Raw genomic sequence first — 72,089 nt, forward strand, 5'->3', positions numbered from 1 at the left:
ATGGGAGTGTGTGGTTAACACTCTGACAATGGTCCTGAACAATGGCCAGGGTTTGAATGCTTCATTATTCATTCATGAGAAATTCCACTATCACAGCTAGTCTTTATTCAGCCTCTGGCAGTATCTGTGTAAAGTCAAACGCCTGTCGATACTGTCGTTGAGTCGCGTCAGTGCTCTCCCTACTTCTGAAAAACAAAATTACGATGAATACCTTCTGTTCTATCGTAAACGTGGTAACAGGAAGTAAAGAAAATCAATTAGAGTATAATACACTTGTGTATATGGAGCCTTAAATAAATCTACTCTGAAACAAATCGCCCCAATGATAAATGCTGCTGAACTCTTTACCAAAAATGATCTCTTTTTATCGAAAAAGCGAAAAATTTGTCAGACTATTTAATTAGTAGACAGTTGTATTAAAATGAGGAACTTTAGATCATTCATGCTTATTTATATCCCAAATTTAGTGATATGTCAGAAGCAAAATTTGAAAATAATTGCCAGCTGGAATGAAATGTGGTGTTTGCAAGCACTTTACCGTGCATGAATTCAGACTAGCAGTGCCCAGGGCAATCCACATGAATTATTGATTAAGCATTCATGTGCCAGGGAGCGCCAGACTGACGCCTAGTCAACAGGTGGTTCAGGCATGTCCATTGTTCAGGGCCATTGTTAGCACACACTCACATACACATCATTGGTTCCTGTGTAAAGTTCAATTTTTGTACAGAGGGTTAAAATTTGACCAAAATCTGAAACCTTACTTCAAAATCAATCTTAGATTTAATGAAACTGATTTATGCCTTCACGTGCAAATTACCTGCAACCAAATTGTACACTATCCAGCTATTACTCATATTAATGACAGTTTTATCGAATGAATAGTTTTTGAAATATTTATGATCAAAAGTGGGAAATGTTTTTTGAAACACCTAGTATGTCTGCATGGCTAAAAAGACAATAAGGTAAAGTATCATCATGTTTTAAGAGTTCCAAACGGCCCAAATGGGCCGCGGGACATGCTTTATTATTTGTATTTGTATATATATATATATATATATTTTTTTTTTTTTTTTTGGGGGGGGGGAGTCTCAGGAACGGGGCGGGGCAGGTTGAGTCCTTAAGAAAAATCTAAGGACGGAACCTTAAAACATTCATGGATGCACGATTTTATTTATCTATTTTTTTTTTGGGGGGGGGGATTTCAATAAAAACGTGGCCCCTATAAATATGATAGGTTAAGAGTATAGCCACTCGGTGGAAAAGCAGTCAGTGCATAATTGTAACCATGTACAGTCTTGTACATGCCAGGTAACTGAAGACGACGCAAAATTTAGAAGGCGATGAAGCCCATTCAAAATGAAATTCAGCAATTCCATACTCAACACGTTCAAGTTAATTGACTCTGGCACTTTAATCATAGTAAAATCAGACGAACAAAGTTAAAGATTAAAAATTCTACATCCCAATCACATATAATACAATAACAAAAAGTTGTGGAATATCAAATTTAACGTGTTTGCTTATAATACAACATTCATATTGGAAAGGATGGAAGAAATTGGAAGTTTTGATGGCATCCCTTCCAAAAGTTCTTGATAAAGGGTTAAATTCCTCACCACAGTCTCTATACTGGAACAAGCGATAGGCCCTAAGTATGGTTGACCGCCTGAGGGGGGGGGGGGGTGATTTTCACTGTTTTGCAAAGATAAGGCATGCTAAACTTTGACAGTCTTTTACTATCTCAGTTCCTATCTGGTCGTAATTAAACTGTCGCTGTTCTGGCTATTTGATTTTACATTAGTGGCTAATAACAATTCAATTTCAATTTCAATTCAATTTATTTGTTCAATTCCACCAAGAAAACAAAATACAGAAATTGTAATACCTCAGTATTGGGTGAAGACAAGAAATCAATGATTACACAAACATGACAGATAGCTAAAAAGAGTTAACATATACTAGTACATGAGGTGGAAAAGATAGGAGTCCTGCTGAGAAGCAAAGCTTGTAAATTGCAGAAACTCCTATTTACAGATACAAAACAAAAAACAAAAAAAAAAAACACCAGATACACAAGACTGGAAAATTCAGCCTGAAAACTATGTACAATACTTATACATACAATATGCGAAAATGAAATGATAATTGTGGGGGGGGGGGGAAAGAAAGCACACTAACGGATGTTAAAAGAAAAAAAATGTATTTAAAACAGAATACGGGATTGAATAATGGGAAGAAAAAAAATAACTTGGACTTGAACACACAGTTACAGGGACAAGAGTAAAGAGGGTGAAATAAAGGCAATGACTTACAAGATATCCAGTGCTTAACTAAGATGTAGCTCAGCATTAATCAATGAAAAAAAAAGTAAAACCAATAAAGCAGATTATATCAAAAAGCCTACATACAGTATCTGATTATTCATAAAGATGTGAATTTAACTTGATCTATAAGTGGAGATTCATTATGTATTTTAGAGAATGATGTTTTGCTTTACCTGATATTATTGCATCCATCAACAATGTGAAGTACAATATTGACTTTGCTCCCTTCTTCATTTCCTTCCGTTTTTCACGTGGTGTTTCTTCTTCTTCTGATTAAGTCTGCCTCCTTCAATAGACTGAAGATTCTTGCAGACTGGTGCTATTTACATTATAATACAATTTATTTACAGATATTTACAAGCACAAAGAAAATTTGAAAATTGTTTTGCACAATGTGAATTAATACATAATTAAGTACTAACATTTCATATTATTGAACATGGACCCTTCGTGTGCTTCGGGTGCCGATTGATACCGAAATCCACTGGTACTGGGACAGAGAGGGTTAATTTGAAGTCTCGTGCTACAAATGCTGCCCCCAATGTTCGATTTCAAACGGCTCGCTCGGTACGGTCGCTCTCGATCTCGGATCCATTGAATGAGCTGAGCAGTCCACAAGATACCATACCAACACACATGTGTACACAATAGACGCGACGGTGTACGATCTACGAACGTAAAACGGGGAAGCGAGTCGTTGACTGAGAGTACCAACGAGAACGCGATTTCCTGAGAAAGTTTCATCGTTTGAATGATCCTGTTGGCTTCAAGGACACATCGTGTGCAAGAGGATTTTATTGCTTTATTTGAATATCACTGCATAGTGACAGAATGGTGAGAATGCGTTCTGTATAGGCTTAGTGAGTGAGTCATAGTTTCGAAATTATTTTGTCTCAACAACGCTGGTGCTCGACACTGACACTCGACAGCACGCATTGCATAGCCAGGAGTACAGTAGGGAAGTAAGGATTGTACTAACTAACGATGCATTGTTTGATAGCGCAAGCTAACAAACTCACAACCAGATTCTAGGAATTTGATTTTGAGGTTGTTCACGACTGCTATGTCGTGTGATCATACAACAAACACGAGTTAAAATGAGATTAAAGGGACTGTACAGTAATTTATCAGCTGGTTGAGGTGGGGATTCATGTTTTGAACATTCCTAAGTGAGATAATGAGAAACCTCTTACGAAATATAAGACAAAGAGCATGTAATTTTAAGAAGGATTTAACGTTTATTTGATGAAAATTGGTTTTCAAATGGCTGAGATATAAAAAAAAGTGATAATAATAAAGGGCGATAGGCCACGCTTTTTATTAGGATCTCTTTGTTACCTCCGCCAAGGGGGGAGGTTATGGTTTTCGTTACCGTTGGGGCGTTGGTTTGTGTGTTTGTCCGTGTGCAAAATAACTCAAAAATTTGTGCACTGATATGAATGAAACTTGCAGGAAAGGTTTAGAATGATACAAGTAACAATCGATTAACTTTTGGTAGTGATCCGAAAATTTTAGGGGAATTTATGAAGGATTTTTGACATTTTGGCAGGTAGGGTCAATGAACTTGGGAGTTCAGGCTGCGTGTCGCAGGTTTGCATGCGTGCACTAAAGTGCGTGCTGTAGTTTCTGCTAGGGTGAGGCGCGCCGTGCATCTGAGGGTTTATGACGTAACAAAGGCTTCTATATTGGGGAAATCGGGCGACTTTCAGCACACAAGTATAAGTACCGTATGTACAAGTAAACTCGGCCCCCGCAGCTTTGAGCTCAATTAAATCAAGTTTTTGTGCTATTACAGTTACATCAAGAGCTTACCAAAATCCAATTTAGATTTTGGTAAGTTCTGATATGATTGTAATACTCAAGCCATAGCACAAAAACTTGATTTAATTGAGCTCAAAGCTGTGGGGGCCGAGTTTACCAAAGGGGCCGAGTTTACCCATGCATACGGTACGTATGGGTGGAAATCACTGATATCTCTGTGGAATAACAAGATCAGTGATGGAAATGAGCTGCATGCTTGGCGGAGGTCTGCGCTCTCAGAGCGCTTCTCTCGTTTCATCTTGTTTTTGGATATTTCGGCCATTTCAAAACCGATGTTCATCAAATAAACTTTTGATACCACTTTTTGGCACTTAGAATTGCATGCTCTTTGACATCTCATAGAGTGGTTCCTGAATATCTTGCAATACGTTAATATTAGCTAAATCCTCACATCATCCAGAACTGTACACACCCTTTAAAGGTAAACTTTAAATAACAATGGACAAACTTTATCCCAAACGACTGGAGTTCTAGAGAGGTACAAGTAGGCTCCTAATTTGCCTCACAGTTAAGTTAAACATTGCAATTCCACCCCACAATCAAGTTTGCTTAACAAATGAATGAAAATGTGACTGTGCCTGTGGCTGCAGTCACACAGCCAAATTCCTGAAGTTTCAGTTTTTGAAGTTTGGGTCACCAGTGGTTTACATGTCTGACAGCCAATTGTTACTTGTCAAATGCAAATGATCAGAATGCAGGGGGAAATGTTTGGAAAGTTTGCCTAGTTTCTAGTGTGAGTGGGAAATTTCGAGAATTTTTGTTCTTGGAAAGTTTGCAGCCGTACTGGCAAACTTGAGAACTTGAACTTCTTCATGAAGTTTCACCACTGTGACGATCGCTAGTCAAAAAAGTAGATGATACGTTGTAATTGATGGCATCATCAGCATGTAGAAACGAGACTTTCGAGGAGCTGATCATGTGGCCACCTTGCAATTGTCCGATTGGTGTTTTTTTTTTATTATAGCTTAAAAAACAAAAGAGTTTGTTTCTGCTCAATAGTTTGGCAATTTCAACTCCCGATCACCTTAAAATTGTTGTTACCAAGTCATTGCTACAGTACTTGTTTTGATGTGAAGGTTAATTTTTTTTTCTTTTTAAATATCAAGTTCATGTCAAAGATATGAACAGCTCAGGATATTTATTGAAGATTAAAGTGCAGATCAATGGGAGATTTGTGAGGTGGTGGCATAACATTCTTTAGTAATAAGACTGTTCCAGGGAAATGTAAAGCTATGAACTTCCATATCTTAACTGGTAATGTTCAGATCTGGTTTTATGGAAACCTGTAGGTCTCTTTGTTCATCTGAACATTGTGTGGAATTTGCATCTTTAGACAAATACAGCCCTGGGCCACGGAACATCATTCAGTGAGGGGGTGTTGTGATTTTTTTCCTGACCCCCCCCCCCTTTTTTTGTTGTTGTAGACAAACCAAAAGTGTGTGTGTGTATATCTGTGTGTGTGTCCGGGGGGTTGCTGCAGCCCCATGTTGCAGTCGCGTGCCATTATGAGTGGTGTATCTCTTTGACTTGATTCAATTTGATTTGACCTCTCTGTGCTCCATCACTACAGGACGTCTTCTTGATGATCAAGCGTCAGAAGACTACCATCTTCACTGATGCCAAGGAGACAAACACCGTCTTCGAGCTGAAGCGGATCATCGAGGGCATCACAAAGCGCTCGCCGGAAGACCAGCAGCTGTTCAAGGATGGAGAAACGCTGGACGACACAAAGACCTTGGGTGACTGCGGTCTGACCAGCAATACGGCCAAGGCCCAGGCACCAGCCATGCTAGGTCTGGCCTTCAGGGAAAGTGAGTGCTCCATTAAAGCTTACCATTAAAATTGCTCATATTTCTGGGACCCTGTCAAAGTTAGTCACAGTTTATCCAAAAATGGCACTTTGTGTCTAGATAGCATACATCAGAGTTTGCCTTGCAGCTTCCACCACTTTGTACATCGATAGTAAGAAAGGGAGATTCTCCCCTCAAGTCCCTCCGTTTGTTTTGATGCCCACTTCTTTGAATCAGTGATTTAGAGCACTTTGCATTAGTTTGCATGGCATGAGCTGGGATGAGTGCAGCCGTGATACAACTGAAATACAGCAGATTGTTGTTTGTTTTGTTTTGTTTTTGATCTCCCTGCAACCAAAGAAACCATATATATGAAATGTTGTGTAGACATTGCACGTCAATTACATGTTGTAGAATAGAATGAGATATTTTGATCTATAAAGATACTTTCATTAATGGTATCGAATTGCGATCTCAGATCATAAATTTGAGATCAGTGTACAAAGCAATATTCATTTGAATGTATACAGTTTGAGAAGATTCCTTCATTTTACCTTGCAAGTAAAAAGTTGCTCACCATACATTTAGGAAGCCATAGAGTTTTGAAATGTAGGGCCCAAATAGTGAACATTTTTATTTTATCTTTCATTAAATTTATTCTTATGATCTGTACAGCAACACAGTAGTAGTTACATGTACATCTCTTTCATTGAATTTTGCTATTGGGCAAGTCTTATCATGCAATCTGCACAGGTTTGCATTTATCACCACATGGCAAACCACATATTTTTGTAGCATTAGGACTCAGCAAATCATGAAAGTTAGCAAACTGTCATTCCTGTGCGGACAAATACTGTAAATGAGGAAGTGTTGAATATCAACCAAGCTAAGCAGGCATGGTTTGAAATAGTGGTTGCCAGAAATTATTTGGCATTTTGATCATAGTGATATAAGTGAACATGATTGAATGATTTAGGCAGTGAAATAATGAGTGTCATTATTAAATGCAAATTCAGTGCAGCAAGCGAGCAAGATATGCAGAGATACATGTATATCACATTTTTCCTTTCTTATGCAGAGATGGTGTACAGTGGTGAATGTATCACTTTGTTATTTTTCCCCATCTCTGATAACTGCTAGGTGAAGGAGCAGACTTTGAACAATTGACGATTAGTCCCTATTCCAACCCACCGGAGCTACCGGATGTCATGAAGCCGACTGACTCAACAACAAACACGGTCGACCAGCCAGTTCAATAGAGGAGTCGTAAACCCCTAAAAAATAAAAAAAGAATAAATATTATTATTAGCAATGTTTTGAAAAATGTTGAGCGTGGAGCCCCGTCCCCTATTAACATATGATGCCTTTCACAATATCATGATCAATCCGCTGGTTTATTGCAAGCACCACGTGGGCATTAGACAGCAATCACGGGATATTTCTATTCCCCTGCATTGTCCCGTCTGTATGTTTAGGCCAATCTAAAAGAGCAGGGCCCTGTTTCCTGATTAGGTTCTTTAATATGACAAATGCAACGTACAGTTAACCACTGTTGCTATGACAATGGCAACAGCTATGCCACAACCAATCGGCCTTGAGTATGTCTATCATTGCCATGGTAACTACAAGTGATGCGAGTGACATTAATTGCAAACTTGTGTATGAAATGTGACCTGAGGCCCCAACCCGTGTGGCAAGAGACGTTCTTTTGATGTTTATGTATGTGTGTGTGTATTTACATTTTGTATGTACATATATACAAAAATTATATATATTTTATAGGTCCATTTTCTCATTATATAATCATTTTCATCTTTCCTCAGCAAATCTGGATATTTATTTGGTGGGCTCAGAGAATTCGCAATAATAGCAACGTGGTATTTATTAGACTTTCCTGTAGTTTGTGAACTTAGAGCTGCAGTATTACATTTTGCTGGCATAAATTGAAGTGTGGCAGATATTGCTAAATCAAGGGGAATTCAAACGTTACCCAAGTCTAATAGTGGGTAGTATTTTGCCCTTGGTAGAGGTGCTTATTGACATTTTTTTTTCATCTTCTTTTCATTAAACTTGTAGCAAGAACTTTGGGCACAGTTGTTATTGCAACTGAGCAGAATTCCTAGAAATTTAGTAACCTGCTACACACTGCGTACCTCTTGTTTAATTTTGCTTTGCTACCCCTGATTATGTGTCATCTCAAAATGCAACATAATGGTGACATGCAGTGCAGATGGATATTTTGTAAGTTATTTTATGTTCCAGCAGTTTTGTGTTAGCAGTACATTTGTATTAATTTCTTAAAGGACAAGTTCACCGTCATAGACATGTGGGTTGAGTGAATGCAGCAATATTAGTAGAACACATCAGTGAGAGTTTGAGGAAGATCGGACAATCCATTCAAAAGTTATGAATTTTTGAAGTTTCTGCTCAGTCACGGCTGGATGAGAAGACTACTATAGCTTGTGATGTCACATGTGAACAACGATATAAAGAAAGAATGAAGAAAATTCAACATATCTCCATTTTTTTTTCATAACACAAGAACGCTCGACTTCACTCTTTCAGAAGGCAGGAGGAATAATATTACCCTTAACATATGTCAGTAACAAGTCAAAGAAATGTGCCCTTTATTCGAAAAGTAAAGTTTTGTGAAATTCTCTTTTTATTTTCCTTATATTGTTGTACGCACGTGACATCACACACTGTAGTAGTCTTCTCATCCAGCAGTGACTGCGCAGATACTTCATAACTTTTGAACGGATTGTCCAATTTTCCTCAAACTCTGACTGATGTGTTCTACTAATATTGTTGCATTCTCTCAATCAACACGTATATGAAGATGGACTTGTCCTTTAATGGTGTAGATGCGATTTGCAAAACAGCATTGAGCCCGTGGCAAAGCAGGGCTACTCTCGGCCATTGGGTAGTTCATCCATTCACTAAAACAGTCCTACACGGGGTAGAGATGACCTAACATGTATAATTCAGCTGCTTATGAATTCATGCAGAATGAATAAGGGGTGTATGGCATGTAGAAGAGTCATTTAGTCTCAGTAAAGGTTATGTATATCTGTTTTTTCTCATGTTCCAACTGTACACAAATGTTTCTGTTCCCTTAAATTTTGTCTTTGGTTTGTGTCGTCTCGTGTTGCCACTTGTATATTGCCCTATTGATCTAATTGTATACAGCTGTATGTGATATTCCATTAAAAAAAAGTCTGTTGTAGATATTTTTTTTGCATCTATCGTCTGATTACCTCCAAAGTGCTGAAGTTGAAAGAGAATGTGTACATGTTCCTGAAAATAACTAGATTTGCAGATATTCAGACTCCTGTATTACTGCAGTGTGGGTTTTTCCCCCCTTTTATAAGAATCAATGCTTAATGCCTGCCATTATTTTAGTCGCAAGCATTCTTCTTTCTTCTTTTTTTTTGTGCATGTGCAACTGAAAGCGATTGCTGGACTAATGCAGCAGGGGTAGCACGATCCCAAGATATTGTATCATAACTCGTCTCAATTAATGATATACATACACATATGAATTGTTTCCATGGGAGTCCATTCATATCCATTAGTTTGATTTAGATGTTGCTTATCTCATACATTGTTTGTTACTTGTACAACTTTGCATTCCTTCATTTAGAACCTGATGAAATTGCAACAGAGCCCCTATTCTACACATATATAATGCAAAGTAAAGCAAATATCCCATAAGGATATATACACGATTGTGAGTTTGATATACAGTGTACCCGGTACTACACATTATCTGGATAACTAACGGTAGTACATATGTAGTATGCTTTTTGTATACCAAGTAATTTCGAATAATTGTCTTCATGATATCATAATATGAAGGGGAATTATAATCGTATATAAAAACGCGGCATTTGGTGTGTATATAAATTCTTGGATTAATACAATCTATTCAGTCTTATTTCAATTTGTGATATATCTGAGTCTCTGGTATGATAAGGTGTAAACTCAAGGTGTCTGGAGACGGAACTATTTAGAGTTTATAAACATATTATGCAGATTTTGTTTGCATTTGATTTTAAGTCAATCTGATCACGCCTAAAGCCTTCATTACCAAAAAGACATACCATCTGTGTTGCCATGCAGGAGTGTGTTCAGAAATGTATGCCCCGCACATTTATAGAAATTTAGACCCTGATGGTTGTCATTTGAAGGAGACATTTCCCTACAGTGACCCGAGTATAGCTTTTGTTGTGTAAACACAATATAAATATACTGCTAAAGGACCCTCATTCTGGAAAAACCCAGCGATGTTCATTGTGTCTGTGTTGTTGCAAGCACTTGTCACAGGGAATGCAAAAATCATTCCATGTGCATGGCCATTTCAGAACCAAGAGGGCGCTAGGCTGTTTGCTCCTGATTTGTGTGTTTTGTGTATTTGTTTTTTGTTGTTTTTTATTGAAGAGAGTTACCTGGTAGTCGGTTACCAACATCAGGATTTTGACTGTGCATATTTCATGACACATGACTGTATAAGCTGTTATTTTCGCGTAAAGATATTTTCGCTAATGACGAGGTCATAGACATTTTCGCGAGATGTTGTTTTCGCGAATTGATGCCAATGCTTACGTTTATGCTCTATCAACAAAGCGCATGGAGACAATTTCGCGTGTTGTTAAATTCGCGATCCAACCGTAATTACCAGTAATCCCTTGTGAAAATAACAGCTTATACAGTATCAGACTCCACTTGTTGGCTTATGTAGTTGCCAGTTCTCTTGATGTGTGTACAAGGTGTATGCCAAGCTGTCACTTCGGAGCGAAGCGCCAATACACTGTACTGACAAGGAATACTCCAGCCCAGTTAAATTACTTCAAGTCACCGACACCACAAGGAAAGAAAATGCACATGCTCACTGTATAAAACCAGGGAGGTGAGACCGAATCACTTATTTCCTATTACACATGACATTCAAATGCAAGTGCGATTGTACAGTGTACTTTTTTTTTTTCCAGCATATTACTTGGTGTAGAATAGTAGCATTGTAGATGGTAGACAGAAAGATCCTTTTGTCCGGAGGAGTCTTATTTTTTGCTGTTATTGCTGAGGGGATCCGTGAAGCCAGACGCGGTCTCCGCAGACCAGATACAGACCGATCTTTTGGTCAATGGAGATAGCAAAGTTGTCTGTCCTTTTGATTCCTAGGGTAGCATTATCATGTAAGTACACTCATACAATTTCTCAGATCTGCAAATTGAGTTTTAGTGATCTGATCTAGTACAGTGTGTGACAAGATGAAGAGATGATGTGGGGTTTATCTCTTTCTTTCTCTAAGTAGAGGTTTACTAATTTGCTGCCTTTATTGTGTTTTGAAAATGCAGAGAATGCTATATTAATCCATCATCATTACTGGTGGTATACCAAGTATGCCATCAGCGCAATTGGGTCACATTGATATGGGTGTGGAATCAGGGCATGATTTCTGCAACATGTACACAAGCACCCAAATGCAAGAGCTGTGTGCCAATATCCAAAGATAGTTAACAAGTTCTTTTGTTCAGGTGAAGACTGAAGAAACTGAAGTGTAGTGTTTGGAGTGTGCTTTTTAAATCAGTTAAATATGCTCATTTGGAATGACTACAAACTTTTGCAGAATTTTTTTTTCTTTTCTTTTTTTGAATTATTATTTGAACTTTTATTGGAAGTCTCTCTGTAAAATAGATTTGTAGATCTGAGTGCCAGCATTATTGACCTTAGACAGAAAAATTTGTCTGTCTGCAGGAGTCTTGTAGCGTTTTAAAAAAACTTTATGGCTTTCCTCCGTATAGGAGGGGATTCCGTGAAGCCAGATGCAGTCTCTGCGGAACATATCCCCGACAACCAGATACAGACCGATCCTTCAGTCAACACTGACCTGTAATATCCCTGCAAACTAGAGAGGCAAATCTTTGTTTTTGGTTTCATTTGAATGTGCCATTTTTTCTCTTATTTCCTTTTTCTTTGTTTATTTGTTTGTTGTTGTTGTTGGTGGTGGTGGGTTTTTTTTGTTTTGTTTTTGTTTTTGTTTTGTTTTTTTGGGGGGGGGCACTGACTTCTATGTAGGTTTCCTGCATATAAAGATCAGTGGGAGGGAGTTGGAGGTCTGCATATCCCCCTTCAAATAGTAATTATTTCATATTGTTATCCTCTTGATGAATGTACAATTGTATATCTGAGTTTTGGAGATTTCAGGTACAGTACATGTATAATTTGTTTTTGTTTTTTTGCTATTTTGCATGGAATGGCTGTAATGGATGTGCTTTTGTACTGTATTTCATCTTCTAGACTATTCTGAATAAAGTCTACTGGTCTTTCGATCAGTTCATCTGTGAATCGTGTTTCAAGGATATGTAATGTGCTGTGAGCAGTTTTGTGATATGGCACTGGTTCTTCCATGGACCCTGGTTCTACCATGGAGAAAGTATGCACTAGAATTAGGATGGAATACAAAATTTGTGTGTGGTGCCTTGGGGCTCTAACATGACATGCCCTCAGAGTATGAGTAGACATACATTTATGATGTAGGATGTGTTTATAAGAGAAAGGAAGGAAGGAGTGGGTGTGTGTGTGTGTGTAAAGTTTTGTTTTTGTTTTTTGTAGATGACGTGTTTGAACAAGAGTAAATTTGTCGAAAAGTCTTGCAAAAATTGATACAACAGACCTCAGTCGGCGAAAGCCTTCCACAAGATATGTGGTCAAAAAAATGCCACCTCACAAATCTTGCAGTAACCTGCACGATTGTCACTAGATTTTCTTTTTTAAATAAAAAATCAGCAAGAAGAACTTGCCTTCTGGGTTAAATTATTGTTTTGTTTAGACATGTTTACAGAGCAGTTATGACATTCAGATTGTGACTTCAATTTATGACATCTTTGTGTAAAAAGTTTGTGGAAGAGTTGTGTGGATTTAATTGCATCAATACCTTCTTTAAATGCACGCGTGGTTGCAACCAACAAAATTTTCATGAAAACATGAAATGTTGGAAAATCTCAGATTCTTGTAACTTGTAGAGATTTAGTGGCACTTCCACCATTCATTTTGTTGGTTTATATTACGGAGAGTCATGTCTATCATAGCCTGGGTTTGCACTGTTACTATACTTTGTTACATAAAAAACAGACAAACAAACATACAATACCAAAGCAAAAACTTGGAATGCTTGCAAGCAGATACACAGAATTAACAAAAAATTTTATGTGCACATCCCATTTTAATTCACAGTGAATGAAATGTACCAGAAGTACTCGCTGTACATATGCTCTAGAAAACTTGTGACAGTGCTAGCTTGTCAGTTTGCTTTTGAACATTACAGACCAGAAACAGTGTTGCATACGAGGGTATTGTATCAAAAACTTACAAAGATGGGGTGTTAGATTTGTTATTCTGCTTATAAAAGGTTCTTCAAAAATAAGTTCACTTATGCTGCAATTTCAATCCAATTTCATTATGTTCTAACAGAAAATGATTGATATACTGTTTAGAAATAAATATATGTATTCAAACATGAAGATTTCTTCCATGTAAATCAGTAGCTAACAATACCCAACCCCCTTTAAAAAATGGGAAAAAAGGAATGATTATAATTATGAATATATAAACTAATGAATGAAGTTATTTAGTTCCTGACTCCAAATCATATACTTAGTAAAATGCATTGATTAGACAATTCTAAAACCTTTCTTTCTTATGTGTCAGCACTAACTTAAGTGTGTAAGTTAAGTAATACATGTATACCAAAATTAATGCCAATTTTATCATTACATCACTTTGCTATTTACATTACCTGTTATAAATATGAACATGTCAAAAAAAAAAATCAACTTCTCACTGCAACATCCCAGACCCCTTCACAATCATTTACTGTGTACAAGCAAATCAAAAATACACTCAAATTCCTGTGGATTTTATGGTATAGCTGATTATTTAACAACCAATATCCCACCAAATCTCACTCGCAATGCAATGACAATGCAACTTTTCTTTTCCAAACCACCCATGTTTCCTTTGTACATAAATACAAAATGTTACGTCCCTCAACTGGCCAAATATTCTACAAAGTTTTCAAGAGAACAAATGAAGGTTATGCTCAGAATTAAACAGTTAACAAAACGATGGAAGATGGATGGTGGAAACTTCACAACAGCACCTCCTATGGCTACTGGTAGGCAAAACTAGCTCATTGGATTAGACATATATTTGAAAATATCAAACTTCCTTTGCCCTCCTTCAAATCACAAATGGACCCATACAAATGTGAGTTTACACACTAAGAACAAATTAATGATACCATCCAGTAAATGAATCTCTTATGTGTCCCCTCAATACTGATGCAAATTCATATGTGAGTATTAGGATAGGAACAGGTGAACTGTGATATAATTTAAATCAAAAAGATAAGGCAAATGCCTTGTACATAGCAGTATTAGTGACAACGCATCTTATAAGCCTAGCGTGATCAATCATACAAATGGTGGATATTTTAAGAAGTAAACATGTGTCAAATCATTGGTCTCATAAGCATCCAGACCAGTATCAAACACGGGGAAATTTACCAATATACAACTGTACACATTTGTATATACATCCATTGTATTTGCAAAGAAACACTTAAACAAAAGTATTTAAATATGTTAGAACCCCTGGACTCTGAAGAAAAAAAAAACCAAAAAACAAAGATAACATGCACACAAATGTATTGCATCCTGCATCAAAACAAAACAAAACAAAACAAAACAAAACAAAAACAAAAACAAAATCAAACCATCACTACTAAACCTCCATTTTTTTGCTCCCTGCATTGCTACCTATGCAAAATTGGCTAATGATTTGTCAGCTGACTCCAGCAAAACTTCACCTTTGTCATTGTCTTTTTCAGATGTCCAGTGAGGTCACTACCCTCCACGAGAATTAGGCCATTAAAGGTCTGCATCATCCCAGTCTAAAGCAACTTAAACAAGCAAATATGTACATGTAATCGTCCTAATACCCATACACTGTACCTCTGTGTGTGTATGTATGTGTGTGTGGATGTATATGCATAATAACTATATACAAACATAATTACATATGTACACAATATGTTTCGTGTGCAGATATGAAAGCGTCATGATCTGGTTTATACAGAGATTTAGTCCCCCTTGCTAAATGATAAAAAAATTAAATCTGCTAAAATGGAGTTTCAAGCTCATTCAGTGCAACAAATGTCTAACTACAAGTACCTTTACGTGGACCAGCAAATACCATCGGTAATGGATGCACAAATACTTCGCAAAAGTAATTGAACTTCCACTGATATAGTCCCTACTGCAATCCATTTGTTATTTAGTTCCTTCCAAAAAGACTATCGATGCATCTGCATACACTATATCTTCGTGATGTCTCATATGTACACATATCCCATTATATACAGTATATACGAGGCTACAGTATTTACAGTTTCAAACATTCTTTGTCAAACATATCCAAAATTAATTCTGAATCACCCATTGACAACAGTATTGTAATAATATCTTGATTAATAAACTTGTGATGGTGTCAAACTTTTGATTACAGACAAGCTTTTAGTCTTGTGGCTTTATGCAGCAAAAAGAGAAAAGAAAATATAAAGGAATGGTGTCTTGCAATAATATCTAGAGAAATGAATATGATATGGTGTCAAGCCTACTCCTATAGGAAAGTTTTTATTCTCCTGGCATTACACAGTTTAAAAAAAAAATGGAGGTGTGGAAACAAAGAAATTACAAACATCTACTACATATTATATGCATCTTCTCATCGCTTAATGCTGCGAGTCTTCCTCCCGGACATTGAGCCAAACTTGATGCCGCACTTCGTCCGCCTCAACTCGTCCTCTGAGGAGGAGGAGGCTGAGGGGAGGCGAGCGGATGCTCTCGCCGAGGTGCGGCTGAACTTGCCCCTCGGGGTGTTGTCGTAGGCCTCTTGCAGAGGGCGCTTCATCGAACTGCAGAAGAAAAGGTTGGAGGAGGCGGATTATCAAACACATGTCATCATGGAGGCATATATATATACATATTTCCCCCCCCCCCCCCCCAAATAGGGATTGCAGAGACTCCAACTCTCCCGTTTTCGACGGGAGATCTCCCGCCGAAAACCCATTTTTGCAAAATCTCCCATTCTCCCGCCCTGGCTCTGTATCTCCAGGTGGAAAGGATTTCTTACTTATTGCTATCGTATGTTGAAAATAAGCCTTAGATAGCACCAGAGAACATCTAGAACCCAAGGAGCTTCGTGCTTCGCACACATTAACTTAGAGTCTCCTGTTTGCTAGGGGTTTCGGGCGGGAGAATCTCCATCAGATCAGAAGGTGCTTGGGGTTGGAGTCTCTGGGATTGCCTTTACAGCAAGAGATTGGTTTAGGTAAACTTATTATGTGTAATTACATCACTATGTCTACTTACATCCCCTCCCCCATGCAATTAGAGCTGACACAAGAGACAAATCAACAAGTTTCATATTAAAGCGGAGGATAGAATGGTGCCGTAAATGGTTATAGTATAGAATCACGTTTCTCAACCTTGTTCAAATCTATAGAAGGAAAAGTGTACACATCTATATCTGTATCTAAATCTCTCTACTTATCTAAATACATAGAATTATATATATCACTAAATGACATTAAACCATAATGTGATTTTAAACTTTGACAGCAGTAAAGGAGGAATCCCCAGACAGACATCCCATTTCTCACCTCCTTGTCGACCTGCGTGGGGTCACGTTGGGAGTCCTGCACTCCTGGCTGGGGGTCCTCTTCACCGTGGTAACAGGGGGCGGTGGGGGACCCATGGCTCTCAGGTTCCGGGCCGCCGCATCCACCCCCGTGCAGCTCACGCTGTCCCCCACAGTACTGCTGCTGGTGTCCAGGGCAGAGGTGTTTTCTCGCGGGCCGGAGGCACAGTTGCCCTGGAGACACATCAGCTCCACGTTACGGTCTCCGAGGGATGCGATGTACACTGCCCCAGGCGTGATCGCCGGACCAACAAAGCGCGGATTCGCCATGTCCATGAAGGTGGGGTTTGCCGGACTGGCAAAAAAAAAAAAAATCAAATCAACATAATGAATTCCAGTACATACAATTGTTAAAAAGAGATATTTCCCAGCATTACATGATATACTGAATGCATTCTCTCTCTCTCTCTCTCTCTCTCTCTCTCTCTCTCTCTCTCTCTCTCTCTCTCTCTATATATATATATATATATTTTTTTTTTTTTTTTTTTTTTTTTTTTTTTATAGCATTCATAGACTCATCATGTTTGATAGCTGTGAACACATCAGTAATACAGTAGGAAATTTCTTACATGAAAGCTTTTGCCAGTGGTCATGTGTAACCTAGTTTGGTTGGAGATGTAACAAATGTGCTTGAAGTAAAAATGTGTCTCCCATTATTTTTCATACATTTTACACGAGTGTGGTGGGCATGAAATAGGCATCGAAAAAAGAAAAGGTGTTGGTTCCTGCTTGCCCGTTTCTAAAATTACAAAGTAAAAATCAATATTTTCTGAAACTGGTTAGGAAAACATACATACCTCTCAGTGTCCCCATTCTGCTTGATCTCACAGACCTCCACAGAGTTGAAGTGGGCCATATAGAGGTATGGCTGGCGGTAGGTGAAAGCTAGAGGGAGCCTTGACCACTTCATGTCGTCCGGCCGAGATCGTCTGCCCTTGGAGTCCACAAAAATGCCAAATTCTGAAAAAATAATAACAAATAAACAAATAAATCACAGTTACTGTTAGGTATCAGCATAGGAATTCCACAGCATATTCACATACTGTAAAGCAAGATACATAATGTACTTTCACGGCATGTAATTTTAGCGAAATGGAGACATTGGCATTCAATGCATGTACTGTAGACAGGAACTTTTGCATGTATTTTAATTTTGTGAATCTTTGCTCTTTCAGTCTTCACAAAATGAAAATGCATGTGAACATTTCTGATTTTACAGTAGCTCGATATAGAAATAGATAAGAAAACAATTCGCTTGACTACAACTATCTCAAGGTACGCTGTCACCTGAACGTTACTTCTGTTGATGCACTTTAATCTGTATAAAACAAAGCCTCCAAGTGTTTTAACCTAAGGACCGTCAAGCTAAAATCCTGCCATCATTGTTCACAAGCAAGTTGCCCCGAGACTCAAAGAGATAAACGAATGTGTAGGCTACATTTTCAGCCCCTCACACGATTCTTCCACAAAAGACCAGTCTGGCCAACAACATATTTAACATACGGGGTATGAAGTGCATCATTCTGAATCAAAATCATAACATTGAGCATTTCGGTGGCCTAGATAGATCGAGCATTCAAATGTGATAGATGGATGCTATTACCATGGAAACAGAGGAGGAACTCCTCAGGCTCGCCGTCGGGAGCAACCTGTATGGCTGTGATGGGGAAGCTGTCCAGCTGACTGGCTCCGTATACAGCGAAGGCCAGAGAGGTGTCCGTTGACTCAAGGAACTCTTTAAAACAGAACACCAAAATTCACAGATCAGTCTTACCAGTGACAACCAGAAATATTTCACTAATAGGCACATCTGATACAGACCAAACTCTACTAGAATTCACTGAAATTGTAAAATACTGCATATAGGGAACTCTGGACCAGTTAAAGATTAGTTTGAAATGAAGAGTAACATTTATGAGCCAAACAGTGAAAATTTGATCAAAACCGGACAAAAATTAGGGAAGTTATGAAATTTTGAAGTTTTGCTATGGTTGATGGTGACATTGATGTCACCATCTCACAAGTTTTTCATTGATGGTGTACAAAAAAAAAAATGAAAATTATACTTTTCAGCTGTGAAAGTGTGAAATATGTAGTCATCTCTGGCTGAATAACTTCAAAATAATGACTAAACAGATATATGAGGATGTGAAAATGGGGTAAAATTGTGTTTGAACAAAATAAAACAAAAAAGAAGAGGAAATTTAAAGATTTTGTTTACAAACTATAAGACCAGTTGTGAGGCGATGATATCATCAACTCACTTATTTGCATATTTATATTGACAGTTCAAGAATTGTTTTGTGAAGATTAAAGGGGATGGCTAGTAACTGATCAGTGGGAATCAGTGGGAATGCTGGGGGATGATTGTTCCAATCCTTGTGGGATTCATTTAAAGAGTACATTATATATATATATTGTTGTGTGAAAATTATTTGCTTCAGAATGGTCTCATATTCAAGTAATGTGCAGTTTAATGTTTCCAGGTTAGCATACCTGTACAGTGACGGGGCGATCGTTAACGGGCCGTCAACGATCGCGCCGTCACTGTACAGGCATGCTAACCTGGAATTAAACTGCACATTACTTGAATATGAGACCATTCTGAAGCAAATAATTTTCACACAACAATAGATATATAATGTACTCTTAAATGAATCCCACAAGGATAGGAACAATCATCCCCCAGCATTCCCACTGATCAGTTACTAGCCATCCCCTTTAACAGTACTCTAAGAATATATAACCTCCTTGATTTTTATTAAATTTTGATCAGATTTTCACTGTTGTGCTTATGAAGTTGACTCTTTCTTATCAGACTAGCTTTTAACTGGTCTGGAATTCCCCTTTAAAGTCTTCCTCTGAACTAAAAATCAGCCACAGGCCCTATTCCAGACATTCTAAGAGGGCTGGTAGATATGACTTGAACAGATGTGTAGGTTTCACAGGAAAGACAACTTGAACTGAGAACAAGAAACAGGACCATAGATATCACTGAGGAATCAATGTCTGAATAGCAAGACAAACGTCATCCTCTTACCGTCGATCTTGAAGTCATTCAGTTCAATCTCGTAGAACCTGTCCGTCCCGGCCAGAATGCTCTTCTCCGTGAAGAGCAGACAGCTGCAGGGTTCAGCCGTCTGGATTTCCTGGATGTTGAGAGGGATCACAGAGATTTGGTATCCATAGCAACAAGATACTTTGCAAAAGGGTCACATTATTAAATGGAAATTCCATCTTGATTTTACGTTGCTTTGTATGAAAACAAAAACATCAGACGAGTAGATCATTAAAAATTTCGCGAACAAATCAGACACACACACACAAAAAGAATTATGAACTGCAAATTTCCACCGATACACTGTGCTTATCTGATTTTTCTGTCTTCATGTAAAGCAAAATAATATCAGGATGAAATTTCTCTGTAAGATATTGTGTGAAATTTGATCTGAGCTACAGGGCATTACAAAATATATTTCTCCCCCTCGATTCCAGGAAAGTGTCTCATAATTTTTAACAGGCAAAATCCCATTCATTTTACTTGCCCAACATCCATTGCCCTGGGTAAACAGGTAACAGGGTTGAGAGCACCTTGCGTATGATTTGTTTTGCCCATGGTACAATATCATATCAGGCACGGCGATACGGTGCAATTAACTCGCCAAAAGCATATGATCTCGAAGCCTCATTTGCATAAAGTAGACAGCTTGTGTACGCAAAACCGCTGGGGAAGTGATGCAGGACAATCGCAATATCTCACCTCAGAAGCCATCAAATGATTGATTCTATACAGCAAATTGAAGAAGAAATTATTCTCTAACTCGCAATGTTAGTAATTTGGGGTTTTATTGAGGATAAACCTGTGAAAATAACGTCGAAACTTAGCTTCCAAAACAGAAAATTTGGTCTCAAAACAAGTGTTAATTTTTCACATTTTCCTTCATTGCCCAAATATGAAACTGCGGTATATGATTTGTGGTAGTATATCCATACTGAGTTCCAAATATCTTTTCTGTATCATTCGGCGCACGATTATGTCCGGAAAAAATCGAGATCACTGTCACTTTTGACCCACATAAAATCCATAGCGTAAGCAGTACGCAGTCCGATGTATCGGTTTTCGTGCTGCATGAAACAGTTGAAGCACATTGCAGGGTTCCTCTCTTGCCCACTCACCATCCTGTGGACTGAAAACCGAACCCTGTCGCATTGTGCCGAACCTGACACCGCTGATTGGCTAAGCGTGCACTGACCAGTAGAGAACGCATGTGCAGGAGGATGATCTAGTTGTGCATGTCTAGTATTTTCTCTTAAATTCGGTTGTCTTTTTGCTCTTATTTTCACCTAACTACTAATTGCGCAAACAGGAAACTTCGCAGGTAGTGAGTCTGGTGTATACAGACTAGCAATATGTTAATCAAATGCATATTCATGCAGGCGCAGACTTATGTCCAGAAAAGATCGTAATCCTTTCCCACGGTCGACTCAAACAGAAAAACAGACATATCTCAAAAAATATATCAGCATTTTCACCGAAAAATCATATGAAGGATGGAAGAAGACAAAGAAACAAGTTTCATATCACCAGTCCTTTGTTGTGAGAATTCACAGTTTTACAAATTGCCGTGGCACTCACCTTCCTGACACAGAACTTTGAGAGTCCCTCACTGTACTTGAGAATGCTGATTTTGGTTGGCATGGCAGCACACAGGTAGAAGGAACCATCAACCTTACCAGCAGCAAACAGATGACACGACTGGAAACAGAAGACAGAATAATTGTCTTTTCAGAACCCTGAATAACTGCATATCCTTCCTTTCTTTATACCTGCATATTCACATTTTGTTTCACTGAAGACGGAGCAATATTCATCAAACATATATGACATGAAATGCACATGTAAGAGTAAACTTTCAATGACAGTGTCATTCTTTGTCTTTCTTCCAAAACTTAATTCATTCTCTTTGCCACATTCATACATTCATAGTTGGTTTCCACTATTGTTTACATGATCCCAGACAATATCTAACAACAACAAAGGTGGGTTAATTACACTTTCAATGTTATAAAGGCTCAAGTTCAGAATTGCTAGAGTTTGCAAGCTGGTCGAGTTGCATGGTGATGTTCTAGAAAATACTGTGTACTCCATATATTTAGTGAGTCTAAATTTTCATGAATCGGGACTTCCCAACAAATTTGCAAGTGGTTAAATTCGAAATCATGGAGTCCTGTACTGAACGGAGAAATGTATACAAGCACGTCACATTCATATCAGGATCATGGTCAATATTTTTGTGTGTCTTTAATATTGCGAATAGCACCTGACTCGTAAAATTCGTGAAAATATTCGTGAAATATTCGCGTATACAGAACCCTTGCCAAGGTATGGATCAGTCTGGATAGATACCAGTGGTACCCAGAGTGGGATGCCTTACCTCAATACCCTGGATATCTGTGTAGTTGATGTCCACCTCTGAGACGGTGGCCTGGCTGCTCATCGTCCTCAGGTGCCGCAGGTCCACGATGCTCAGCTTACGCTCCGGACCTAAGGGGAGTCAGTGAAGACACAGATGTTAAAATGTTAGTCCTAGCTGAAACCTCCAGGGCAATTTCTTTCCATGGACTCATATATGTAGATATCTAAACCCTCTGAGGTCTGAGGCAACAAAATGCCATTGATATTTCATGCAAACAGGTTGCTGATGGCAATAAAAATGTTAATTTCATTATCAGTCTGTGTGCCTCTTAACCCTTTGAGGACGGGCTAATGTTGCTACAACACGCATCTGCCATAGACACTTGTTCGAGTATACTCGGGACTCATCCTCAATGGGTTAACAAACTAAACATATCCACCACCCCAACCCCCTTCCCAAGATATAAAAAATAGGTGAACAAACAAAACAAAATAAAAAAATTGGTCACTTTAAGAAGGGAAAAAAAGTGCTATTTAACTCTTAATGTCAATTTCCAGTCAAACAACATCGAAATGTAATAGAATATCTATTCAGTATTTCAGCAAATTGGTTTCCCTGTAAAGCTCACCTGTGATCATAACAGTCAGACTGAGCTGAGTGATGGTCTGCATCTGGAAGACGCTGCTCACCCCTCCCAGCTGGGAGAGTGGTTTCTGCCGGTCCATCAGCAGCATGGTATACAGGCCTTCCTCGGCTCCAATCAGCAGAATCTATTTCAGAAAAAGGGGTGACTGGAGTCAGTACTAGGCTATGAATAAAGTTTGATGCTAATGATTAGCAAAACAACAACAACAACAAAACAAGTGTGACTGATTTCAAAACAAGATCAAGTGTCACTAAGTACTTTACTACATATATTGTGAATTAGGTTATTGGAGATATGTGGAATAAATACTTTCTGTTTCTGTCTTAGAAAAAGAACTCATGGCACATTTAGTTAACAGTAAACCCAAGATGATATTTTACCGATACTGTCTGAAACTTGCCTTTTTATCCTTTATTTCATCCCAAGCCAGAAGTAGACAGGCAAGCAGGCGTGCAGACAGTGAGATGAGCAATCAAACAAACAAACAAACAACAGACAAACAAACAGATATGCAGGCAAACTTATTAGTATGTGTAAGGGTGAGCTGTCAAAATCATATAAAAAGATCACAAGCTTGTTAATCAAGAGATCGGTTTTGTCAAAGTTGGGAACATTTACTGTATACACCATACATTTTGCGAGTCTAAATTTTCGCGATTCGGGAATTCCCAACGATTTCGCGAGTGGTTGAATTCGCTATCGTGGAGTCATGTATTGAACAGAGAAATGTACATGCGTACGTCACATCCACATCAGGATCAGAGTCAATATTTTCGTGTGTCTTTAATTACGCGAACGACACCTGACTCGCGAAATTCGCGAAAATAAAAACCTTGCGAAATATTCGGTGTATACAGTATCTGCTTACAATCATTTGGCATCTGTACCATACTTTATAAACTTCTGTCTGACACTGAATGTAACACTTGGCCATTCTTGAAAAAATGGTGTAAAGCCATGTAAGGATGAGTTAGTACTACAGTTGTAAAATCTTTATATGAGCACACTCTAACAGAAATGAGACAATGTAATGACACAGCAATAAACCACTGCACATTCAACCAGTGAAATTCAAATCAACAGAAGAATATTTCTCATTTAGATTTTAATGTATATGTATTGAAAGGGAGAAAGCATGCATTGTGCATTATTTTGTTTTATTTCAATTGTGTTACACAAAGCCTAACTCAAACAAAGTTTAAAGATAATAAAGTGCAACATAAAGTGCATGCAGTGAAAGAAAATAAGCCTGGAAGCAAACATAATTACAACAGACTGGTTTGATGTTGTACCCTGTGATTCATTTTGAAAATTAATGGTGTTATTAGTTCTAATAGATAATCTACTGCAGTGTGCAATTTTCCTCAATTGTGTGGAAAAGCACTGTGTTAGGGAATTCTACCACTCTCATACATTTTACAGTGCATGAATGACAGAATCACATGTTGGATAAAGATAACAAGATTCAAAGAATCAAATAAAGCAGTGATGAAATCAACAGCAAAGCACCTACCATAGAGCTTAAATGCAAACTATTCCAAGTAAAGACAGAAAATCAGTATTTCAAACAAACAAAAGTGCAAGCAATATCACACAAGTATATGCATGTGTTTGAAATAATAACTGTTGTATCAAAACAAGAGTGCTGAGACTAGAATAATTGGTGATCACTTGTAAATGGGTCAATACGGATGACAAAAGTGCATAATGGAACAATATAACACTTTGTGGTTGTGTTAATAGTGCTGTTTGTTTTGGTTTTATGTTTTTTACTCACCCCATCATTAATGAGGAGGGTACAGTTGATGTCCAGTCGGTCAGTCTGGTTAAGCTTCAGCAGGGTGTTGCCGATCAGCCGCGCTCGGTCCCGCATGGAGCCGTCGGGCCCGGCATTGCGCCCTCTGATGGTGGCGACTTCCACTCCCACCTGTCCAAAGAGGGCAAGAGAGTGGTGAAACCTCAATCATTAGTCCCACACATTTGTTTTGACAACAGGTCATACAGTAACACTGCATGCTTCTACCCTTCATTCGTGGAAATCACACAGTTGTATTCAAGGCCTTTTCATGACAGTTTTCCTTCACAGTTCTTCATTTCCTTTTCTTTCAATGTTGCTGCAAAAGGAAATGTCCCCCAAACAGCTGGTAAGATATTAGCTGAAGTCAATCAATCATCCTGGGATATATCACATAATACCTCATCATGAAAAGAGTGCACAGAAATCAATCACATATGCCTATTTTTCCTCTAGAAAAGCTACAATAATTGTTTTCATATTTTCTTGCATTACAAACAAACAATCAAACAAAATTTTAATAAAGGGAGGCTGGAAGCACAAAATATAAATATATTTACATAAACTTTGGAAGAAAACAAAAAGTAGGGAAATTCAGTTGTTTGCGAGGTAGTTGCAATTATGTAAAACCTTGAATGTGGATATTCTGTTGGGTGACTTTGAGGTTTGATGTTGAATGTGAAAAATTACATGAGTATAGTCATAGGTGCAGCTCTATCATTATGACAGCTACAGCTGGATTTACACCCACCATCCACTGCTGTTTGTCCTGGAAGCTGGGGGCCATGAGGTACAGGGTCTTGGTGTCTGGCCAGCAGGTGGTGATTGGCCTGGACTCCACCCGAAAGACAAAGGGCAGATCGCTGGACGCCGTGCGGGGCAGCTCAGCCGATGACACACCGGCATGGACGGTCACCACACCATCAGTAGGACAGAGGTCGTACTCTAAGATGGGCGCACCGGAACCTAGCGGTCGACATGGACAACGGCAAATTAAACATGACGATCAGTCTTGCCAAGCACCTTCAAAACTAGTACAAGTGTATAACTTAAATGCCGAATGAGAAACTCGGATTACACATGTATCTAAGGGTCATCCTTTATCCTCACTGAGAATTACACAGAATATTGAGAATTTAAGCACTATCTGTGATCTTTGCTACAGTTGCACATATATGAGAAATTCTAAATTAATCCTATCCAGGTGCTTCTGAGCTGAAATTTGCGCAACTGTTGCGAGAGACAAAACATCAAGTGAGGAAACTAGTAGAAAACATTGGTGGCAGAGAAATTAGAGACGAAAAACATGCATACATACAGACAGACAAGGTCCTAGAGTCACTAAGTGCTAGAGGAACAAGCAATAAAATAGAGACTAACCTGAAGAATTCTCTTTGTCATACAGACAAAGCTTCGTTCCCTCCAGACACACCCATTTCTTTTCCCATCCCTGCTTGTTGCTCCTGGAAAGAAAGTAGAAAGGATTTAATCCCCATGACAGTCAGACATTATCTCATTCAGTCAGTTGATGACATGGGTTATTTCCCATCCCAACAGGAAAAAACTGGCAAACTGTTTATGACATCAAAGCAAGATGCAATGCAACAACTTGGGAATGCTTGATTGATGCAATACAAGGCAGATGACATATGAGATAATTATAATGGTCTGTTGTAAAAAGGCATTCATGCAAACCATATGGCATCTACTGAGCATATCAGCCAGTGATTATGACACAGAATGTACAACTACAGCTGGCAATCTTACAGCAGTGTGTATAGTGTACTCTATGCACCTGAGCATACGGCACCATGATTGGTCTTTCAAAAACTGATCCAAAGTCTCTGCTTTATGCACTTAGTAGTAGTGGCATAAACAGTCTATGCATGAGCAGGATTACAATTGGAATAATTAATACCTCCAGAACCTTCTAAGGGGAAGGCAATGTGAACACAAAAGGCAGTAAAATTACAGTACGATACGCTTTCTTGATGTTACGTTGAATTGACCTGCACTTATTTCTTCACAGCACATGTCAAACATTGACATGAACCCGAAAATTTCTTCATATCACACAGTGATATATGATATTTGCTTAAAATGGTATTAGCAGTTGAAAGTTTTGCTGTATAATCAACAGGACGATCACGCAACCATGTAGCCCCGGCATTTGAAAATGTTGCTCCCCAAGCTAAGTAAGAGGGGATGAAACTGCAGAGCGGTGAACCCATGTATGTGTGACAATGAAATTCAGTCTCTGAAAAAAATCCCTCTTACCTTGGCGTCTTCATCCAGCCCTGAATCTGGCAGCAGCTGAGGTTGGTGTTCCCCGACACGATGGAACCCTGGCCAAACGATGAGGAGGAGGATGAGACCGTCGACGAGGCAGTCGATGAGGCAGAGGATACGGACCTGGGCGTGGTGGCGGGCGAACCGTCCATGACCTGCTTGAAGTGGCGCATGAACTGGAAGGGCAGGCCACAGGTGTGGGGCAGGCAGTGGGCACACTTAGGGTGGCAGATGAGGTTGCACTCTGTCCGAGGCAAAGAACAAATTTTGATTGGAAGAAATTAACTCTTTAAGTACTGAGCACTTTGCTTTAACTTTACCAAGCTTTCTCTGTCATCGGAATTCAGTGATCCATCCAAACCTGGCCTAGCTGTAAAGTTAGCAAGCTCACTCAAGTGAGTGCAGCAATGTGCCTCAGATCAACAGGAAATTCATGGTGACACAATACAGATTTTAAAGGGATTATTGTAGGTATTGTTTTAAACTCAACAACAATTCAGGGGAATGATATGCAAACGAAAAATTATTTGAAGTTGTGATCATTTTTTAATTTATTTAGTCTTCTTTTTGTTTTGTTTTGATGATCATATGAAAAAAGATAGTAATATCTTTTTCTTTGTTTCTTCATCCCAACTATGTTGAGAGCTGGGAGCAAGTCAACCTAACGCGTAAGCTACAGTTCCTTTGTTGCCTCTTCTCTAAAACGTGTATTATCGGCAGACAGTAAAAAAAGATAGTATCATCAGTAAATTGTAAAACAAACTGCAATGATGTATTCTATTCTGGTTGTAGAGAGCTACCAATAGGAATACAGCTGTCTGGATATGCTTCGACAATTGAAGAAAGGAATGCATAATGGTGTCATTGCACAGTGCACTGCATGGTCTGTATTACCCTGACATTTGGCCACCTGTCGGCCAAAGTGGATGTTGTCCGCACAGGCCGCGCACTTGGTGCCCCTCATGCTCAGGCCGACGGTGAAGCGGTGCGGGATGTTGTGCTTCATGCGCTCCTTCAGCCGCTTCATTGTGCCCTTGCCCGTGTTGGTCAGTGCCTTGGTCCGCTTGTCGCCGGGTGTCGGCAGGATGAGGCTGGACGGGCTGGCCCCCCGGTTGCCGGGCGACTGGACGATGGCTGAGATGAGGTTGGCGGCCTGGGTGAAGCCCGGGGTGGAGGGCAGATCGGGGAGGGAGAGCTCGGAGCCAAAATCGGAACTGGTGGTGGTTGCTGCAGCAATAATCATAACAAAGGCAGTTTTGATAGTGTAACTTAGCCAACGGTGATAACTGTACACTGCAATAATTGATTTTTAAGTAGCCCAATTTATAAAGACTAATGCCTGACTGACTTATCAAGTCACAATTAAGGTACTTAACATTCAGTGTTGCTATCCGCCAACCTCTGTGCAGAATAGGATCTTTGTAAAATTCAGATAATTGTCCAATATCAGCTTGATTATACTAACAAAGCTTTTTGAATACACACTCATAAATCATTGCAGATTTTGTGGATGGAGTGAATGTTCAGATTTTATAGTCCTGGCAAACTATTCTATAAAATCCCACATCAAACAGTGAACAAGTATAGTATTTCACGAATCTGGATTAACTCTTTGGTTGATTTATGTCCACACTAAGGAGCAACCATGGGACCGACTGTTGTGCCTGCTAAAGAACAATGAGGATTCAGTGCCTTGTCTATTAAGGGCATTATTGTTGCTACCAGAAGACTTGAACCAGGGCTCTCAAAATTAGATAGAGTCTTATCCACTAAACCACAAAGCCTTCTCATCCTATTTCAGGTCTGCCAACATTCTCACATCCAAATCAGGGAGATTCCACAGACCAATCAGGGAGACATCTGTGTGTTACATGTATTTCAATGAGCAAAAATGATTCCCAAATCAGGGAGATTTTACTTTTCTCTTATTCAGACATGAACACATTTTGACATTTTCAGGGAGACTTCTGCAGAATCAGGGAGACTTGGCAGCTCTGCTATTTGAGATCAATCAGCTGCCACCAATCGTACCTTTTAGCTTTGCTGCCTGCAGGTCTGACCTGGCCCTGTCCAGAGCCTTCTGCAGCTCCCAGGCACGGCTCCTCTCAGCATCAAGCTTCTGCTGCAGCTCCTTGACCTAACAAGTGGACAGGAAGTCAGAGGAACAAGACATATAAAGTCAGACAGACAGACAGACAGGCAAACATACAAAGAAAACAGAGGAAGGTTAAATAAAGATTAAAGGACAAGTTCACCTTCATAGACATGTGGATTGATTGAATGCAGCAATACTAGTAGAACACATCAGTGAGAGTTTGAGGAAAATCGGACAATTCTTTCAAAAGTTATGAATTTTTGAAGTTTCTGCTCAGTCAAGGCTGGATGAGAAGACTACTATAGCTTGTGATGTCACATGTGTACAACGATATAAAGAAAGAATAAAGAAAATTCAACATATTTTCACTTTTCTCGCATAACAAAAGAACACTTGACTTCTCTCTTTCAGAAGGCAGGGGGAATAATATTACCCTTATCATATGTCAGAAATAAGTCAAAGAAATGTGCACTTTATTCAAAGAGTGAAGTTTTGTGAAATTCTCTTTTTCTTTTCTTTATATCGTTGTACGCATATTACATCATACACTGTAGTAGTCTTCTCACCCAGCAGTGACTGCGCAGATACTTTAAAAATTCATAACTTTTGAACGGATTGTCCGATTTTCCCCAAACTGTCACTGATGTGTTTTACTAATATTGTTGCATTCACTCAATCCACATGTATATGAAGGTGGACTTGTTTTTTAAAGAAATACAGATCAGTGACATAACATGTTGTTGATATACACAGATTATACACAGATCTTAGATAAATACAGATCAACAGCATAGTATGTTTGTGGAAATGCAACAGATATGATACATCCAAGAAAGGATCCAAGGTACATGTGTGTGTTTGTGTCTATGCAATCGAATTGTGTCTTCATCTACAAAGATGAGCAACGATGATGGAATGGCAAAAATTGAGAGAGAAAAAAAAAAATCAGATGGGCATGAATAGATCAAGACAAATGGTGTTAGGAGTAGAAAGACTGTGAAATTTAGATGTGGTGAAAGTCTACTAATATATAAAGCAGGGCTTGACACTAATGGTGGCCCGGTATCCCGGGGCCACCAAAAATGAAAGTCGGGCCACCAAATTTCAAAAAAGGGCAAATTTGGTGGTCCGCCTTTGGCCACCAACATTTTTTGAAAAGTATGTCAATAAATTTGTAACTTTTTGCGCCGGAAATTAGCAGTTAAATTTGTTTAAAGGATGGATGAAAATGACTAAATGAGTGCATGAGAGTGAGTGTTGCGAGTTTGTTGAGGTTTATTTATGAGTAGATATGTCCAACTTCCAATTCTTACTATGATAAAACTTAAATATTTGACTCATTAAAAAAAAAAGGACTTTCAATGTTTTTATTGTTTTTTTGTTTTTTTGGAGGGGGTGGGGCCACCAAATTTTTCTCTCGGGCCACCAAAACTCTGAAATTGAGGACAAAAAGTTAGTGTGGAGCCCTGTATAAAGGGAGATATAATGTATCAAGAGGATGTAACGATAGAAGAGACGACACGCCCACAAGTGGCAGAGGTTGGTCAGATGAGGACAAGAATGACAAAGAGGGATGTCATATGTCATCGCTGGGGAGACAAGACCTTTAATCTATAAAATGTCAAATGTTCAGGACAGCAAAAAAACAAGGCAGCCAAAGCACTGCATAGAATGGGAGAGCCTTTGACATGTCATGGTGGCTTTATTGTGGGGGAAAGACAGCTAAGATTTGGACAGGACATCACTGAACTGATTATCTGACCATTGATAAAAAAAGAGTCATTCATCCAGCGATGATATGAGAGAGAGGAACTCAAGCAAGAGGCCCTGGGAGTAGTAAATAAAAATGTGTGAGTAGTGGACAGGATGAGGGAGCGGGAAAGAATGGAATGGAGAAAAGAATGTAAGATGAATAGACTACTATTCCATAGTAGTCCCCTAAACTTGAGTATTTTCCCGATTGGACTCACTGCCATAATCTTACCTGCATGGGGTAGGTGATGCCAGTAATGCCTGTGCTCGCGATGCCGTATGCGGACTGCTGAGTCCGGCCGAAGAGACGACCCTTCTTCTTTTTGGGCGGGGCATCCACCTTGGCTTGAAGGAAGTCAATGAGTTTGGTCTGCTGGGCCACGGTGCCTTCAAACTTCACCTTCTCATGATGATGTTGGATCTGTCAGGCAAGAAGACGAACATTCCTGAATCCATTGTGGCTTGCAGATCTTTTTTTTCCCCTCCTTTTTTTTTTGTCATGTAAATTGAGTTGCATTTTCTTTGATTGTTGTATATATCTTGAAGCAACAATGTACTTCATGACCGACAGGAGATCATATGGATTAACTTTTATCGTCGAAGAAAGCTAAGATCAAAATTTCGAATTGACATCAAACTATGCATGCATAAAGGGATGTTAGAATTGACATTAAAGTATATGCATGAATGAACAGTGAGACATGATAAATGGAATTCCTTCAGTGTGTCTGTGGTGTCTTTCTAAATGGAAGCTTTGAACACTGGACTTTCACTTTATCATATGGATATTCCCTGCAAAACTATAAAGCCGATGCTTCCGATCAATGAGAAATGACTACAATATTCAACTTGACGATCCTGCTATACTAGCACCCTCAAGGGGCATCGAGAGCATAAAATATCATACAGTCGCACCCCCTGATCAACCTGAACTGACTCTTAACTTGATAATCCTGCTCACTCAGCCTTCACACAGTAAACTGAAGAGAGTAAAATGATCACTCAGTCCCACCTCTTGATTCTCGAGTTGGTTCTCCACCTCCTCCTTCTCCTCCTTGATCCTCTCCCCTTTGGAGACAGCCTCCTCCAGGCACTGGGTCAGCTGGAAGTTGATGCCCTTGCTCTCCTTCAGCTTCTCATCCATCTCCTCCATCTGGGGGTAAGAATTGGATACAAGTATGTTACTGCATACGCCGAATATTTTGCAACGTTTTTATTTTCGCAAATTTCGTGAGTCGGGTGCTATTCGCGAATTTAAACACAAAAATATTGACTCTGTGATCCCGATATGAATGTAACATATACGTATACATTTCTCCGTTTAGTACTAAACTCCAAAATCGTGAATTTCACCACTCGTGAAATTGTTGAGAAGTCCTGATTCGTAAAAGTTTAGACTCACCAAATAGACGGTGTATACATTATTACCTGGCTGTTATTAAAAGACCTTTTTAACCTGCAATGCCCCAATCGCTGTTTCAGCTTAATTGATATCCAACTTCAGTGGCAACATTGGCCCGCATTTATTATTGTTTGCAACAGGCAGAAAGAATCATGAAAATACCAGGACCCTAATGACACTATAAGGATCTTTGTAAGACTTTATGTTGGCTTGCTTTGGGGTCAGATAACAGGATGCACTCTTTGAACAGACCAAATGAAAACATTCACTGTTAGTTCAAAGAGATGGTACAACAAAAACTCACACACACATAGAAATGCACAAATACACAAGTATGTACTGCACATTTGGTCAATGGTTTGTATACGGAATTTTTAAAAATTCTGGCATGTATATAGTTGTAATTTCTTGAAGAAATATACGCTGGACCTTTGAAATTTATATGTCTGCACACTAAGGTACTGCTGTATGCACCATTTCTGCTACAAAGGTCACACATGCTTTCCAAACAGCTGAACAAACTGATGTTCAAACGGGGTCAAATCTTCTATGTGCAGAATGCCACTCTTCACTAATTATTTATACAGATGACATTTTGCTCCATAGCAACAGTGACTCATCTTTTTTCATTGCTGTTTTTGTTTTAGTACAGTGCAGTGCACTAGGTGGTGTATCAACACAGTCCAACACTGTCAGACCATTGAACATCAATTTCTTTTCCCCTCGACGTAAACATTTTATTGATCAATGTACTTAGTTTACCTCTTTCTCCAGTTTGATGTTATCCTCCTGCTCGTCAGAATATTTCTGTTTGAGTTCCTTGGCGGCCACATCAAGCAGAGCCCGCTGCTTCTCTACCTCACTCAGCTGCCGGGGGAAGAATGAAGCACAAGGTGTGATAGATGGAAAGACATGATCAGAAAAGTTATGACCACATTACAGCTCAACTGTGCTCATGCTATCACTGTGTACTGCTATATCTTTTAAGGCCCAAAGAAATAAGCAAATAATAAACCATATATTTAAATTAGTATAGACATTAGGCAACTCACACATGACGGATGGGAGATGAAGAGCCTAGAACTCAGTCATATATTTGTGAAAAGGACAGACCTGGCCACTTGACACAATTAGTCTTTTTGGTGACAATATACACAATGCAAGTGGCACAAATTTCTATGCGTACCTTTCCGAGGGCAATTAAGTTTAGGGTTAGGTTTAAGGTTATAGAGTTTGGGTAAGGGTTAGGTTTAGGTTTAGATTCAGGATTCAGGGTTATGGTCAGGGAAAGGGTCTGGGGTAATTGCCCATAGGGAAATTGCCCTAAACATATTTCTATGATGGCAAAATCACTATACCAAATCACAGCAAACCACTGTTCTAGATAAAATTGTAACGGACTCAGTCTGTTCCAGGACTTGAAAATAAATGGACAGATGGATAGGGGCAATTCCGTATGGGAAGGGCAAAAACAGCAAAATTCAAAGTTAAGTAAATGCCCAGAAATTTAAGTTTCCCGTACAGACGGATTGTTGTATTTACGGAAACAAAAAACCCTTTTCCAATAACTTTCCTCGTTTTTGTTGTACACACTTTTAAAGTTGGGAGACTATTTATTGTATTCATCTAAAATTTTGCAATATTAAATGAAAATTCAAAATGAAACAACTTAAATATCTCTCTGCTTTAACCATACTTCCACATCTTTCTTCCTGTGCTTCAACAATCACATTCAATGAAGCATTCAGTCGCTCTCATTATGATATTTTTTTGAGAAACTTTCAAAATCTACTGACAAATTAATGTAATTCCGTTACCATAAAAATGAAAAAAGTTTTCTCCTGAACAAACTAATCACTGTTTTTTTCTCCCCTTGTAAATTTTTTCTCTACATGTGACTCCCTGAAAACTCACAAAACATTTTGTGAAATATCTCCTTCAGTTCTTCTGTAATTGTGGTAACGGAATTACATGGTAACGGAATTACACGCACATCTAATACGGAAGAGAATGACATAACCTACTTTCGTGCCAATATGTACGTGAACTGTTCATGAAATAGCTTCAGGGCATTATCATTGAGCTTAACAGTGTTAGTGATTGGCAGTAAAGGAGTGAAAGTTGAAATATATGTACATGTATGGTATGATACACTGACATGACTCAGCATAGCTGGATGCCTCTGACAGTGAGTCCTGACATCAGGGTACACGCTTGACAAGACTTCTGTGCTGAAAGTCTCCTCCCTTCTGTCACCTTTTCTCATATGAACTACATGGAGACTGTGCTAATTGATAACTTTGTAAGGTTTGCTACAGATACCCATTCTCAAATATTAAAAATCATACTGAATTCTGAGATATCAATGTATATTGTCTTGCTAAAAAGTCTCATGGTTTCATACAGTAAGTATAGTGATGAGGGACTATTGAATGGGTGTGATGCAGCATAAATTGAACAAAGGATAGAAAGAAGAGGAAGGACATAAAATTTCTTTATAATGAAAAGAGAGCACTGCTAGTGCTACTGACAGGGAGAAATGAACAGGATAATTTTGTGAGGAAAGATCAAGAATTTAAGAGAAGGATCATACACATTGTGATAGGACCAATTAGAAGTCATTATTTGACATGGATGCCCACTAAATGTGACACCTTTGATCTTTTTGTATGCTAAAGGCTTTATCATCACCAAGTCGATAGTCTGACCTTTTATTGAACATGTCCTGTTTTCATCCTCAAGTCCTTTATCTTTAATGGGAAGTGCATGACTATGACCTTCTTTCATCTGTTTCTTAGATCTTTCCTCCACAGAGACTATGTATTTTTATTTTCATGCCCATTTGATACAGAGCATCTGCTACCCTTTGAAATTTGTTCTTTAATCCTTTCTTTTTAAAAGGAATAAAGACAAAAACACCATTTATGATGAACATTTACCCAGTCAGTAATTGTGATACAGCTCTAAAATATAACATTTAGGCCTAAACTTTCCCATCCTAATAAGATTTTAAATATTAAAGTCAATGGGCTTCTGCTTCTACCTTTACTCTTCATGTTACCATTTGCTGTACAATCCAGTTTCCTTTCATACAAGTGCCATTACAGTGTATTTTATCATTTGCTGTCAGGCAGTTGTACAACTTACTGCAAAAGAGAAGATGCACACTTCTTGTGATTAAATGGCAACACTCAGGATGAGAAAATAGACAAAGTCAAAGAAGAAAGACAGAGACAGGAAACTTGTAGGAAATTCATAGGCCAAGTCATGATTACAGTCGATGATCAAATCACTGTGGTGTTTCTGAAGACATCATTTGGAAATTTTTGTGTGGTCAGAAGTAAATACTAACATTATTCACAGGTTGATTAATCTGACTCTAACTCAGTGAGCTGCAGATGGATAAAAGAGGCCCTCTTACCTTTCTATATATTAACAGAATTTGGTGGACACACTATAATGGTTCAAAAAGTTGTAGTTTGTTAAAGTTATTTTGCTGTATTCTATTTCATTTTAGTTTAGTTCATTTTAAGTAGGACTTACACTGTAAAAGTATTATCAAATTATGCACTACATTATATACCAGGGGGCAACTTCAGCTATTAGTAAAATGTCACAAGTTTTTAGTGATTAATATAAGCCACAACATATAAATAATAATGATTGAGCACTGGTGCAGTACCATAATCATATAAGAAAATTTTCTTTTCAATTTATGATTGAATTGTAATTTGTTATATTTGTCATTGAGCCATAATTGCATCTTTTCACTTAGCAAATTAAAAGTTTCAAGCATCCTTTGTATTAAACATTGTGTTCAATGACGGGGCTGCACACTGTGATCTTGCACTGTAAATTGGCACTTTATGATTTAGATTTAAATTCAGTGTCAATCCGGACAGTTTTTTTATTATTTTCTTGTGCATGTGCACATAATGTTTATGTCAATACTTGTAAGAAATTAACACATATTATCAATTATTGGCATATTTAGGAAGAAGAAAATAGAGAAATCTGTCTTGCATGATATCAACAAAAGAAATACAAGAAAATTTGAGTACTGTTGACTGGATTTATAGAATTGTACTTGTGTAGGGCTATTCTAGCGTAATTCCGTTACCATTTGTCTTAGATGTCATTTACCTGCAGTGTGAAATTCTTAACTTGAAAGTAGACAAATTTTGATGGATGTGGTCCTTACAAGTTACGAGATCTTGATTGACATAGTTACAACTTCAAATCACAGTTGTTAGCATGAAAATTTTATATTTTTTGACAATAAAAACTAATTTGTCACCTATGCACTTGTAGCAGTTCAAGGTCAAAGGCTAGAGAGTACTTATTTAGTGGTTATATTATAGCTAAAGGCATAAACAATCTTTATCAAGACATTTCAGAATACATGAGTACCAAGAATGTGTATTTTTTCCAGTGTATTTCAGAAGGCGTAATTCCGTTACCATTTGTGTAATTCCGTTACCACTGACTTTCCAGGGAAAAAGCCTGCTGCTGTGAAAATGTGATGAAATATTTGAAAAACAATACAACTAAATTGAAGTTGACACAATCAAAGATGACATCAAACAACAACCTATAGTGTATGTGTTATAGATTTCAGAGAAACAACTCCCAAAGTCAGAGTTGAAGTTGTGACTCAATTCTCTGGTAATTCCGTTACCATCGGACATAGACCTCCTTTGTAACCAACCAAGTGAGAACATTTAACAAATTTGTATTTGGGGTGACAGTGTGAGTACCTCTGCATCTTTTAAATGTATCATGAGAAGGCAAAGTAACCAATCCAGTATACAGGGTGAAAGAATATGAGCCAAAATTCTCTGATTTGTAATTCCGTTACCGCGGAATTGCCCACAGGTAAATGGTAGACAGACAGATATATAGGACAGTAAAGATGAATAGATAGGTAGATAGACAGTAAAACAGAATGATAGAGATAGGTAATCAGATATATAGAAAGATAGATAGATTGATAGAATGAGATATAGATAGATGAATAGGAAGATAGATGGATAGGTGGTAAAGACAAAAAGACAGACATATACAAAGACATTGATTGCTATTCAAGGAAAAGACAGATATCTTACATTCTCTTCCAGCTGGTTGATGCGTTCCCTCTGCTCATTGAACTGTTTATGCCAGGAGTCCAGCTCATCACTGTGAGTCTTTTCCTTCTCATCCAGTGTCTCCGTCAACTCCCTCAACTTCTCCTCAGTCCTAGCCCTGTGCAGACAGGAAAATCAAGATCTTCATCTTAGCGCTTCCACAGAGTAAACTTTCAGCATTAATAGGTCTCCCACACATGGAGCTTTCATTACTTCTCACCCTAGGTTCACACACAAGGTGTAGCTTTATGCTTTCATACTGAGCAGGTTTTCTTAAAAAGCAGTACATTGATAGCAAGCAGCTAGATTGACTGTATTTTGTAAGCCCATAGTTGAGGAGGGAATGGAATGCTGTATCCTGTGTAGGTTCCAATAATTTCATGAAAACTGCTACAACAGTGTAATTTGCTGTCCAATACTAAACAAGAGCCCTTCCCATATTACTTTAGCTGATTCAAAATCGAACTACATATTTGACACTTTGACAGTAATCATTTGCTTTGTATGAGAGTATATATGCACTAATCCAGAAATAGAATTCTCAAGAATTTGAAGTTCCCATGCTGATATCGAGTATGACTGTGCCTCAATATACACTTCATTGCATTAATTCATATTTGGTAGAATGAAAAGGTATAGCTTGACAAAACATTTACAAAATGCATAAACCATCTTTTATCATTAGATAAGAACCAGAAGAGTTACCAATGCTGTACAAGTCCAAGAAAGTAGCTACATCTGCTTCTCAACAGATGCTGTGACACAAAATGACAACTTTAAAAAAATCAACTGAAACATTCTTGGGAGGAGGTCAGTCTACTATGCTAAAAATCAAGGCCCCATTATCTCACACCCTAACCATCCCCATAGCACAAGTGTTGAGTTTCACTTACACGGCTTGCTGAGCCTCTTCCAGGGACTTGGTGATCCCCTGGAGAGCGACGTCTTTCTGCTGCAACTCCTCCCGGGCAGAGTCCCTTGCCTGGCGACACTCCTCCAGCCTGGCCTCCAGCCGGTCAGTGATGGTGTCCAGGTCCTCCACTTGCTGCTCCAGCATCGTGCAGGTGGTCTTCAGCATGTTGATGTTCTGTGTGATGACGGATCAAAGACATTTAGAGTAAACGGATGATTGCAAGCAGGGGGGGGGGGGGGGTCATGATAAAAAGCTAATGTAAATAATACTGTAAAACAAGAAATATTCGCAGCATTACATTTTTGTGAATTGGAGCCAACAGCCTTTTTCGCAGCATGAAAGTTCCGCTAATTGCCACTGGCATCCAATGCATTATAGTGTAGCCAAAAAATTTCATTTACCTTTTATAATCCCAAATCTTGGCTCTTGCAAAATTCTGAAAATGAAAATGTATGCAAATTTTTGGAGGTTTTACAGTACTCTGAGACACTGTTCTCAGTGGAAAAGCAGAAGTGTTGGAAGACATGGGATATAGGAGGATGAGAAAATCATGTCCCTTTACTCCTAGGCTTGTAGTATATAAAATTGTTTTGATATCTCTTATCAATGCTCTCAAAAAACTTGAAGCCAAAAGAAGATCAAATGTTTAAAAACCTGTCTGAAATTCGCTTTCACTGCAGATACTTAGTAGATTTAATATCAACTCTTCAAAATATTTTTGCTAATAAATTCTAATCCACAGTCACCCGTATACAGCATTACCTCAGAATGCTGCCACAGACCAAACACTGGAAGTCAGTGTCTATCAATGCACATGTGACATTGTTTAGTGATGTTTAACTCTGCAAATGATACAAAACAACTAAAAATAGATGCTGGTATTCCAAGAATTGGGCTACAATCCTTCTCTCTGTTCAGAGACTGCTAACTATCACAGTTCTATAGCAAGGACATTGACATTTGACTGCATAACATACAGTATACAGACACTCAAACAAGAACACTGAAATACTGTATAAGCGGTTATTTTCGCGAGGGTTTTATTTTCGCGAATTTTGCGAGTTTCGGGCTGATCGCGAAATTAAAAACACACGAAAATATTATCCCGTCATACCTCACGTACAAATCGATGACAAAATGCATCCAACGCTGGCCAGACCAACGCGGCTGTTACACGGGCCAGTACGTACACACACTCCTACTAGTACGTACGCTATGGCCGTGGGGCTGCGGACTGTAGCATTTAGGATCACGACAGGGTAGAATCGCGGACAAATATCAACTTGATATAAAAAAATATTTTCAATTTGAAGACTTACCAGTAAAGTTAAAGTATTGACAACAGGGTTCATGCAACGTTTGGTTCTGCCAATAGTCCCTTTCTGTTCGAATTGATGACTTAATATGACTCGGTCGAGAGGAACCTCGGAGAGCTTGAGAGCCACGTTGAATTGACGGCCAGCGCATGTGCACGCATCACATGCGCACAAATTTACAGATTTCTGTGTGAGTATGCGCTGGCCGTCAATTCAGTGTAGCTCTCCCAGGTTCCTCTGGACCGAGTCACATTAAGTCATCAATTCGAACAGAAAGAGACTATTGGCAGGACCAAACGTTGCACGAACCCTGTTTTCAATACTTCTTTTTACAAGTAAGTCTTCAAATTGAAAAATTTTTCGATTTCAAGTTGATATTTGTCCGCGATATTCCCCTGTCATGATCCTGAATGCTACAGTCCGCGGCCCCACTATACGCTATGCGTACGGGGCTGCTGGTCGCAGTTACGTGCTACGTTTGCCTACGCGAACGAACATCGGCTGGATGTGGTTGGGTGATGCCAAGGGATGCATGTTAACCTTTCGCTAGCGCTAGTGCAGCTCTGAAAATTTGTCATCTACATTTTGTTGCAACATTTGGTAGGTACTTGTGAATGTGTGAGAGTCTCACTGCAAGTTCCCATAATTGTTTCATTTTATAAATCTTCTACTGTGTCTTTTCTATTGTCATGTTTGGGAAGTCACAATGCAAATGGAAAAACGTTACGAGTACGTTGGCAAGTGTTTGAACGTGTTTCTCGGGCTTGGCAGTAGATCCTACTACTAACGTTACTAGTATCAATCGAGAATTTAACAACACGCGAAAATGCCACTGTATGATACCGCGATTCGCGAAAATATCTGTACGCAAATATATTTGCGTATACAGTAACACTACTAGTCAACTCAGACTCACTAAAGTGGTACACATTAGATCGATGCCCCAAACTCTTAAAACGACACTCATCAAACTTATTTCACAAGTTTGACACCTGCTGATAACCTTGCACTGCCAATAAAACAGTCCCTCACCAGTTCGTTCTGGCCAAGCTTGTTCTGGCTGTCGGACAGGGTGGCCTCCATCTGCTGGCTCTGACTAACCAGCTTGCCCTTCTCCATGGCGAACGCCTCACACCGCCCCACCAGCTCCTGCTTCTCCTGCAGCAGGCCGGAGCACTGGTCCGCCTTCTCTCTCAGCTGGGTCTCCAGGGTGGTGACGGTGGCCGACCGCTCCCGCAGGACCCTCAGCTCCTGGTCCAGCAGCTTCTTCTCGCCCTTTATAGAGTGGGAGTGGATCAATGCAGAAGGGGCTCATGTTTAACTCAGATTGGAAAAATGTTGATAGCATTCAACAAGACTCGACAGACATTAGTGAATTCCTACGTCCATCCATTTAGTCATTTATTTCTTTGTCTGTTATTTGCTTGTTTTGAAGCATAAGGGCTGCTCTGAATTCCAAATGAGGCTTGACAAAAATCAAAACCAGGAAAGAATAATGAACTTACTTCCAAATTGTCTATCTTCGTTGCAGCACTCTCAACTTCATCTTGGAGTTTAGTCTGCAGCGTCCTGACTTGTTGCTTCAGTTCACTCTCACTGGCCTCCACCTGCTGTCGGCTGACCTCCAACCTCTCACTCTTGACCTGGGCTTGTCTCAGTTTGTCCCTCAGCACATAGATCTCCTCTTCGTACTTGTCTGCTGCCTGGACATTGTTTGAGTGGAGACCAATCAGGAAGATTTGCAATTGGTACCCATGATGTGTATGTGTGCGTGTGTACTGATATGGTGAAAGCTATGTCTTGAGTTGTGTCGCTGATAAAATGGTGGCGATTCATATCTAAGTAGGTATTTCATGGCATGACATTCGGAGCAAATCTGTCCATGTGTCCCTTCTTTTGCGGCATGCCTTTATTGCATTCTTGTGATCAGCATTTGATACATTACTGTTAGGCTTAGATCATTCCGACACAGCGTTCTTTTCTGACCTATGTGTCAATGTGTTGATAAGCCAATGAACGTCTATTTGACTGAAGTTGCGTCACATCAGAATCTCGGTCAAACATCAAATCAACCACCAAAGATAAAAACAGTTGCACTGAATGACAGTTCACTGTGTATATGACATTCCTAAAACTCATGGGTGTAACGATTGGATGAAGACAGGAAAAGGATGTTGAAAGAATTTAGGAGAGGATGAAGAATACAGTAATAACAAAAAGGATGAAGATGATGGAGTTTATTACACAATAATGATGGCTAGCAAACTGTAAAAGTGTAAATTTTCGCGGTGTTGACATTTCCGCGCATTTCGCGCAACCAGAAATTAGCGCGAAAATAAAAGCATGCAAATATTTTTGCTTGCCACATGTTCCAGTAGTTGATATCTTGATTCCGAGGAATTAAAAACATGCGTAACTCATCTTACCGGCCGAGCGTGAAAAAAGTTTTGGCGTGAAAATATCCACTTTTACAGTAAGTTAATGTGAAAAAAAAAAAAAAAATACACAAATTCTAAATTTGTATACAACTCATGACAGCAATAAAACAATCACAGGGTGGAATAATAGTGATAGCAGTGGACTGGAGAAGTGCATTACCTTGTCCAGTTTCTGTTGCAGGTCTTTGGACTGGTCAGTCAGACTAGTCTTGGCACGCTGAGCCTGCTTCATTTCAAATTCAAGTCTGCCAACCTGGGTCTGGAGGTAGAGCCTATCCTGGTTCAGGTCAGAGAACTTTTCGTTCTCAACTCTCCTGGGGTTGGGAGGGTCCGAAAGAAAAGAAAATATAATTATAAAAAGGTATGCCACCTGGAATTAGTTTCATACATTACATGAAGTGATAGTTTCTAAATTTCGCTACTTTACAATATACATATGTTTTTGCTCTAAAAAATAAAATAAAATACAATACAAGATCTTGTTGCACCTGAAAGAAAACAAAATCACTGATGGACTGATTTCTTGTGATTTCTTCAAGCAATGGGACTCAGTATAGAAGCTTTCCAAAACTTGCCTAGGTGGAGTTACCTAATCAAAAGCATACACGCACAGAAATTTGTGTTTGATAATATACAGCAGGGCTCAACATTAACCTTTTTTCTCTGGTGGCTGGTTGGGGCCACTAAAATCATTGAATGTAAAATGTTGGAGGCCTACAAATGGCATGTAGTGGCACTAAATAAAAGGAAGCATAGCAATATTTTTTTTTTTAAATCTTAGTTTTAGTGGCCCGATTGGGCCACTAAAACAACACGCTCTTTGAAAGTTTGGTGGCCCAATATCAACTTTTAGTGGCTGTGGTGGCTACCAGGCCACTGCTAACATGAAGCCCTGTATACAGGCAACCTGCCACTGAATCTGTTGAGGTACAACAGATCAAGAGCCAGCCTGGGTGTCCTTACTTGAGTTCCTTCTGTTCCTGCTGCAAGACATGATGTCTGTTGGCCACCATCTTGTCAATCTGGGCCTGGAGGACTTTCACCTGGTTGTCCAGGACGGTGATAGACTGGGGGAGTGGAAGAGAACAAGATATATGTGACCATGCATCACAAAACTAACAAAAAGTTGCACACACTGATTTTGTGTGAGGACTCAAAATAGGTGAAATGGGTCAACCTAGTCAATCTTGAATTTTCATATTTTCTGAAAAAGAAGAGCTTCCTCTTCATCATGGCAAAGTTTGGGTTCATAAACGAATGGAAAATTGTGCCTTTCGCAGTTTTTCCAGAACACTTTTTTGTGTAGAGTAGTATGATCTGGTGTGCCTTAGGGTCCACTTTTCATTTCATAAAAGCCCTCTACCCACTCTTCACTTTCAACTCTAATAACTTTAGAAAGGATGATGCTACTGCTTTGAAAGTTGACACTACTCATGGACAGAATATGTTTTTAAAAAAAAGAACGTGCTGAGTTTCAGCTTAATCTGATAATGTCTTCATTGCTGTTGCTTCAGTGGTTTAATCCTGTGTTTTGGTCCCATTCGCATAGCTAGCTTGGTAAAGATGAAGTACTTGAATAGACCCTGCACTTTAGAGCCTCTTTTCTAAGTTCATACTTTTGCAAAGTGTGTGCTTTCTTTTCAATATTTAGATAGATTAGGAGAGTTCATTTGACTTTAGTTACACTGTACATCTTTTTAAACCTTAAAGTCTGCTCTTTCAGAATCTGCTCCTAACTTAAAATCCATGTCTGGTGACTTTTTGTTGGTTTTGTGGTGTAGGGTCACATATATTATATTTCATGGCAATGAATGGGATACTATGGCACACTAGCCCTAACAAGTGCAATATTCCCTGGTATTCCATGAAATAAAGTTATCCAAAATAATTGTTATTATCTGCAGCCATTATCACGAGAAGGTATTTAAACTGTTTAAAGTACTGTACTTTTGATAGACTTTGAAGTTGACTCTGCACTGAGAAAGGAGTGACTTGCATGCACTTCGTTTTCAATCAATCAGTGCATGATTCTGGAGCACAAATTCAAACACTCACATAATAGCCTGACGAGTCCCAATTCACGACATATCAAGCCTGCCAAAAATATATAGCGTATAAAGTATTTAAACGTTTGTTCCAATACCTGATACCAAAGCTCTTTTTAAAAAGTTACTGGTATCATGGGAAACAAAAGATCTAGTATACATGGATGAAAATACAATGCAAGAAAACAGAATGCCTCAAACACTACTACATACAGAGTACTAGGCTTTAGAAAGAGTATGATTTTCGACATACCTCGGCTTGCTCCGCTATCTTCTTGAGGTGGCTGCCCTCACAGTCAGCCTGGAGAGAGGAGACCTTGTTCATAGTCCTGGTGGCTTCAGCCCGCTGCTGCTTCAGTTCCTGCAGGCAAAGGATATTACACAGTGAGGTTGGAAAAGAAAGCACCTCTTGACAAAACTTTGCATGTTATATCTGAAGGGGCCTGATTCAGATTCCATGAATACATCACTGATTTCCTGCTTATGTTGCTGCATGAATGAATCTCGGTAGAGAAGTAGCTGTACACATGATACAGAGGTGATCGTGGTACATGTCCACAACATGTACCATCTCAAAAAAATATCTTAGGCAGTGGCAATCACAAAGGTCACTATCATAAAACACACTTGATTCACTGAAGCTGACAGTAAATATAACTAGAAATGTCGCTACAGCGACTGGTTATACCCCCGCCAAACAACATTTCATAAGCTTTGGTCAAAACAACATTTCATAAGCTTTGGTCAAAAAACTGAGGAAGTAGTTAAATCCGCAAGATCTTTCCTTGATCTTCTGCCATTAATATGCCGTTACCATGGCAACGTACTTTCAGGTACTGTCGAAAAATGCGTCTTGCACATCTACAACCAAAGGCACACATCTGTACCAAGTTTCATGGAAATTGGGCAAAAACTGAGGAAGTAGTTTGCAACACAAAATTTTCCATCATTTTGGCTCATAATAAGTGAGCTGTTACCATGGCAACATACTTTTTGTCACTGTCAAGAAATGTGTCATGCTGACCTATATCCTAAGACAAACATTCAATATGAATTCCATGAGAATTGGAAGAACACTGATGAAGCAGTTTTGCCATGAAGCATTTTGCCCTATATTTTACCAATAACATGCCGTTACCATGGCAACGCACTTTTTGCCACTGCGGAAATATGTGTCTTGCACATTAACATATTCAGATGAATATCTGTACCTAATTTCATAAAAATTGATCAAAAACTGTGGGAGGAGTTCGCGACGCAAGATTTGTACCCATTTTTGCCCATAATATGCCGTTACCATGGCAACGTACTTTTGGGTACTGTCAAAAAATACGTCTTGCACATCTACAACCCAAGGCACACATCTGTGCAAAGTTTTATGGGAATCGGTTGAAAACTGAAGAAGTAGTTCGCGACGCAAGATTTGCAACGGACCGACTGCCCGACCGCCCGACCGCCCGACCGACCGTCCGCTGATTCCTATGTACCCCCTTCAAACTTCGTTTGGCGGGGTATATAATTAAGCGGTTTTATGCATCGCCAGGTCACAATATAAATCTAAATCTTAATTCTTCAAACTTACACCCACGACGCAAATGATCGTCCCTTCTCTTGCTTAATTGTGAATATCCAATAACGGAACAGGCCTGTGTTTGTTGGATAATTCATTTACTTTCCTAGCCTTTGATTAATGAAGTTCTTGCTAGTATCAACAGTAATGAACAAATTTTTAAAACAGTATTCACGAGCAATAACAGTGTTACAGCCTCCAGAGCATGACTCACCCGTTCTCGGCCACTGATCTCACGTTCCTTCACAACCAGGTCATGCTCAAGCTGCTTACACATCCTCTGGGTAGCAGTCAAGTTCTCCTCCATGTCCTGACACAAAAACATATCATTAAAGGGATGGTATAGTATTGGTGGAGCTGAGGATTGAGTTTTTAACCTTTTGCATGATACTAAGAAACCACTTAAATGCTTCAAAGCACACCATTCTATGATGAATTAAAAGTTCATATGATGAAAATCAGTCTTGAAATGGCCAAGATGTACAAAAACAAAGTAAAACAAAGCAATCCTTAGAATAGGTTAGTTCCATCTTTTATTAGGATTGCATTGTTTTGGATATATCAGCCATTTCAAAACCAATTTTCACAAAATAAATGTTGAATTCCTCTTGGAATTACATGCTCTTTCATAATTCATTAGAGGTTTTTAATTATCTCACCAAAAAAGTTAGAAACCTTGAGCCAGGTCTCAACCAAAACTAAACCATCCCTTTAACCTGCATCATAGTCATTACAAGATGATACAGTGCCTGCTCATGTTGAGTTGTTACTGACCTGTGAGAAGTCGTAATATGTTCAAAATAAAGGAATCAACCATACTAGATTTGGGCTAGATTTTTATCATTTGAGTATCCTTTCCACAACATGAGTGTGGGTAAACATGGTGAAAATGTAATAATGGTTACTCAGATTTTGTGAGAAAAAATGAAGCATCTGTATTGAAGTATTGCCCACAAACACAGGATGTGGGCTTGGGGATGCATTATTGGCCAAGTGTCAATGTCATCGCCTCCTGAGATTCTGGAACATGCACATATCTGTTTACTCTTTGTTTAGTAATCTCAACATAAAAAATCTAGAGAATTTGGGGAAAGGCTCTAAAACAAAGTCTTGATGTTGTTTCAAGCCACAGTCAGAATGAGTATGGAACTAATTACTCCTAGTTGGCCTGCCAAATGTGGCTAGCAATGGGCAGCAAACCAGTATCAACCTGGCACACTGTGCCACATGAAACAAGAAGAAGCATAACAAATTTGGGGAAGTGACCTCAAGACTTACCACAATCTTGCTGGCCAGGTCCTGGGTCAGAGTGTGCTTGGACTCCACCTGTTCCTTGAGCCGTGCCTCCCTCTCATGGACCATCTTCAGACGGTTCTCTAGGCTCCGCTGGTCATCCTGTCATAAGATCACAAAGTGGGGCATCAACTTTCTACTATGACACACAATGTTCTGAGTGTGCACAACCCCAGGTTTCAGGCTAGGGAGGTAACCCTCCCTATTTTTCACAGGTTGTTTCCACAGGGCTGGTTGTCTCTGCATGTGCATAAAAAGCAAGCCTTTTTTGGAAAGAGCTTGGCACAGTTATATTTCATTACAGTAACCATATCCGTAAGTTTACCATCTGTACTGTGCTGCAGAAAGTGAGGCTACGACATTGCTTGCTTACACTTTAATCTTCATACTGCAAAATCTTATGTGGCCTACGGACAATTTTGACTTCATAAACTGAATCCTATATTGGTAAAGCTACATGACATTTCTTAAAGTCAAGACATTGTACAAATTACAAAGAGGCCAGTTTCATCAAAAGACTACTTCAAAATGCAGTCTATGACTCCATCACAGAGTGGTGTTCAATCCACTCCATCAGCTTCAAAAGATGACTTGGTGGCTGGAAGCAAGACTAGACAAACCTGGCTCTCCTGCAGCTGTTGCTGGAGGTCCATCACCGTCCCCCTCAGCTCCTGGACTGACCCCCTGCACTGCTCCTGGACTGCCTCCCGCAGCTCAGCTTTCTCCTTCCGCAGCCGCTCGGCGGCGCGGCTGGCGCGGCTCTCCGCTTCGGCGGCTTCCTGCAGCTTGTGGCGGAGTTCGTCCAGCTGGGACTGGCTGCTGTGGCTAAGCTGTTGAAAACAGCAGACAGAACCAGTTGATTAACCCCGTTACCGATGTGCCATCGGAAGTGAGAAAACTGTCCAAACTGATGAAGAAGTGCTGTGGGATGAGGAGCTTATGACCCTACAATGATTGTGCTCTCTCAATCATCTCACTGGAAACATCACACGTCACAGGTCTTGATGAAATTTTCATAAATCATGGTTTGAACTGACAAATCATGGACTTGCTATATCAATGTTATCTCTGGCAATCAAAGGTATCTGTCAGACAGATTTAGGAATACTTAGGAGAAAACAAAATAAGATGGGAATAATTTTATTTCTCTGTCATTCATCCGTCATTACTCTGAGCTAAAGGTTATTATACATCATCCTAATTACTAGTGTCAACTTGCAAAGCAATAAAAACATTCCTCAATGATGTCTCACAAATACTTCGGAGAAGGAAATGAGGCAGAAATTCTCAACATCGCCTTGTATGAACTTATCAATGCTTGTCTAGACTTACTGTCAAAGCTGATGAAGTGGCAAATTATGCCCCTCTTTATTACACAGCTTATGACTACGATCAACGATCACATTCAACAATTCAGAGGTCCTGGACTAATTACCTTCTGCAGCTGTGCCTGTAGTTCCACAACCTCACTCCGCGAACCTTCAGTGGTCTGTGGCATAAAGTGAGTGAAGTGTACAAGATGCATTTATACGGAATATCTGCTCGACCTATCAGAACACTTAACACACACAAGTGATTGGGAATCATATAATTGACATATGAGAAGACTTATCACAATAACTTTATTCTATTTGAGCATAATTGCAGGTGACTTTGTTTCATATTAATTTTCAGGATAGTTGCTTTAACAAGGCATTATCCTTGTGGCCATATTTAGGTGTGTGTTCAGGTTATGACATTTGACAACTTTAAAAATGATTTATAATAGTCTATTCAGTATTGACAGTTGAAGAAGTAAACAGCCCTGGTGATAACTGCACAGACCCTGCAGAAACTTGACATCTTAACAATAATCTTCTTTTTTTCTGATTTGCTGAACTATCCAGAATAAACAGAATCATTAGAATTTATTTACTACCTCTCCCTATCAATGGTGCACTTGCACCTTCTGATAACCTGAAATAATGAACTCTTTACACTGTCTTCATCACATTCAAACGGGTTCTGACAATTATTACAAGAATGCTGATCATCTACGAGACAGAGCGTCAGAATTATGATGAGAGAATAGTCGCAAAAGTGTTTATTTTTTTCTTGCTTCTTTGTCAAAATGGCATGGATGAAATTCTGTAGTCATGGTGACGTTTGTACCTTGTTAAGCTTGGATTTGACAGACGAGATCTGAGTCTGAAAGTCTGCACAATCCCGAGTCTTCTGCCTCAGCTCAGCCTCAAGCTTTTCTGCTCTCTTCACGGCCACGTGGCGGTCGATCTCCATCTGGGAAAACGCCTGCTTGTATTCCTCTAGTTCAGACCTTCAAATGAAAGGAAGGAAAAATTGTGGTATGAATTGAATAATGTTTATCTTTCTATGGTCTATCTGGAGCATACCACAGTGCATGCCATATTGAACAAAAGTAGCTATTGATCAAAATTGAAAGAAAAAAACAAGAATTGAGCAGAATTTCACAAATGTATGGTTCTGATTACCTTGTAGTCTAGTTTCATTATATTTTCTTTGTTTTGTTTTGTCATAATCTTCTTGAGTAGGGCAGTACCCAGTAGGACACAGTCTCCGTATGAACAAGATTTCTAGTTGATCTCTCATATGCCTGGGTGAAGACAGCACAACTAAGATGCTGATTCAGTGAAAAAGCAATGTCAAGTTAATGTGATGCATGTATCTACAGTTTCAGTTTCATACACAGACCTCCACAATACATTTTGCATATTTCCACGCTACACTCCATTGTTTGTGATAAAATGTGAATATATGTTTGCTTTTATGGGGATTTTTTTTTTACACTCAGTGAGTGCTTTAAAAAAACGTGTTAAGATTTTCAGTTATACCTGTTGTCAAAGACTCATATTGTTTTAGACAGAGTAATAATTTTTGCCACTAATGAGGAAGTTACTCTGTACCTGTTAACTATAAAATCTCACTTTATAAAAGTTGCACTGAACACAAAAATATAAAAATAAATAGATAAAATGCAATGCCATGGGCTAATTGCGGGACACACCCAAACCCCGACACCAAGATGCACCCCTCCCCTCCTCATCTTTACTCCATCTCCCTAAGCCCCTGCTAATTCTTGCTAGTGTGTCTAAAAAAAAAAAATGATATGCTATGCCAGCTAGGAGAGAATTGTGGGACACACCCAAACCCCGACACCAAGACATACCCCTACACTCCTTACCTCCACTCCTCCTCCCTAAGCTCCTGCTCCTTCTTGCTGGTGTGCCTGATCTCCTCCAGCATCCTAACTGCCTGGGAGTCAACGTCCTTCTGGTCGCTGCGCTCCTTCTCCAAGACCCGCTTCAGTTTCTGTTGGAAAACAACAACAAGTTTCCAAAATGGAAAGGATGCAAAGGTTTATGTCCCATGTCAACATGCTGAGAGTTTCAACACCCAAAATTTGATGCATTTTGATTTAAGCTCTGATTCGTAGTGTAATGACTTGTGAGTGTCATGAAAATCTCCAAGTGGAATAAACACACACTTTGCAGAGACAGCTCTCTTGTATAGCGCTACTGCAAAACGCACAATCGATGCTCTTTATCATTCAAGTAAAGTTTGTTTTGGTCGGGGGGGGGGGGGGGGGGCAATGATGGGCAAAAAGAGAGATTCAAAGTAATAATTCTGTTTCACCCATCTAATCTTACCGTTAATTCAGCCACAGCTTCAGTCAGGTCCCTCTCCAGCACAGTTTTCTCGGCTTGAACCTGCTTCAAGGCATCGGCCTTCTCCTTCAGAGTCTTACTAATACCATTGTTCTGCCTCGTGAGGGCGCTATGCTGGCTCTCCAGCCGACGGCAGCGGTCCTGCAGCCTCTGGTCAGGCATGGTGCTGGTGTCCAGCGGTGAGGACAGTGTGGTATTCAAGAGAGACCTGTGTGCAAAAAAATGGTCACCACACCTGTTACTAAGCATCACCAGGAGTCTTAATACTAGTATTCTTAACCCTATTACTGCCACAGCAAGGCTATCACATTTCAGTGGCAATGACATGCGTTTAAAGTGGTCTTTATGGGGTCACTCAAGAACATACAAATGCATGCAAACTTGAAATAAAAGAGTCACACTGATACTATCTACCCATAGAGATATGAAACATATTAAGAAAGATGTTTTAAATGCTCAGTACCAAACATGAAGTCAAATCAGGGCAGAGAGGTGTTATATTCCTACATGCCTATCCCCATCTATGAATCAACTGATGGCAAATATGGGGGGGGGGGCTTTAAGAGGATGGCTTGTATTTCTAGAAGAAAACCATTTTCGCTTTGTAACACACTCCATCACATCAGATCTGGTTTATTAACAAGAAAGCATCAAACACAAATACTGGGAAAAAATATTATAACACCCACTTGTTTGTTTTCTTTATATTCTGAATAAATATGTATTAGTATTTTGAAAAGAAATAAGAAACTTGAAATTGATCGAGTTTCATTTTGCATGAGGTAAAATGATAATTTAAGTTACAGAGTTCTGAAAAAAAAAAATATAAGGAACTTGAAGCATTTGACAATGTCAACAAACTATTTCTTTTCTGTGACCTGGAAGTGAAAGACTCACATTTCTGATGAACTTGACCCTGTGGCTGTCTTGGTGTAGGTGAAACCCACAAAGGGGAGGTCATGGCCTGAAAAGCCGCCTCTGTTCCTCATCAGGGCACTGGCATTGTGGCTCCGGGGTTCAACGGGGTCAAACTCGTCAAAGTTGGAGACGTCGTCCACACTGCTGACAGTTGGCACAAACGGAGGCACTCCTGCAAGTCACATAATAAGAAACAAAACAGAAATATGAATTTAGTAGATATATTTGACTTATTTTCGCATGCATAAAACTTTCGCAAATTTCAAAAGGTGCCAAGATTTGAAAAAGTAAATTGCATGCAAAAGTTTTTGTCTACCCAATGCACTGAATGCCAGTCCCCAATTCGCCAAAGTTTCCTATGCTGTGAATGTTCCTGAAGAAATGACTTCAATTTTCAGCCTTTTACATTCTTTCCACATTATAATATGGGTTCTGAAAACAAACAAACAAACAAACAAACAAACAAATAAATCTAACCAAGCAAAGTGACAACTAAGACTAGGCAGAAGACAAACTGATTTTGACCACTTCTGCTCTGACAATGATTGCCATGACATAAAGTTTCAAAAAGGAGGGATGCTGAGGTATGAAAATACAGTATAAAAGTTCATGAAATGAAGCCTCCCCAGACAATAAACTTTCGCAGCACCTAAAGGGTGCTAACACATGTGCAAACAGAAAAATGAAACCAAATAATGAGTTGCACTATCAAGCTAGTCCTTGTACTTCACCATGAAATGTAGACCAGATTTACTGGGATTTAATTAGTTGTTAAATTAAAATTTTAGATTGAAAAGGAAATGTCATTTGCTATTGAATAAAGTATACACATGCTGCTGTGACTGAGAATTCATCAGGGATTCAGTACACCAACATAGACAAGCTGTTGGGTTAGGAAGTATAATGCTTGTAGGAACAAACCATCTCTGAGAGTTGCCCATTCGATGCCGCTGAAAAAGGCATGGCAGCCAAGCCCCTCGTAGCCCATTCTCTCTGCCCTGTCACACAGCAGCTGCTTAATCAGACTGGTGGCCCTGGGACTGATAGCGGGATTGGATGGGAAGGAGAGCTTCCTCTGGGGATGACAAAACAATGAAAAGAGAAAAAGGAAGATATGAAAATATTCTGGATATCTGAATGGTTTACCATTCATTTCTTTCTTTCTTTCTTTCTTTTTTGTCTCACGATTTGTTCCAAATTTATGCATATAGAGGATGTGCCCTGCATAACTGAAGAAAGAAGCAACAACAGATGCCGCTTACTGCAGGTACATAATTGCATTTTGTAGGGCCTGCAGTACATAAAGTTGAATCATTTAGGAATCACAAACTTATGAGCTCTCGAAACAAGACAATCAGATCCATGGTCAGAGTATAATATGGTACATTTGGCATGATTTGAAGAAATCAATCTGTGTACAAGATACTACTAGGAATCACAGACATTGAAGTGGAATGAATTTCATAATCAAGACAGTTATAGAAACATTACAATGGAAATGTCCTAAATGTACCTTCATATCTCATTCATTCATGGTGTGTTTTGAGTATGGTACACAGAATTTTGCAGCAATTCTCATTGCAGTCTCTTCAAGGGGGGGGGGGGGGGGAGAGAAAGAATGTTCTAAAGAAAATGCATTAGATATTTTCGAAGATTCTAATTCTTTGTGATATCATGAGTGTAAATGATCATGCACACAACCTCCCTCACCTTGTAGTCCATGATGTTGCTATAGGTGACCACCATGGAGTCGCTGCTGAATGGGGTCTTCCCAACCATCATCTCATAGGCCACGATACCCAGTGACCACCAGTCACACTCTGTCCCGTACTGGCTGTCGAGGGAGCCGTTGAGGCTCATCAGCACCTCGGGCGCCACATAGTCTGGAGTCCCCACCGGCATCTTGGACAGGACCTGATGATAGAAGACAACAACACAAGGTAGGCACGACAACGCACCATTTTTAGAATTATTATTATTATTACAGTATTATTTTCTTCTCTTTTTTTTTACATAAACATGGCCAGCAGGCTGATGATCACTGATAGTAACAAGGATGATGTTGTACACATACACAAAATACCAACATTTATGAAAAAGAGCCTCTGTCCATTTTGTTTGAGTCTATGTCAAGTAAGTCAAACATCTGAGAAAATTGTGATGCTTTTCCCAAAATGATACATATATGATAGCATTCTGAATCAGTATCACAGCTAGGCAGAAGCCTCTTACTTCTGTTCTCATGCATATTGCTGCAGCACGACATGATCCTGAATTGAAGCAGAGTGGGGCAAAGTGGCAAACAAAGGATCTGTCAATAATCATTTGACAGTTTGAACACTAAAAGAGTTGAATATTCACTCAAGATGACACACTTTCTTGCCTGTACTTCTACAGCTGAACTCAAATATAAATATAAAAGCAAGTTGTAGGCAATGAGTATTGTGTTGCACTAATGCTGGTGATGTTTTACATAAACAACAAGTGTAATCAATCATGAGATGACTTGATAGGACAGAGTCGATGTTAAGCACTAGAACAAAACAATTATTCTTCTATTGAAGACTCTAAAAGAAAGGTAGGAGCCAGATGACGTGACTACTCACCGTACCATCTTTACCCAGCTTGGCTGACGAGCCAAAGTCAGCCAGCTTGATGTGACCGGTTAGATCCAGGAGGATGTTGTCTGGTTTGATATCTCTGTAAGAACCATGCGGGAATGAACAAAATTAAATGCTCCCTTGGCATTATGCATCACACTCTGAATGAGAGATCATCACACAGCAATGTAACATGCCGTTGTGTGCAGAAGTACGAGCATTTTGTAGTAACTTGATGTTCATCTGTTACACTGTTTGTAATGACAATTCTAACGGCATATAAACATGTTGGTTCTGTCTTTCTAATATCCTGTATCAGGAGTACCAAATACACCCCTACCCCTACCATAGTTCCTTCTAGAAGACTCCCCCACCTCCACCGCCCTCCCTCCCCCAGAAAAAAGGCCAAATACAATACAATACAATACAATTCACTTACATACCTCCACCCCCCCCCAAAAAAAAACAAAAAAACAGAATATACGAAATAAACTAAACATACGGGTACACAAATATGAATATACCAGTATATTCATAATTATAAGACTATAAGGGTCTCACTGCCAAGGTTTCCACATAGAACCCCCAACCCATCAATTATGTTCCCCAAGCACCAAACCACTAGATCTATGACAGGCAGATTGCCTTACCTGTGTACATAGCCCATGGTGTGTAGGCTATGGATGGCCGCCACCAGCTCTGCCAGGTAGAACCGGGCCATGGGCTCCTCGAAGACGTCGTCGAACCGGGCCAGGAGGGAGAGCAGGTCGCCGCCGGGGTGGAACTCCATGATGAGGTAGAGGTTGTCGTCGTCCTGGAAGGCGTACTGGAGACGGGTCAGCCAGTGGCTCGAGGCCCTGGCCATGATGTCACGCTCCTCCTCGTAGAAAGCCACCTTCAGTGAATGAGAGAGAAACAAAAAATAGAGAGTTAGGGAAAACATGTTTCCTCTAATACCTCTTAAGACAATCAAGGAAAGTTCATGTACATCTCACCAATACAGGAATCACAAGTCTTCTCTTATGTCTCCAGGGTGCTAAAAGACCTATTTTGTTACCAGTGTCTTGCATTAAGTACAATAAAGGCACTAGGGTTATTTGTGAATTGTGATATTAGAGAAGTACATCGTACCACTTAGATTACATCACCCACAGGAATGAGCATGGATAAACAGCATTTTTGTCTTCAGTAATCAGCAAAGATTGCTTTAAATAAAATTGCCATCGAAAAAAAAAGGGGGAGACGAGATAGTTGAAATGCTGAAATGAAAGAAGTGCCGTACTGTCTTGCCACTTCTGAAAAATGTTGAGTATGACCACTGAAAAGCATGCATGGCTTGATTTTCTATGTACATGTACTTTGACAAATGGTCTAAATCAGACTCACATTTTCCTTGGAAAGAGTGTCTGCCTTGTGCAGTACTTTCATGGCATAGACGTCTCCAGTGACTTTCTCCCTGACCACCTGAACCTGGCCGAAGTGACCACGGCCAATCACGTCCTTCACTTCAAAGTCATTGATGCTAATCTGGAGCTTCTTCACTTCAGAAACTGTGTTCTTGACTGTTGAAAGAGTAAGGAGATGAAGTGACAGCACAATGTACAAACATGGTTTGTCAATTACTGGCTGGCAACAGTAAAGTGTTACCACGAAAGAATGCATACATTCATTTCCTTTTTTTACGTTTCATAATTCCCAACTTGAATCATAGAGTAATACTTCATATAAGGGATTTTCGCTGTCCCAAACATATATAAAGTTGTTGTTTTTTAAAGCAGTTTTGATTCAAAAGAAATAAGCAGTACAATTAGGTCCTATCAGCACACTTGATTTACTCCAAACAAAACACAACCTGAGTTATATTGAAAATTTAGAAAAAAAAGAACAATATTTTTTATCAAACCTCCAAGACAGCAGCACATTAAATAAGTTCAATTTTCTTATCAACACACTGCTAGCAGTAACAGCAGAAGTGGCTTGGTGTGAAAGAGCTGGGCATATCAGTGGTGAATATCAAAAGAAATACAGTTATGTATATTCTTCCTCTTTTCAATCTATCCCTCACACACACTTATCTGTATTCTGATTGGAATGGTAACACACAGAATGTGATTTTTTTTTCTTTACACTTGGTAACAAAGGTAGCAGCATGCTTGTTTCTCATCAGCTGCTCCTGACTGCATTCTCCGTAGAGGGCCAGGAGAGCATCCACAAGGCCATCCCTGCTGAGGTGGGTGCGCAAGGCCGTGGTCAGGACTCCTCTGCTTTTGCTGAGGAAAAGCTGGTTGAGTTTGTTGGTGCGCTGACCGAGGGGTTCCATCTTGTCAGTCATAATCTTCAACTGCTTTTCTGTTTCTGTAAAGTCAAAAGTTTAATCTGTTAATAAATGTGAATGACATATAAGAACTGCCTACACATAACAATGAAGGCGGGGACCTTGTGCTCAATGAAAAAAGACAAGCAGATTCATGCTTGCTATCGTCAGTATGGACTAGATTGGCATCATCGACATCGCATCGCGTAATATCACGGCTCAATCATTCATAATTTCTACAGCTACACTGCCTACAGTAAAGTCTTATCAATACTAGTAGTTACTAGACATATATTACTGATTTTAAGATAAAAGCATATCATGATTATGTGCAGATGTGGGATGTAAGAAACTCCACGCTGCTTGCATCTCAGCTCAACTTACTTAGACTTCTAAATTAAATTTTACTGTATTTACATAATGGACACTGGCACAACAGACACAACGTTACATGCATGGGACTGATCGCCCACAAGCACTGCATAGTGCACTGACTGTGAATTCATGTTTTGTGCGAATATTAATTCGTTGCAGCATGCATTGATAAATTTTGTACCAATAAATGTAACTTACGCGTCGCTAAGTAACAGTTCATAAAAATGTATATTTTCATATGCAATATGCTTACGGTTGTGGAGATCCTCTATTTTAAATACATTTCTTTCCCGTTAGCGCAGCTGTTCGGCGTTCTCAAATAATCCGCCTACGATATAAGCCCGTTGCTGAAATGAAAGCAAGCCAGTCATTTGCTGCTGCATTGACCCTGCTTATGAAGCGGACTGCGTGATTGGTTGATTGGTCGGTTGCTACAGCACGCATGCGCATCAGACTTCGCGAGCTTTGCTCCCATAAGCCTAATCCCAAAGAGCTTTACATAAATAATGAGTGAAGTGCGGAGAAAAATCTCTGTAGCTTAATCCTAATCTCATAAACACAGGACTGGCATAAAATATTACAATTATGAAAGAAAAACAATCGTTTGCTGTATAACTTGATCAAAAAAAAAAAAATGGAAGAATCTTCGTAATTATCGATGTTTTAGTAGGTAGCCGCCTCATGGCTATTCTGAGGGTGGAAACCTCTGCAACTAATTGTTTTATTAGTTGGACACTGATTTCATTGACTCCAGTTACAAACAGATTTGGACGAATTTTTTAGGACAAGTTGGTAATGACCCAAGGGCTCAACAGATAACCAGTAGTGACCCGCATCACCGTCTAGATGCTTGGTTCTTGTTGCTGCTGTTTGTTGTTTTGGGGTTTGTTCTGTTTTCTTTTCTTTTTTTACATTTACGTTATTATTATTTTTTTTATCATTTGGGAAATAGGATCTTTTTCAGCACGTGTATATAACCTCCATGACAAATAGCCAGATTAAACAAACAATGATATCAATGTGATCCCGAATGCTATACTTACAGGTATAAACATGCTGCTTGAGGGTCAATGAATCTATGCGGATGATATAAATGTAGGACTATATAAGGTGTATATTACGATATGGGTGGACATGAGCTACTCTGCGGAGATCTGCACTCTCAGAGTGCTTTTTTAGTTTCAATCCTAATAACTTTGATATAGAAAGGGTAACCTATATTCTTTGTAAAACCAAATCCGTTCAGTTACTTTAAAAATGTCCCTTTAATTCATACAGATAATGTAAAATCTTGTCAAATCTTGCAAAACTTGTGAAAATTATCTTTAGAAACTGAGTTTCGATCATTTAGTGCAGATAACCATTAATGTAGGGGCTTTGGTACTTATAGCTTATTTACAAAACACTTAAAGCTTTCCCATGACTAATGACATGGTTCAATGGTCATTCAATATTTTACAAAATGTGAAGTAAATATCTTTTTCTTTGGACACTGGACTAAAAAAAAATTAAAGGGATGGTACAGTATAGGTGGAAATAAGAATTGGGCTTTCAACTTTTTGTGAGATACCAAGAAAACACTTTAGAAATAACACAGAGCATACCATTCTATGAGGAATTCAAAGTTTATTTGATGAAACTCCAGTTTTGGAATGGCTGAAACATCCAAAAACAAAGGAAAACAAAAGCGATTGTGATGAATAATTAGAATCGTTCTGTCGGGATATCTCAGTCATTTCAAAACCAATTTTCATCAAATAAATGTTGAAATGCGGTTTTCTTGGAATTACATGCTCCATCACATTTCAAAAGAGGTTTCTCATTATCTCCCTAAAAATGTTAGAAACCTGAAGTTAGGTCTCAACTAAAACTATACAATCCATTTAAAGACAGGATTATGTTATCGCAAATCATGCGTGAATGTTTTATCATATATTTTATGACATTGAGTTTTCAGTGTACTCTGCTTCAATTTCTATACTGGCAATTTGACATTTTTTCGCTATCCAAAGATTAATGATTTCCTGTGCTCCAAAAAGAATGGAAATAATTCATTTAGATGAAAGTTAAAAAGTTCAAAGTTCAAGATATTTGAACATCTATTCTATATTACCACTTGATGACCCAGACCGGTAAAAAGTCTATCACTATTATAATGAATATAGCATGCTTTACGGGGTATGTAAGGTACTAACAGTCGTGTTGTTGCTGCTGTTATTGTTTTTGTGAGCTGTCGTTTCCTTTTATTGAGAAATCCCTGCATTATGTTTTGATTAATGATACTCTCCAATAATGTTTCAATAGAATGTGACTGTTATCACATAAAAATTCAATATAAGCGTGACACAAAAGTGATTTTAAGAAGGGTATATACGAGATAATCATGACATTTTCTCAGCAAGTTTTAGCTCTGATGTTTAAATGTGCTAATCAATCCAATTGTTTGTTGTTGTTTTTCAATCCACAATCCCGGAAATCTTTGTCTGTAGGTAGCAGCAGGTACGCCTATTTCCTTGTTGTTTTTACAATTACCTTATAACTTTTTATTCATTCTATCTAGCAATGTAGTTGTAAATTGCTTCCGGGTGAAATTCATGATAAACTTAAATATAAATTATGATTATTAAACATGAGTTAATCTGTCAATAAGTGATACTGAATCTAACACTGTACCATTTCTAATGCACTGTTTTTAAGCTATGAAAACAAAACCAAACGATTTTATATGACAAGGACATATAGTTTTCTTCAATTTAGAGCATTATTCTTGGGATAAAAACCGATGGGTAATCTACAGAGATAATGGGATACACACAAAAACGCTAAGAAAGCATGTGTCCCAACATCTTGAACACAAGACCTTATTTTCTTTCTTTTTTATTTACGCTTCTAATCACGCAAATTCACACCGTCTGTTTGAAATACTAACAGAACAGAATAGTCCAAATCTGATCTGGAACAGCACAATTACAGTTGAGTGAAAATACATAACGTGTGTGAAAGGAAGATCTCAAAATGATAATGTTACTAATAAAAATCATCTATAACTTCTTAATTATGCTCCAAAGTACACGTAGAAATGAAAAATGATTGTACAAATTGCTGTTCATAATTATTGTGTCTATTCATATTGATTAATATTGTTCTGACGTAGTCTTTTATATACAATTGCATAAGATTGAATAATATAGCATCTACGTCACGAATGCATGAAAAGCGTATGGGATGGAAATGCATTATCTAGGCCTACATTGATGTTAGTCTTGTCGATAGCAAAGTTGTATATTGATCCTTGAAGAAGAATTCAAGTCTAGTTATAAGTTAGTCTGATAAGAAAGGGTAAAATCTTACAAGTATAACGGTAAAAATTCGATCAACATCGAATAGAAATAAGGGAAGCTATCATAAAATTGTGGAGTTTCGCATATTTCTGCAGAACAGTTCTTGTGCTGTTGATATGAATATGAAAAGGAGTGACGTGATGATGTCATCACCACACAATTTTCCATTGATCGTGTGCAAAAAGAAAAATAACGAAAATTGTTGATATTTCTGTTTTCAAAGTGTAAAACATGATGTTATCCCTAGTTGAATAACTTAAAAATAATGATCAGCTATCAATATTTGAGACTGGTGCGTAATTGCGTTTGAATGAAAATTCGGCTATTTGTGGGGGAGTTACACAGGCCCCTACCCATCATTACGTTACATGCGCATATTCATAATTGACCATTCAAGGTCTGTTTTCTTGCCATAATAAGGCAAGTTGCGAGGGGATTTCATATTATTATCCATCATTACTTTATATTTTGCATATTCATATTGACCGTTCAAAATCTGTTTTCCTGTGAAAAATGTCATGTTTTCCTTATTTTTCATCCGGTTTTGATAAGATTTTCACTGTTACGCTAAGAAAACTTTATTCCTTCCTTTCAGAAAACTTCCAAATGCAGTGGAATTTCAATTTAAGCGATAAATTTCTACAGAAGTTTATCGACAGCACTAGATTACAGGAGTTGTGACAACACAGTGCTTAAGGCGGATTTCTTCTCTATTATATTATTGTTTTGATGGTGACAATAACAATTATCATCATTGTACCAAATGCGTCTGACTGACGAATATTGAATACATTCGTTCCTACAATTATTTTTAATTCCATACTTTTATTGCTCCTTAATGTGTCCGTTGCGATCACGTGACGAGTCGTAAAAACATCTGCCGTGTCTCAGTTACTTTTAAAAAACCCGAAATTGTTGCCATAATCACAATTCACAAAGGAGAACATGCTAGACTGAGTATTATTTTACTTTCATCCCCCTTTGCTCGAGTTTAATACTAGCAGTCAGTCCTATTCGGAGTTTCCTTTGTTGTTGTTGTTGTTGTTGTTGTTATTATTATTGTTGTTGTTGTTGTTGTTACTGTCAACAAAACAACGTTTCCGCGTGACTGCCAAACAGCATACATTGTCATACATGATTTTGGTTTTAAAATGAGAGTTATGAATTTCGTAAACCTGTAATATGTGGATAAACGAAAACATGTACTGGCATTCCCCTTTGTTCTCCTATACACACTGGAATCGCACTCTCTTTCAAATTGTGAAGTGAAGAAAATGATATCATATTATAATAATGTAATTATTATAGTTACAGTTTCCCCACCTTGAAAATTTTATAAAGGAAAATGTAGCATCGAAAACAAACAAACAATTCTTATGCCATCCTATACACCTCTTTACTTCCTTATGAGTCCTTTTCGTACCAAAAAAAGTAGCAGTTCCTGATTCTCTGTAGTTACCCTGAATAGTTAGAAGAAATACAAAACAATAGGTTTTTCCTCCTAATTTACAGTAAGGGGCGCGACTCTCAGTCCGCCCCGCCCCCTTTTGCGTAACACCTGCGTATTCTTTAACCACACCGGTCATCACTGTGTGTCCATTGTTAATAGCTGGCGCTCTTCCATCGAAATACACGATGAACGTAGTCGTCGCAAAAGTGACAGCTTAGATGTTCCGGGATCGTCTTCAATTTTTGCCGGTTTACATGCCCTTGATAATGATTTGATGCAACACTATGCCTCTGTTTAAGAGGAAATCAGGTAAGTATGATTTGAATTCGCGTGATTGTGGTCATACCTGTGATATTTCACCAAAATACACCATTTTGTTCGCTCTGTGCTTGTGTGTGGCGATGCCGTGGCTAGTGTAGTGCGCTGAATAGCTTGCATGCACATCTTCTTAGGATCTGGGAAGTTCATACATTGACATTGTAATTGTTTACACTGTGGTGGTGGGTAGCCGCCGGTGTTTAATCGTGAGCTGTTGAGATGAGCCAGCTAGATGTGATGAATTTCGATTGTGTTTGATTCTGTCAGGGCTGAGTGCTATTGAATACACGATGAAATGGATGAAAGATTTTGTGGCGAACTTTGATAACAGGCAGTAATGTTTGCTTGCGTTATTCATTGTAGTTAAAAAGTTGACAAGTTTAACGTAATACCAATAAGCAGGTCTTGCTGCAGTCAAAGAAAGGCAAAAGCTAACTAAATTTAATTATAATACTAATAGCTTATCCACTTAAAGCTCCAATACGATAGAGTCCAACAATCAGGCAACTTCCACCTCAAAGCTAAAGACAGTAAAGTGCTTAAAAACTCCATACTCGCACAACAATCAATATTTGCAGTCTGCTCTAAACAGTGAAAAGTGAGCAAGCTGCTCAGAATTCAACTAGTAATGTTAGAGGTTCTACTACTTCAGACGTTAGTGTTATACAGGTCTAGAACCTACTAAGCGCTGTCCAATATTCGACCACCGGCTCCATGTAGAAACCTATGCTTTTGTGTGCTGTCAAATTTTGGCATGGGAGGTTGAACCTAGGTGCGGGTTTTTTACAATAATATGTGATTATAACTTTTCTTGAGCTGGACAAGCTGAAAAAAGCTGTGATAGAATATCACAAACTCTCAGGCTTAGCACTGCCACTGTGATTGATGTAGAACCCTAGAGTAAAATACCCAATATGCGGCAGGGTGCCTGTTTCTGGCAGGAGCACTTTCATTCATCAATAAAACAGCTAATGAACATCATGTGTGCTTATAGTCCCACTTTAGAACACAACAAGCAGGAGTTACTCGCAAATGTTATGGGAAGTGACACCCGACTGGGCCTTTTCATCAATGAATTAAATGGCCCTTGCCGCAAACAGGCACCCTGCACAAAGCTTGCCGCAAATGGGGTATTACTGTAATTATTTACTGATGTGTAGCTGATCACAACAGAGGTGACACTGAAGCACATCTTTGAATGTGTCAGAGTTTTGAATCTGATCGATATTCCTTGGCAGTGTGTTCCAAATCCAATATCTTGCTGTTCTACGGGTTGTATGTGGAGTGTGAAAGAAAGAGTTGACAAGTGCAGTTTAATTACCATGTACATGTACTATAAACCAGAGTAATTATCAAGATGCAAACTTTGGGTTGACATGCCTCTTGGTGCTTGACAGATTAATTTTTACTTTTGCCATTATTGTAAATAGTGGAAGCACTTAAAAGCACCATCAGCCAGTGTCGCCATTGCACAATCCATCCCAGTTTAGCTTTCTATGAGCTGCTGCAGGGATTGTCCATTCCAGATTCAAGGTTCAAGGTGCTTGTGTTGGGCTATTATTAAAATTTCTTCCATGCTCCAGCTTGAGGCCAATGTTGCTGTGCTTAATCTTGTGAAGCATTGGATTGATAGTCTATGATGAGTCTGTGAGGTTCAGGAAGTGAATGGAGTTGGAGATCCTTTAAAAGCTTTGGGTTAACATGTCTTCACTATAATTGATGTGAAAATTATAATTTGATAGATCTATCTCATTTCCTTGTTTTTCTTATGAACATTCTGTGTAAAAGATGAGGAATGATGTAGAAGTTGGATATTTCCTCTTGCCTGACACCTGCAGGAAAATTCTCCTGTATTGTCAAATGTACAGTACTGCAAATTGTACCTCCACTGAATTTGAAGGATGTCTTTGTGGTGCAATATATTACCCCAAGTCTAACAAATCCATGCTTGCTCCTCCTGTTCCCACAAAGATCATGTGAAATATGTAGATTGTTGCAGCCATCTGGTGTGATGTGTATTTGTTGTTGTTTTGACAGAAAAACAGCCCCAGCAGCGTGTGGTGCGACAGAGCTCCAAGCCGGAGAACCCAGCTGTCAAAGGCCTGCAACAGAAAGGGGGCAAACCGACTCATCAACAGGCCCCGCAAAGCGGCCGCCCAAATGCACAGCCCCAACATGGCAACTTCCACCATGCAGGGGCTGCAGCGATGACAGCAATAACTACGACCGGCCACGGTCAACATGGTAGTATACCAGGGGGAGGGGCTCCAGGCATTCCGGGCCAAGGACCGCCCCGATCCCCTCCAGACCCGTCGAAGGCGGATATCATCGATGATGGGACCGCAGCCTTGGCCGCCAGCAAGAGAGGAAGTGGCATTGCGGTGAAGCGGATGATCAGTGATGAGGATGATGCTATGGGGGACTTGGGTAAAGGTAAGTTTAACAGCAAAAAACAACCAGATTGTGCACAGATTTATCAAATAGGCTATTTACCTAAGTCTAAAAATCTTCCCTATTGGGTTTTTCTTTTTTGTGTATTACATGTTTTTGTGAAATCAAGCATTTTATATCTGCCATAATTGTCATAGTATATAAATGTTAGTTGTGCATTTACAAGGTATAAAGAATCAAATGAGACAAAACAGGGTTCAAGAAGCTCAGGAAGGAATAAGCATGAATTTGATATTCAATGTTTCATGAACATGTAAAAGCAACATTAAAAAAAAGAACAACAACAAAACCACCACAACAATGATAGGAACAGCAACAGATGAATTTCTTTTCTGTAATGTCACTTCAGGCATTGGAAAGATAGAGCAGACGGACCAGCCCATCAATCGGTCGAGACTGTGCAAGAGCCTCAATGAAGTCCTGCATGACAATGGCGCACTCCCCTACTTCATCCAGTACATGGCCTCGTGCGACAGAAAGCAGCTTGTGCAATTCTGGCTTGCCGCCGAGAGCTTCAGCAATGCTTCGTGGTCGAAAATGAGAACGGACTCGATGAGTGCCGGCACCGGCACTATGGGAAGCCATCTGACAACGACAATCCCCGAAGATCGATCAGAAACTGACGATCAAAACTGCAACACAAACTCGTCCACTTCCAGTCGGAATGGAGTGAGTGTGCCTAGTTCAAAAATGGACGCTACAGAGCGGATCATTGAAGAGTCTAGGAATAATAATGCAATTAGCTTGCCAGGTGAAGGGACAAAGGAGGACAGTGCATTGAGTCGAATGAACAGTGACGGTAAGGTGGTGGAGCCGACGATATCCCCGAGCAAGGAAGTGACTCAGAATGCTTCTCCCGCCGGCTCCCCAACCAAGTCAAAGACTCACACGAGAGCCATGTCAGACTCGGCTGTCGGAGTCGGGAAGATGTTCGGTGGGAAAACGGAGGGAGGGTTTGAACCTGGCCACCGGCGGAATAACTCGTGGAAGGAAGTGGATCCAAGGACCGGTAAATTCTAAACCTCTTCATTCTTGTGGTTATAACACTTAATCTGCTATTATCATACACACATGAATAATCATGTACGTACATATTATATGGCATTCAGCACCAGGGTATGTTATTTAAATTTCATGTTAGATGTGTCGTGCTGTAACTTACGTTACCCAACATTCATGCTTCTCCAGATACATGCTTTAGGTGAAAGCAGTCATCACAACAATGATTTTATTGGCAAGAAATTCAGTAATATTGCCTGTAGGTCAGCCAGCCTGTTGCACTTTTTTCTTCCTTTCTACTACCGGTACTCCAAATGTACAGAGAGAATAAAATTGTTATTTAGTATGCTGATGTACTTTATAGCAATAGAATGAGAAGTGAATTCTATGTGCAAAAACTGGTATCTGCATAGTATTTTTTGTTCGAACAAACATGAATGAAAGTGAAATGAACAGAGAGTTCCCATTCACAGGACCTTGATTTCCCCTTCGATTATGTAAAATCAAGAGGCATCTGGATAAAAATTGTATTGCCAGTTCCTCTAGATGTTAATGTGATCTTGCTTCATTTCATTTGACATGTCAAGTCCAAGAAACCCCTCTTTCCTGCTGAATCTTGTTATACTTTTTTATATTTATTGTTAATGTCTCATAGGGTAGAATAAAATATTTTGTTTGACTTGAACCATATTTCGGACATACATTTGTGCGTTGTATATACCATTCTCTCTTCAGTTGCACAATTTTTAGAAGCCTCTAAGTATCTTCATTCATTATTGGTCCTTTAATTGACAACACGTGTTTGATGATTGATGTACCACATCAGATTTCTTTCTCAATTTGGATGAGTTTGGTATTTCAGATTTGATAAAGTTAACCAGCTCAATCTAGTCTTTTGCTGTTAAAGGATACTGCATGCAGTAAACCTCAGAGTTGCCGATTTGATGAGGACAAAAATAATGATTATATCTGCACCATAGTCACCCCTTGACTTGATTGGTATGGTTAACACAGTAAGCTGGCAGCCTCCACTACCAAACACTACACCCTTGTCCCAGGCCCCTAATCATATATCTACTTCAATGTCTCGAACACAATTTTAGCTTTACTCATAATGGTCCTCTATGCTGTGCTTTTGATGTCCTCTGTTGTAGAACAATTGGAAATAGACAAAAGTAGTGATTTTATCCAACTGCAGTAAGGCAGTGTGTATCTCTTGTGCAAAATTCTTAGGTATTTCAAGAACAATACAGGTATGAAATTACAGAATGCAGGAAGTATGAGACTGAAATCCCTCAGGGAAATATTTTGCAAGGTTCCTGGTTTCAGTAGGATGCAGTTTGTGCCCACTTTGTGGCATTCTCCATTTCCATGTACATGCCAATTAAATGCAAATCCTTGTCAAAGCCCTAATATTTGCATGTTTAGTTTTTGATTCCCAAAATAATGACAGTTTTGTCTTTAATAGACTGCCATGCATCTGCTGAATGCCATTTTCATTGATGATGTTTCCTGTCTCTGATTTTTTCTTTTCTTTTCCTGCCTGATGCACAGCTGTAGAAAGAGATGCCATCAACATCTTCACGAGATACATCTGCAAGGATGCCATAGCTCCTGTGGGAGTCCCAGAACAGATCCGGTTAGATATCATAGGTGAGTAGCTAGCTGGGTCAGCAGTATAGTGCCCTCTTGTTGGACTGTTTGAGATTCCCAATTCTGCTGGCCTCTGTAGATTTCAAGTAGATTAAAGATAATTCTAAATACATCTCCTCACTGCTGAACCAATCAGAAATTTGTGCCCAAATTTGACTTTAGACACTTGAATCCATGACTTTCAGATGGAATTATAGAAGATTTGTAGTAAGGGAGGATGAAGCATTCAAAAGGGGACCTCCCCCTTTAACCTTCTGTATCCAACGTCTTTTTTTTTTCTTTACTACAAATGTGTGTAGGCAAAGAGTATTTCACCTGTGTGTCAATCTGATTTAATAACAAATAGATGCATATAGTGTGTAGTGCCATGTAAGATTTCAGGGTTTGAATTATATGTGTATATTGATTATTGCTTGTATTTTGAAACCTTCACATATTTTACTAATTTTGACACTGATTCCATTACAAAAGAGTAAAACTACATGTGTATGTGCTTTAATCATCCACAGAATCAAATTTGGAATAATAGATTTTCATTGTGGCACTGATTTATGAGTTGGCCACATAACTAAAAATGTCTATGATACATGTATTTCATTCCTTACGGAGTAGAGTTTCATCTGTAAGCATATAATTTCAACCCACCGTGTGACAAGAACTATCTATGGAATGGTCTTTTAGGGAATTATTCAATAGGTTATATTTTGACACTGTGATTGATTGACTTCCTTGTTTTGCTTTTGTGTTCCTAATCAGGCAAAATCTGTCCCAAAGATGGACAATTTGATCCTGACAGCTTCAAAGATGCACAGAAGTATGCATTCATGCTGATGGACAAGCAGTAAGTTTGGCTGGGAATTTCTTTGTCAAACATTGGAGTGTGCAAATATTTCATAGTCTTACTCTTACTGGCTCCAGGAAGTGCCTTATTGGGCCCTTGTGTATGATGCCATGAAGAGTAAAACTTCAGTCAGTTGTTCCTACATTGAACACTTGTTACTTATATGATGTGACTATGAGAAGAGCACAAGTATACATTTGGTTGGTGTTATTCAGTGAATATTAAAGAAGACAGATAAAGCAAAAAAACAAAACAAAACAAAAAAACCCCAAACAAACTGACGGAGTCTCATTTGATTATCATGTTTTCAACTTTGTGCGACAATATCTCTTTCCTTGTAATGGATGTTATTCTCGCAAAATTAAGGGTTTTTTTTTGTATTTTTATGTGTCAATCCAATTTTATTTTATTTATTTCTTTTAAAAAGAAGAAATTCTCACAATGAAAAACCTTAATACAACAGATTATTATATGGGTGCTGATCCGTGAAAAGATTCATTTCATTGTCCATCACATTTATTTTCTTTGACAGATATTTCCAGTCATTCCTGAGGAGTGAATTTCATTGTAAATACCAGATTGATGTACTGACCAGTGGGAGAGTCTATCTAGCAGACATCCTCTACAATGACTCGGCCACATTCTACTTCATGGAGGTATAGAAAATAGTAAATTCATTATTGAAGTCATTATTCTTTCGTGTCCTTCTAATTTTAACTTATAAACAGGTTCAAATCAAAATTTGCCCCCCCCCCCCCCAAAAAAAAAATAAATAAATGAATAAAAAAAATGGAAGAACCAGGCAAACATAATTTCAGGGCTGAACTGGTTTTGTTCTTTGAGGGGCGTCACATTTGCCTTTATTCAAGTTAGCTTTGTTATTGTATGATGATGATTATTATTGTTATCAGGGTTATTATCATTACTTTCTTCATCATTATATTGTTTTCATTCATTATCATCCACTATTATAACTATTATAATCATTGCCAGTATTACCATTGTCATCACCATCATTATCATTGCTTGTTTTGCATTCATCAAGGAGTTAATGTTTTTGATGCCGTTGGTTTGTTTGTGTGCAAAATGACCCAAAAAGTTATGAACAAATTTTGATGAAATTCTCAGGTAATGTTGACATTATATGACACAAGGAACCGATAATCAAATTTTGGCAGTGATCCAGATCACTGTCTGGATCCTATGGGTGGAAATGTGCTACTTTGTGGAGGTCTGAGTGTTTATTTGAATTGACATTATTATCATTAAGCATTGTTGCCAATGGTGATTATTTACCATTTCCAGTACCTAGAGCAAGAGAATGCCGTCCATCTCCTCCAGTTCTGGCTGGCGGGAGAAAACTTCCAGCAGCACCTCCTATCTCAGCAGGGACAGTACGACCCGGTGGAGGCTCAGAGTGATGCCATGGTGCTCTACGACAAGTAAGGCCACTCTGTCACCATTGCAAGGACCTTTGCAGCACACACACAAACACATACCCCCCCCCCCCCCCCCCCACACACACACACACACAGAAATAGACAGTTGTGTCGTTTTAGCATAGGGTTTATTAGGTGCAGGCACCAATCTTTGTGTTTTCATGTGACACTGTTGACATTTTTTGTTAAAAGTATCTTTTGTGAGAAGATACATTCTGCAGAACGTTCATGAATATTTGCTATTTGATCTTCTGAAATGACTTTGGTAAATGGCATAGTGTCTTCAGAAGGATGTGTATTTTCATTTCTGAGAATGGTTCATGATTGTTTTTAGAATATTTGGCATGCTATTTAAGTGTAATATTGTTTGAAATCAACTGTACAGGTTAGAAGTAAGGATTGCGTATCTCCATGGAGCTGTAGAGTAGTGTATAACATGATTTGTCATCAAAGTAATATAGTTTCAGCATAGTTCCAGTTAATGTATTGCTTTACAAAATCCTTACATGTTCATGTTCTCAATGTATTGCCCTTGAATAATCATATTCATGTGAGAAGACCTGAAACCTTGTGTGTGTGGAAATTTCAACATAATCTTTTTCTTCTCACTCTGTTGAACCAGGTACTTCTCCCTCCAAGCCACCAACCCCATCGGCTTTGATGACAACATCAGGTTTGAGGTTGAGAGCAATATATGCAGAGAGGGGGGTCCCCTTCCCACATGTTTCGCTGCTCCCATGAGGCAGGCGTACACCACACTAGAAACTGTGAGTACAGACATAACCTCTGTGGAGCTGCAAAAAATGGGATGGTTTTCAGAATGAGGAAATGACAACCCCTAGAATATTACCTTGTGACTTAGTAATCTGTCTATATCAGTTTCGTAGCAAAAAGAAAAGGGCTGCTGAAAACTGTTTATTCAATAGTGGTGAGCCTGTAGAGTAAAGTGGAGCCAAAAGGGGCCTGAGCTTAGTTACAGTTTTTCTAAACATCAAGCATTCATCATGATTGATCAGGACTGCATGTCAAAAAATGTTTCAAATGCTGTTTTGATATATTGATTTTGATATTTCATAGTCACAAAGACGATTTTTACACGTAGTAGAATGTTTACATTTGTTTTTGTGGTATTTCACGTCATGGCATGCTGAAGTATATGGTTTGGACTGTGGCGTGTATAGGGAAGAAATCTATAAAACCCAAACTATGTCTGGAATGCAGCATTTAAGAACAAAAAAAAAAAAGGAAGGAGGGCAAATTAAATGGAGAAGAAAATATGATCTGTCTCTTTTGTGTGTTTGGTTCTTAACTGAAGAGAAATCAAGTTTGATGTAATATGCAGCAGCATTACCTGCTGACGAAGGGAAAGTTGTTTGAATGTGGAGTGATATATGAGTTGTCATGTTTCTGTCTCAAATCTGAAGATTGACAGCAATAAGCTGCCTCAACTAAATTCATATTTTGTCCCAACTCAACTGCAAAGTAAGCCACTATTTTGTAAATCGGCAAGTACATGTAGCATAGAAAATGGATGAGAGAGAAGTGTGAAGTAAGCCCTCATCTTGTCAATGACTCTTTTAAAATTTTCTGTCCAGATGTATTTCCAAGGATTTCTTCAAAGCGACCTCTACTACAAATTCCTCTCTGAGCTCATCAATACTATAAAGAGTGAGCAGGCACAGGCGGCTGGAGGAACCGGTTCCATTGCCACGGCAATTGATGACGACCAGTCATCCACCTCATCAGATCCAGCAACAAGAACAGTACCGCGCAACACACTGCTTGCGGAGGGCAACGTCGTCAAACTGTTTGAGGGTGACGTGAACATCGATCCCGTCAAGTTTGATCCTGACTCCCTGTGGCAGAGGAGTAAACCTCAGTAAGTGATTATTTCATCATGTTTTCGTGTACAATAGGCTTTCAATTATTACTAAAAAACCCAGACCCTCTTAGCAATGTCTCTTTATTAATGTGTCAGCACGCTTTCCAAAAAGGATAGTAGTCAAGCTTATCTCATGTCTACAGCTAATTCTTTTGTTTTGATGTGGATTTTTTTCTCTGTGGTAATCAATTTCAAGTGATGATTTGAAGCGCTATCAGCAAGAGGGAAAAGTGCAATTTAAACACGCATCACTCATTCTAATAGCATTGTGGTGTGTGTGAACGTGCTTATCCTTAAAATTTTGTAATTATATTGAATACCGATATACCGATAGGTAGTTTATTGTCTCGCCCACCGGAGGTGAAGGCGAGACTAAGGGATCCAAATGGCGTCCGTCCGACGTCCGTCGTCCGTCCGTCGTCCGTCCGTCGTCCGTCCGTCGTCCGTCACAAATGTTAAAGTTTACCTGCAAGACTCTCTTAGGATGCATAACTTGGCAACTGTTACAGCAATGGCAGCCACACTTGGGTGATAGAAGCACTAGGGGTATCTTCATGTTATGGTGTTGTCAGAGGTCATGTGATGATGTCAAAGGTCATTTGAGGTCATATATCAAAGAGTATGTGCAAGACTCTCTTTTCTATGTTAAAGTTTACCTGCAAGACTCTCTTTTGACAAATAACTTCACATAAGTTGCTTGGATTACAACCTAAAGGCCACCGCACACTACACGATCAGACTGGTCTTAAAGTCTTAAGCCAAGCTGGGTCTTAAGACCAGTTGTACGACCGGACACCGCACACTATACGACCCGACTGTAAAGCGCGCGCAGTGCGCATTGCGTGCGCTTGCATTTTACTGCATTGTGAATGGCTGAAAGCTCACGACTGGTCGTAGAGATTCAACATGTCAAATCTCTACGACTGGCGCTAAGACCCAGTCGTACGACTAGAAAATGGCAAGACTGTGACGTCACACTTCTAGTCTTAAGGTCTTAAGACCGGTGAATCGGGGCAAAATCGTGTAGTGTGC

The 72,089-nt window shown here is 39.0% G+C and overlaps 3 protein-coding genes across 3 annotated transcripts in view; 2 read left to right on the plus strand and 1 right to left on the minus strand.

The window, feature by feature from the left end:
• The first annotated feature begins 2,985 nt into the window (after window positions 1-2,985).
• On the plus strand, window positions 2,986-9,830 carry LOC139709057 (elongin-B-like). Its single transcript, XM_071621022.1, has 3 exons — window positions 2,986-3,161; window positions 5,719-5,959; window positions 7,079-9,830. The coding sequence occupies exons 1-3, from the start codon at window positions 3,159-3,161 to the stop codon at window positions 7,195-7,197; spliced, it is 363 nt and encodes a 120-aa protein (XP_071477123.1). The 5' UTR covers window positions 2,986-3,158; the 3' UTR covers window positions 7,198-9,830.
• Window positions 9,831-15,724: 5,894 nt separating this feature from the next.
• LOC139709051 (citron Rho-interacting kinase-like) lies at window positions 15,725-57,008 on the minus strand. The gene is made up of 40 exons (XM_071621017.1): window positions 56,937-57,008; window positions 56,122-56,349; window positions 55,381-55,556; window positions 54,645-54,889; window positions 54,001-54,094; window positions 53,105-53,308; window positions 52,316-52,469; window positions 51,374-51,566; window positions 50,459-50,684; window positions 49,993-50,120; window positions 48,945-49,107; window positions 48,229-48,282; window positions 47,414-47,623; window positions 46,779-46,895; window positions 45,715-45,810; window positions 44,184-44,291; window positions 42,849-42,952; window positions 42,046-42,199; window positions 40,953-41,150; window positions 40,480-40,722; window positions 38,112-38,305; window positions 37,201-37,336; window positions 32,858-32,962; window positions 31,706-31,846; window positions 30,926-31,114; window positions 28,878-28,983; window positions 27,741-28,073; window positions 26,945-27,090; window positions 26,835-26,860; window positions 25,938-26,020; window positions 25,309-25,523; window positions 24,540-24,689; window positions 22,745-22,886; window positions 22,135-22,244; window positions 21,336-21,455; window positions 19,740-19,848; window positions 18,303-18,434; window positions 17,497-17,659; window positions 16,662-16,994; window positions 15,725-15,914 (listed from the first exon to the last, which is right to left on the minus strand). Exons 2-40 carry the CDS (start codon window positions 56,324-56,326, stop codon window positions 15,725-15,727), a joined length of 6,195 nt encoding a protein of 2,064 aa, XP_071477118.1. The 5' UTR covers window positions 56,327-56,349; window positions 56,937-57,008.
• Window positions 57,009-61,670: 4,662 nt separating this feature from the next.
• The window catches only part of LOC139709052 (A-kinase anchor protein 10, mitochondrial-like), a 12,885-nt gene continuing 2,466 nt past the window's right edge, over window positions 61,671-72,089 (plus strand). The window contains exons 1-9 of the mRNA XM_071621018.1: window positions 61,671-61,783; window positions 63,830-64,225; window positions 64,593-65,252; window positions 66,797-66,895; window positions 67,652-67,736; window positions 68,269-68,392; window positions 69,042-69,178; window positions 69,798-69,942; window positions 70,771-71,054. Coding sequence (XP_071477119.1) covers window positions 61,759-61,783; window positions 63,830-64,225; window positions 64,593-65,252; window positions 66,797-66,895; window positions 67,652-67,736; window positions 68,269-68,392; window positions 69,042-69,178; window positions 69,798-69,942; window positions 70,771-71,054 — 1,955 coding nt within the window. The 5' untranslated portion in view covers window positions 61,671-61,758. The remainder of the gene's footprint in view (window positions 61,784-63,829; window positions 64,226-64,592; window positions 65,253-66,796; window positions 66,896-67,651; window positions 67,737-68,268; window positions 68,393-69,041; window positions 69,179-69,797; window positions 69,943-70,770; window positions 71,055-72,089) is intronic.

Source organism: Diadema antillarum, unplaced genomic scaffold, assembly GCF_040938485.1.
Source record: "Diadema antillarum isolate AM-2024a unplaced genomic scaffold, OU_Dant_1.0 seq00001401_RagTag, whole genome shotgun sequence".
In the NCBI taxonomy this organism is placed as follows: domain Eukaryota; kingdom Metazoa; phylum Echinodermata; class Echinoidea; order Diadematoida; family Diadematidae; genus Diadema; species Diadema antillarum.

What these genes read in the sequence shown, in the direction of transcription:
- LOC139709051 (XM_071621017.1), bottom strand. Translation starts at nt 56,326, where the DNA reads ATGACTGACAAGATGGAACCCCTCGGTCAGCGCACCAACAAACTCAAC. An exon ending in ACACTCTTTCCAAGGAAAAT is followed by an intron (nt 54,890 to 55,380) that starts GTGAGTCTGATT and finishes CATTCACTGAAG; the next exon opens with GTGGCTTTCTACGAGGAGGA. An exon ending in TCAACCAGCTGGAAGAGAAT is followed by an intron (nt 32,963 to 37,200) that starts GTAAGATATCTG and finishes TTCCCCCGGCAG; the next exon opens with CTGAGTGAGGTAGAGAAGCA.
- LOC139709057 (XM_071621022.1), top strand. An exon ending in AGGTCTGGCCTTCAGGGAAA is followed by an intron (nt 5,960 to 7,078) that starts GTGAGTGCTCCA and finishes GATAACTGCTAG; the next exon opens with GTGAAGGAGCAGACTTTGAA.